This window comes from Arachis hypogaea, chromosome 13 (genome assembly GCF_003086295.3).
Source record: "Arachis hypogaea cultivar Tifrunner chromosome 13, arahy.Tifrunner.gnm2.J5K5, whole genome shotgun sequence".
Lineage (NCBI taxonomy): Eukaryota > Viridiplantae > Streptophyta > Magnoliopsida > Fabales > Fabaceae > Arachis > Arachis hypogaea.
In genome coordinates, this window is record NC_092048.1 from 114,394,143 (window position 1) to 114,466,231 (window position 72,089).

General features: G+C 37.1%; 3 protein-coding genes and 1 non-coding gene across 4 annotated transcripts; 1 reads left to right on the forward strand and 3 right to left on the reverse strand.

The window, feature by feature from the left end:
• Nucleotides 1-21,455: 21,455 nt before the first annotated feature.
• LOC112739766 (small nucleolar RNA R71) lies at nt 21,456-21,563 on the reverse strand. The gene has a single exon (XR_003170705.1). It is a non-coding gene; the product is annotated as a small nucleolar RNA R71 (small nucleolar RNA).
• A 10,818-nt stretch (nt 21,564-32,381) lies between these two features.
• LOC112735262 (uncharacterized) lies at nt 32,382-32,780 on the reverse strand. Its single transcript, XM_025784822.1, has one exon. It carries the CDS (start codon nt 32,778-32,780, stop codon nt 32,382-32,384), a length of 399 nt encoding a protein of 132 aa, XP_025640607.1.
• Nucleotides 32,781-44,847: 12,067 nt separating this feature from the next.
• Nucleotides 44,848-47,474, forward strand: LOC112732773 (glutathione S-transferase T1). Its single transcript, XM_025781553.3, has 7 exons — nt 44,848-45,155; nt 45,251-45,324; nt 45,488-45,548; nt 45,871-45,924; nt 46,172-46,251; nt 46,426-46,634; nt 46,886-47,474. Exons 1-7 carry the CDS (start codon nt 45,088-45,090, stop codon nt 47,096-47,098), a joined length of 759 nt encoding a protein of 252 aa, XP_025637338.1. The 5' UTR covers nt 44,848-45,087; the 3' UTR covers nt 47,099-47,474.
• A 21-nt stretch (nt 47,475-47,495) lies between these two features.
• LOC112732772 (probable copper-transporting ATPase HMA5) lies at nt 47,496-52,833 on the reverse strand. Its single transcript, XM_025781552.3, has 6 exons — nt 52,449-52,833; nt 49,464-50,858; nt 49,125-49,379; nt 48,887-49,009; nt 48,339-48,815; nt 47,496-48,200 (listed from the first exon to the last, which is right to left on the reverse strand). Exons 1-6 carry the CDS (start codon nt 52,752-52,754, stop codon nt 47,784-47,786), a joined length of 2,973 nt encoding a protein of 990 aa, XP_025637337.1. The 5' UTR covers nt 52,755-52,833; the 3' UTR covers nt 47,496-47,783.
• Nucleotides 52,834-72,089: the final 19,256 nt, after the last annotated feature.

Here is a 72,089-nt window from a genome sequence, read left to right on the forward strand (position 1 = left end):
TATCTTATTACAAAGCATCTCCGAAGCCTCAACTATTCTATCACCATTGAATTCTCATCTATCTAGTAACTTTCATTTATTTAATTCGTTTTATATACTTTTCGTGACAAACTATAATTTCTATCCGCCTAATTAAGATCTGCAAGGTGTCCACTGCTTGCTCAAACCAACAATCCTCGTGGGATCGACCCTGACTCACCTCAGGTATTACTTGGACTACCCCGGTATACTTGTCGGTCTATCTGTGCGAATTTTGCGGAGCCAGTTTCGTGCACCACACATTCATTAAAATAACGACGGAAACCATATTGAAAGTGGAGTTTTTATGAATGATCAGATAATAGAAGAGAATGGAAGTAATGAAACACTCCTTACCCTTGAAGAAAATGATGCTAGAAGGTTCTCCTAAAGTTCTTGATGATGACAAAATCTAGGTTTCTCTAAACCTTGTGAGACAGATACAGTCAACGGCGAATCAAAGTAGTGAACAAAATTGGATGGTTTGATAATTATCTAAATCAAGTGTAGCCTGTGTAACAGGAAACTTTGCAAATGCAAAATGTTCTTCTCCAGATGGATTTGCGCTTGCTGGCGCCTGGAGGTTCACAGATACACCAACTGCACAAGTAATTTACTTAAGCTTCTTAAATGCTTATTATGTCTTTACAAATTGCCAATCATCACTATTCGGAACTTACATAATGACTTATGACATCTTCTGTTTGTGTGTAGTGTAATAATATATTCTTTGCATCACAATATGGCAATTCCTATATGCTTATGCCTTATTTGTCTAGATGGATACTCATGTGCCATGCCTGCCGCACTGCTACTGTTGATATTGGGAGGATTTTCTATCCAAAATGTGAAAATGGTGGTACCTAACGTAAGGTATAGCTGTCACTGTTGGTGAAAATGGTATAGTGATAGCAGCCCGTCGATCTCAACTAACATTATGTGGTACAAAGGTGAGCTTGGTTTGTTTTGATTTCTAGAACTACATGTTTAATTTTTTTTTCTTTGTTTAATAATGTATTGCATCTTTTACATGGCTTTATTTGAAGTTTTCACTGCCTCTATCCAAAGGCGGTAGGGATGCAATCACAAAGAACCTAATTCTTCGTGAAGATCAGCTTTCTCAATGGGTATTTTATCCTAAAACAAAGAAGGCTAACAAGAAGGTAGTTCATCTATACATGCTGAAACTACTTATATAGTTGCTGATTTCGTTTCCAATTGAATTTGCTACATCTTCCTATCATCCTTCCCATTCGGAGACTTACCTTCATACCAACCATAGTTACTTTAATTTATTTTTTCTTTTTTTCTTTGTAGGATGCTGACATTTTTGCACAAACAGTGTTTAAACCCACCACACAAATAAGCGAGCTCCTTTCCAACCTCCCATAAGAAAAGCATTAGCAGTTTTTAGTGGCAGGAGAAATTCCAATAACAATCACTACTCCAATTATAGACACAACTAATGGATATGTATAATTTTTTTTGGCTATTCTCTCCACCACAATTTTGTTTCACTTGTTTGTTTTGTGGAGTTAATATGAAAAGTTTGTTTAGTTATAAAATAATGATTAAGGGCTTGATGTATTGTGTCCAGATCCCTTGATTACCCTTCTTATCAATTGTGTTATGTGCAGATACAACTGAAGAACTATTAATGTATAAAAACTAAAATTTTGTCCTTCATTTCTTCCATATGTATATGATTCAAGAATATAAAAAACTTAGGATGTTTTAAAAAGCTTAAAGTTGTCTTATCCAGTAAAGAGTGGTGTGCACTTTTCCACCATAAAAAGATGATATTTTTGTCATTTATACCCGTAAGTATTTTTTATATCGAAGGTACACACCCACATAAATAAAAGCCTAAAAAGTAGTTGTGTTATAAATACATGTACTTTGGATGAACATGTTTTTGTTTCCTATATCTTTGCTTATGGCTCCATTGGATTTTCCTATCTTTGGATTCATCAGATTCTTAAATACTGCCGAGCAGAGACCTGATAGTTGTAAAATCTATTTTAACTATCAATCCCGCTAGGTAAGCCATTAGGGTACCAGCTAACTTTTTAAATATCAAAACATGCATGCCGTCCTTCTCCCGAAACGAAACATCCTAAAACATAGAAAAAACATCCAATACCGCATATAAAAAACATCTATTTACACAGAAAAAATATTTGATACACTGTAAAAGAAACATCCATTTAATCGAAAAAAATTTGAAAAAACAATTCAACAAAAATTCAAGAAAAAAAAACATGAATACACCCTCGAAGAGAAACATCCCAAAATCTAGGAAAGAAACATCTAGTAACCCACATAAAAAAAACCACAGAAAGAAATATACGAAACCTGCATCAATTTAATGGGAAAGAAATTAAACAAAAAACAGTTAGAGAAAAAATTAAAAAACACAATAATAGGAACGCACCCCTAAAAAGAAATATCACGAAATCTAAAAAAGAAACATCCAATAATCCACATAAAAAATCAGGAAAAGAAACATCCGAAATTCTGGAAAAAAAAACATTCATTTACTGAAAAAAAACATCAACAAATAGTTAAAAAAATTCAAAAAGAAAACCAGGAACGTATTGTGACAAGACATTGCAGTGGTCGACAGCGCTGCGAATAGGTGGTGATGCACGACGCAAGGAAGGGGGTCACAGTGGTCGGCTGGGTAGCGCAACGCGAGAGAGGGAGCCACACTACATTGGGAAGGAGGGTGTTGCAGCGGTAGCGACGCTGCGAATTGACGGGGATGCGCAACGCGAAGAGGGAGCTGCGGTGGTCAGCTGGGCGACCGACGCGAGGGAGGGAGGCGCAGTATGTCAGGATGGAGTAAGCTACAGTGTTCAGCGGGGATGTGCGACATGAGGAGGGAGCACGGTGGCCGAAGGGCGGCGCTATAAATTGCGATGGAGGGTGTTGTGGTGGGAGAGGAAGATAAAAACGACATTAGTGAGAGTGTAAAAAGAAGGAGGGATGTCTGGTTGATTTTTAAATTTTAGGGTTAGGTTTAGGGATTTTTGTGTTTCTGAAATTTTTGTTGCGTCTCAATGTAGTTAGCAAGAGTTAGTTGTTACCCTGGTTGGTTTCCTAAACTTGCTCTTTATCTATATAGAAGTTGGCAGAAAATTTTAGCGTCACAAGTTTCACCAAAACTAGCAATTGACATCTCATTTATTACTCTATTGTCACGTAAGCTTCTTCTTTAACTTATAATTTTTATATATTTTTAAATTTTTTTTAATTATCCCTCTTAATTGAATAGTATTTACTAGTATTAACTTCTAACTGATATTAATAATAAAATTAATAAATAACCTCCATTGACATTATTTTTCAAATAATGAATTTAATATCATTATTAAGTTATTTTTTAAGAAAAGTTATCATTAATTTTATTTATTAAAATATTATTTTATTTATATATATTTTATTGTTATAGATCAAATAATTCATATATTATAATTTTCTAATAATTTTTTCAAATAACCTATATATTATATTATTCTTTGGATTTTTTTTTAATTTGCATAATTTTATTTTCTTTAACTTATATAAATAATTGTAAAATTTTATTCAACGATAAAAATATTTTTAGTGAAATAGAATTTACATGAGTCAAATTTTATTTGATTGTCAACATATTGCTTTTGTATTTATATGATCATTTTCAAAATCAAATAAGAAAGAGATTCATTCTCTTTTTTATACTTTATCAAGAGTTTAACTCAAACGCCAATGAGTTATAACTCAAATAGCATAGTCTTTTTATACTCAATTAAAAAGTTGATCCTAAATTCTGATTTTTTTTAGAAAATTTTTTTTCGATTGGTTACAACCGGTGGGACTTGAATCTGAGACCTCTAGATAGAGAGGCAGAGACTATACTATTTGAGGGATAGTTCTTTAGCTTTATTATAGGGCAATTTACTTATTTAAATAAAATGACAAAATTCTTTACCTAAATGTGCAAAACGGATTGTTATTACGCGCATGTGTAAAAACCCTATTCTATGTAATCCGTGGCAACCCACCACGGTTTTTGAATTGTGCATAAACCGTGGCAGGCTGGGACGGTTTATGGGAAAACTTAGTTGCTTGTAAACCGTAGGAGGTTCCAGCGGTTTATGAAGGTGGCGTGGAAGGCATAAACTGTGGTAGGTTACCACGGTTTATGAAGAAGGTGAACTGGTCATAAACCCTCATGGGTTACAACGGTTTATGTAGGTTTAATTATGGCCAGAAAACACACCGTTTATAGATCTACAAATAGTATATAAGAGTACATAAAAAATACACAGACAGCAAGCATGACTTCTTCAAAGATTTTTTTAATTATGAATTAAAAAAAAGTCATATTTAATAATGGCAACCATTATTATCGTCTCCAAAAATACATAGGTACATCGGAATAAGTCATATTTAACAAGAATTTTTTTAATTATAAATTAAAAAAATAACTATTTTCTAAAAATAATCCACTTCAAATATGTCAGATTGAAAAGTTAACAATAGTAACTATTATTATCGTCTCCAGAATACATAAGAGTACACAGGAATAAGTTGTATTTTATTTTTGAGAAATAGTTATTTTTTTAATTTATAATTAAAAAAATCCTTGTTAAATATTTATTTCGGTGTACCTGTATATTTTTTTGAGACTATAATAATGGTTGCCATTGTTAAATATGGCTTGTTTTTTTTTAATTTATAATTAAAAAAATACTTGAAGAAAAATTAAAATTATAGAAAAAAAAAATAGGTGAGACGCTTGTGACCTTGTGTGATTTTTGTCATCATTCCTAGAAGCCGCCTTTAATTCTCTACTGTTATAAAATTAAAATAAGTGCATATAAAATTAAAATAAGACACTTATTAATTCATGATGCGTTCTTTTCTTCACAAAAAGATTATTGTCATTTTCTGGGTGGGATTTTACTAGAATCATTGTCACATAATCCATTGTTAGGAATAGTGAGGCACTTTTGGTTTTAAAATCAAAATTGTTATATTTATTTTTTTTGTATTTTTTATATACCTTTTTTATTTTAAAAACAATTGGTAGAAATATTTGTTTTTTCTTTCCTAATACTCCATTGTAACACAGTCATGCCGCGCGACTGTTGTAACTCACAAGGGTTTATGACCAGTTCACCTTCTTCATAAACCGTGGTAACCTACCATGGTTTATGCCTTCCACGCCACCTTCATAAATCGCTGGAACCTCCCACGGTTTACAAGCAACTCAGTTTCTCCATAAACCGTCCCAGTGCACAATTCAGAAACCGTGGTGGGTTGCCACGGATTACATAGAATAAGCACATGCACGTAACAACAATCCGTTTTGAACATTTAGGTAAAAGTTTCGACCATTTTATTTAAATAAGTAAATTGCCCTTTATTATATTACTTTAATTAAAAAAAAGAGACTGGATACAAAATATGCTGGTATTTTTGGAATAAATATGGGGCTTGAATTTGAGGCTGAAGTGTCAGTGTTTTGACGCTAACACTGCATATTGGGCTTCAATTCGAAACAAAATTATAATGTAAATGTTAGCATGGAACTTAAAATAGGCCCTATTGGGCAACAAATACAGCTGACGAAAGAATATATAAAGGACTTTGGTGTCTGATGTGAGAGCACCATGATCCATTATTCCTGATATTGGGCTTCTCTTTTTTATATTCAATTTTTCTTATTATTCCAGCCCAAACAATTTCCCGCGAATGTACGGCTAACCAACCGTTACCACCGCGGTGGCGGAAACCATCTCCGACTTCCGGCATCGCAGAAGCCTCCGAACAACGCCACCATAGCATTTTTAAACCCTTACCATTCCATCTTTACGGTTTCCACCTTCCCAAAAGCAAACGGCGAAGCTCTTGTAGCGGTGCTTCAGAGTGATTCTTGGAACACTTTGAGCTTCAAAATGTAGCAAGTTCCTCGCTTCGCCGACTCTTGATTACTAAAGGCAAAGGTATATTCTTCTTAAAAGAACAAATTATCAGATTTTTAAATAAATTCGATATTACAATTGGTTATGATTCAAATATGATTTCTATGTCTATGAAAAATGATACTTATTCTGTTTGGCTGTATAGGTGAATGCCTTTGTACATTGCTTTGTTGGGGTCTGAAGACTTCATTATATGATTTCATGGTGGCTAGATGCAAGAATGAAGTGTAGATGAATACGAAGCATTAGGATTGGGAGTGTTTTCATGGCAGCATTTGGTAATGATTATTTTTCTGGTTAATCCAGAATCTAATGAAGTTTTGAGGGACGAAATCGGTAAAACTTTCTTTGAAGGATTAAATCAATTGAAGCTAGCTATATATCTGAAGGAATCAAACATGTTCTCTCTTTAAAAAAAAATGGTATCATCTATTAAAGTTCTCACTATTTGATTTATCTATTATGGAACATGGAACAGCAACTAAAACACCACCTTACAAGCTATCAATCATAATTAGTTAACAAACTCTTTGACCAATAGTTCTGAATATATGACACCTTTGATGTGGGACCAAGCCTAACAAAAGGATCTTTCTTCCTTACCCACTCCACTCAAAATATATAGTTGATTTTATTTCAGTTGCTTTCACAATCCCTTCTCACTACTACTTTCAGTTTTCATTTTGTTGAAGATTCCGATTCCGGAGGCAACCGCCACCAAAGTCCCATGGTACGCACTTACAAATACTTGGATTTCAGGATTTGGGTGAACACTTGTTTCAATTATTACCTCTTCGCTTCAATTTAATCGAATTTCATTTTGATCGTTTTCCAGGTCACCGTCTTGCGCCTCTACTTGACCTGCACTCTCGACGCCGTTATGTAACTCCAGGTACCCTTATTTTCCATCTTTTTAAATTTTCAGCTAGATTCTTATTTTTATTTTTGTTTATTGTGAAACTGAGAATTGGTGCAATGGTTGGTAGTAGAACTTCACTTTGTCAAGAAGTTGAAAGGCATATCAAGCCTGAGATTGAATAAGGTAGCTCTCGCATACTTAAAGTGAGCTCGATACATTAAAGTGGAGCAAGTATGAACAAGAAAGTGAGCTTAACTACTATAGTATTATAGAAGAAAATTCCTCTAAATGTTGTGATATGATGAATCAATAAAATAGTTAGGTTTCGTCACTTTAATTATTAGATTTGAGAAATTACAATACACTTTTGTTTAGAAATTAATAGACTTAATTATTAAGCTGATAGGTTTCTATGTGTTCCATTATTTCCTAAATACACACACCTACTAGCAAGCATTGTGTAAAGTTAATCAATTAAGCTCTTAGGTCTCTACGTGTGTTTTATTATTCCCTAAATACACACACCTACTAGCTATATATATATATATATATATATATATATATATATATATATATATATATATTGTATTTTATTATGAATATGATAAAGAAACTAGCTGGCTAAGATGTAGTGGGTTGGTGAGGTAATTAGAATTCACAAATAACTAAATTAAAACATGTCTAATTTGATTCTACATTAATTTGTCTAAATATTTCTACTTCTAAAAGCAACATACATATGTTTCCATTAAGGTGGTTTGTACAAAAAGCTAATGAAGTCTCTCATTATTATTATTATAGTGAGAACAAGATGGTAGTACTACAAAGTTTAATTTGATTTGTGGCGGTTTTTTTCTGGTCTGTGGGGGTTTGAAACCCCGCCAAAAGGTTAGTGAGAATTTTTCAAATCTCCAAAATTTGAGGTGCCACGAGCTTATTTGTAGCGGTTTGGCAGAATCCCCAAAACATAATTTTATAGCGATTTTTTGTCTGCTTTGTAGAAATTTTGAGTTGAATTTTTTTAGCAATTTTTTAAAATTTTTGTGGCGGTTTAAAATTCTCACAAAACTGAATTTTCAAATAAAAAAATTACAGCAAATTAAATTGTTACAAACCATTTAAAATTGAAACTAAACTGATTTTGTGTCATAAAAGTAGAAACTAGAGAAATTTTTTTCCAAAGCATATAGAAAATCTTACCTCTATATTTTCAATCTTTGCATAAACCTGTGTCTGCTTGAAGTCACCTAATTTAGACAAAAAAATCGCGGGCATGGTGAACATCTTTTTTGTTCTATAAAGAATATTAATTTTAAAGTTTAATTATTTATATATTAGTTAGAAAATATTTTTATGAAATCAACCAATGCATAAGGCTTTTCGCTTTTATACGGTATTTATTTAAGAAAAAATACATATAATTAAAATATGACAAATATTTTTGTATAGAAAAATTTAGGAATCAACTGCAGCATAAGCTAACTCAGTTAACTCTTGTTTATTATATATATCTAATTTTACAATCAAAATGTGTCACATATGACTTTCTTATTACAATTGAAATCAAATTTTTTTCTTCAAAATTAAAGAGTTCTATCCTCCTTCCTACTAATTTTACAACCAAAATCTGTCATATGTCACTCCCTTATTACAATTAAAATCAAAATTTTCCCTCTAAAATTAAAGAATTCTTCTCTCATCTATACTAATTTTACAACCAAAATGTGCCACATGTCATTCTCTCATTGCAATTGAAATCTGTTCGGTTGCCGGGTTCCAAACGGGTTAGGTGAATGGAATGGGCAAAAGGGATGAGGGAGATCTGGACCTGGTTGACGAGCGGACGGGTTTCCCGAGTTGTGGTGTTAGAGAGTGGAAGATGGAGACTTGGCGACCTCCAGAGCTGCGGTGTTGAAGAGGAGGGGGGAGCCACCTGCAATGACACTCTGACGCTCTTGTCAGGGATCGTATAGGTGGTAGTGAAGGTAAGGGGTTAGTGACGTACCCCGGGGTAGGGGTAGGGCCCTCCCCTTATATACCCTGTCAGTAGGGTGGGTCCCACTGCATATAGGTCTCTTTCCTGAAAGTTTTCTCGCCTAGCTATCATGAGGCTGGCTGCTAGGGAGTGGAATTCCGTACATTACCCACAATTCGGGTGGGCGACGTTCGCCGGGTCGGCCACTTGGATTGGAGCTCCTGGTTGCCTGGGCCGGGCTAGAACAGTGCCCCCAACGCCAGCTAGGGTTGTGAGCAACGTGGGTGGCGCGTTCCGTCGCCTTCAGCAATTTCGTCGCTTGGCCGGTTCATCGTCGGTTGTCGTGGGGGCGAGCCCTCTACGCGCGAGTGAGGCTCGTCGCTTTGAAGGAACGCCTTTTGTCGCATCGTTCTTCGCGCCGAGCATTTAATGCTCTTAATGGGTGATTTGAACCCTGCGCGAAATGTGCACATTGCCCTTGTCTTTCGCACTTCTTATGCGTTAGTTACTACTCAATTCCCATCGTTTCAGCTTTCTCAAACCATAATCACTCATTTCTCATTTTCCTTCCACATTCTCTGAAGCTCTCTGCAGTGAATCGTCCGTTTCGCCCAAATCTTCGAAATTTTCTAGCTTTTTTCGATCATCATCATCATTCTGGTAAGTTGCTTTTTCACTCTCTGCTACCTTGCAGTTATGCCGCTTCTCTTCTGTTTTGGTTTTGTGCGTGTACTGTGCATTTTGTTGGATTGCACGCTCGAGTAGTTCCAATATTAGGTACACATTAGGGGGGTAACCATTACAGGTTGTTTTTGGTTTTTAGGCTTCGTTTAGCTTCGTTTTGACTATAGATTTAGTCCTTGCTTGACTGTAGATACTGGATAGACAAACTGTAGTCTCTGGTGTTAGTACCGATTTTCCGACCTTATAGATTGACTCTAAGTGGGGCCTTATAGATTGACTCTAAGTGGTGCCCCCACTGTAGGTATTATAACAACCCGAGTTTTTGAAAATTAAATAATAATTTATTCATAATTTATTATTTTATTTAAAATTTTATTTAAAGAAAATTATTCTCCTAAAAGTAATTAAATTAAATTTTATGATACTTTAAATTTAAAATCTATTAAAATTTTAAAGTATTTTTATTATAATGAAATATTTTAAAAAATAAAAAGATAAAAGAATTATTATTATTATTATTATTATTATTATTATTATTATTATTATTGGTTTTTTTGTTCTTTTCCTTGGCCGGTCATTACATATCCATTATATGTATACAGTAAAGAAAGAAAACAAGCCAAACGTGGCTAATGAATCCATACATACATATATATATATAACGTGACACATATGTTAATTACCATCATCACCTTTCATTCCAATAAGCCACCGAATCCAAAGAAGAAAGAAAGAGAAATGAGTGACCGAGAGAGAAGAGAGAAACCGAGAAAACTCCCAAATTTCTGGTTTCAATTTTTTACAATCTGTAATTCTAATAAAAAAAATCTAATCCGGTAAAAATAGTTGTATCCTCTTTCTCTATACGTTGGTGTTAGTTTTGTTCAGTAGAAGTTGACGGTGACATAGCTCCTCTTCTCTTTGAGTTCGACCAATTGGAGTTCTAAGAGGCACAGCCGATTTCTGACGTTTTCTTCTTTACCAGCGCAGTCAAAAAGTTTCTCCGAAGCTTCGACTCTTTTGACCTCATACGGAGGTAAGGTTTTGGTAATTTTATAATGATTAAATATGAATTTGATAAGTGAATGTTGGTTTGATTGATTATTGTTTGAGTTTGATTAAGTTTATGTGAATCTTTATTGAATTATTATTGTTGCTTGTGATTTGTTGGTTTGGCTACGAAGAACAGCTCAGCGGTGGTTGTTTTAATGGTTTTGGGACTGTTGAGATGTAGTATTTTGAGGAATCAATGACATGATTTGAGATATAAAAATGGTTTTATTTTGGAAGCGGTTGGATTTTTAATTGGACTGATTTTATAAATATTTTGATACTAGAAATGGTTTTGATTTATTGAAAATAATTTGAAAAGAGTGTGAAAAATTATTTGGATGGAACTTGAGAAGGGTGGCTGAGTCCGGGTTTTAGAGGAGATGCCGCCGGAATTTTGTTATAAACCTTAAGAATTTATTTGAAATTTTATTTAGAAGAAAAAGATTGGATTTGCGAAATTGTATTATTTGATTTTCAATTTATTCAAAAAATAGTTATATGTCGGATTTAATTCATTTAAGAAAAGTAGATATTCTGAGTTCGATTTATTTAGAAAAGAATTATTTTACGATTTTAAATTATTTAAGAAAAGTATTATGTTTAAGTTTGATTTAAAAATGAAAAGGATTTATATTTTGAATTTGACACAAGGATTTTATTTGGAGGAGTTTTAGTGAACTTTAAAAGTAATTGCATTTTTGTTGAATGATTTCATTTTGTGATATTTTGGAAAAAGTTAAAGAATTAGTTTTAAGAATGAGAGGGGGTTGGTTTTGGTTTTAAAAGAAAAAGAAAAGATTGATCGGCACGTGTGCTTACGAAATGATTAAAAGGTCACGAAAGGGTGACGGAAAGAAAATAGTTATGGTGTTGATGTGAAAATGTTAAGCCGTGGGCTTGTATGAGTAATTGTACGGGTATGTCCGTGTGTATGGAATGACTTTTAGGAGAAAGTGGCACATGCTTCAGCTGGAGAATCAGCACCTGCAAGTACTTGTAGAGGTCATGTTCGGCATACTTCAGCTGGAGAATCAGCGCTTGCAATAGGTTGAAACCTTGCAGAGGTTATGCCGCTGGAATGCCTTATCTGACTTGCGAGTCGGATTGCGTCGGGTGCGGGTCGAAACCAACAAATGAGCTCATTACCTGCGATAGGACTAGATATGCATCATCCTTGTTTGCGCATGTTTGTTTGTGATTGTGTTTTCTATGATTGTGTGTGCTTGTGATTGGATTCGATGTTCTGTAATTGCTGAGTTGGATTGTACTTTATTGACTATTGTTATTTACTGAGAACACGATAAAACGAACTTAACTAACCACCCCTGACCCTACTAAGAACTCCCCAAATCTTACCCCCTATCTCCACCCCTTTCAGCTACAGGTGCGAAGGTTTAGTGCAGAGTTTCAGGAGCATAGAAGATTATACTCACGAGTTAAGTTCTTAATTTTTATTTTTCCCTCGTCGTTTATTGTATTTTATTTTTAGAGGGGATAGGACTTGTATTTGAGAATCTTGAAATAAGTCTATGTATATAATGCTATGTGAATATATATATATATATATATATATATATATATATATATATATATATATATAGTGATTAAGTGATTAAAAGTAAAACATTTCCGTTTTCTTAATTAAACCTTCAATTCGTACTCACAAAGGCTCAATATTAAATAAACATAGTATATAATTAAAGGAATAGAGGTAAATAGCGCTCGGACTTTTAGTGCGATCATGAGGTGCTAAAAGTTAGGGTGTTACAGGTATGGCCCAACGCCCCGTCACGAGGGTTCCTGTTGCGAGAGCACCCTACGACCGATATGCCTGGGTGACCTCAGACGTGAAGGACACCCCCAATAAGATGACCTTAGAGGAACTTACAGGGTTCTGACAAGCCGAATACCTCTGCAGGGGAGGCCCTGAGGAAGCTAACTACGAGGTGTTTGTTCCCGCTGACCAGAAACAGATATTTCATCTAAACTTACACACTCCCCGGGTCGCCGATTGGATCTGGATGTACAAGGCAATGTTCACCAACTTGGGGATTCGTATTCCTTTCTCCCCCTTCCAAATTGCGCTGCTTAACCGATGTGACGTAGCGCCGTCTCAACTGCATCTGAACAGCTGGATCTCTATCCGCTGTTTCGAGATGGTTTGCGAGTTTTTAGAGCTATCAGCCTCGATGGAGGTCTTCTTATTTCTTTTTGTCCTAACAAATCCTTCCAAGGAGGGAAGAGCCAAGAAGGGATTCATGTCGTTTCGATCAGCCCAAGGTCGGAGGATCTTTGGTCTGTTCAATGATTCCTATCACGGTTTTAAAAACAAATACTTTAAGGTTCACCCCGTCGAAGGTCGGTGATAAACCCATATTTCATGAGTTCTTTTGTGCTTAATTTGAGTGATTTATTCAATCCTCCACCTACTTATTCATATTAACTGCATGGTTTTACTTTCCCTTACTTATTATGTCATATTGTGAAAAACATGTTTCCTAAGCTTTAAAAAATTAATTATTTTAATTACCTTTATTTCCATTCGATGCCGTGATTAGTGTGTTGAGTAGTTTCAGATTTTCTAAGGCAGAATGACTTAAAGGATGGAAAAGGAAACATATAAAATGGAAGGAGAAAGCAAAACGGAGCTTTAAGGAAACTGGTATCCACGCGATCGTATGGATGACGCGATCGCGTGCCAAGCACGAATCAGCAGCGACGCGGCCGCATGACTGACGCGACCGTGTGGCAAGGAAAAGCTCCGAATGACGCGACCGCGTGACCCACGCGGACGCGTGACAGAGGCCACGTATCAGAATTTACAGAATGCGCCCCCAGCGATTTCTGAAGCCCTTTTTGGCCCAGATCCAAGTACAGACAGCATAGACCAGAGGTTATAAAGTGTGGGAATGTACCCATTCAAAGAGAGCTCGCATATTTTACTTTTCAATGATTTAGATTTAGTTGAGAGGGAGATCTTCTCTCTCTCTCTCTCTTAGGATTTAGGATTTCTTCTTATTTTAAGAGTGACTCTCAATCCAGGTTTTATATTTCTTTGTTTTAAACTTCTCTTTCACTTTATTTATTTATTTCAGTATCTGAGTTGGCTATTTACCTTTATAATTGAATCTATGAATTCTTCCATGTTGCAGACTGTTATTTGAATTAAGAGGTAACTACCAAATCGGTACTCGAAAGATTCTGGCGCTGACAAAATGGTACCTGACTTTTGTTATTGACAAAATAGTCCCTAAAAGATTTTAAAATTTGACAAGCGTGTCCCCGAGCTCGCCGGAGCAAATCTTCGGCAAGCACAATGCTGACATGGCCACCGTATTTTGGTGACCTGGCAAGCCACCTCCCAAACCCTAATTCCTCCTTCCCCAACGCAGACTCCCTTTCCTCTTCCTCCCCATCGCAGCCCACCCCCTACCCAACGCAACCCCCTCCCCCTCCCTCCCATCGCAACCCCCTTTTCTCTTCCTCCCCATCGCAGCCCCCTAACGCACACTCTCCCTTCCCTTTTCCTCTCCATCGCAGCCCCCCTTCCCTCTTCCTCTCATCGCAGATCATATAAAGACACAGATAGAAAAAGAAGAAAAAAATTCAGTTACAAACCCCCCAAATTTTTTTCTTTTGATCATACATCCAGATTCACAATGACCAACACATTCACAATAACCGCAAAAAACAGCAAAGAAAGAGAAGGATATCAATTGCTATAATAAGAAAAACCAAGGAAATCACGAAGACAAAATTATAGATGAACATCAAAACCGTGACCCAGAGGTAAGTGATGAACAAAACGCTTGAAGACTTTGGAGATTGCGAAGACGGTGGAGAAAAAGGAGACATTTTTGTTGGTGTAGAGGGAAGCGACGGTGAAGACGACGGCGGTAATGGAGAGGAGAGAGAATGCGAAGAGGAAGAGAAGGTAGCAGAACTGGATTGTGAGGAGAAGAGTCCATTCATGGTTAGCCTGGGAAGAGTCCTGATAAGGGTTCTGAAACTGAGTGAGAAATGGGTGTGTGAAGAGTGAGTGTGCGAGGATTGCGAATCAGAGAGGAAAAATTAGGGTTAGGGTTATGAGGTAGAACGTCTTCAGTGATCTTTTTGAAATTGAGATTGATTCTCTCAAGATTTCTAGGATGTTCAGGAATTGCAGCTCCTCTAGTGCTAGATCCATTATTCCTTCTTCTTCTTCTTCTTCTCAAATTCTCATTTTGGTTTGTGAATGCTGTGAAGGGATGTGATTTTGAGGTATCAGATTTTTGTTCTTCTTCGTTGCAGAAATGAGATGAGATGAGATGATATGAGAGGGAGGGAGAGGGAAGAGGGCTGATGGGGAAGGAAAGGGAAGGGGGGAGTGTGTATTGGGGGCTGCAATGGGGAGGAAGAGGAAAGGGAATCTGCGTTGGGGAAGGAGGAATTAGGGTTTGGGAGGTGGCTTGCCAGGTCACCAAAATACGGTGGCCATGTCAGCATTGTGCTTGCCGGAGATTTGCTCCGGCAAGCTCGGGGACACGCTTGTCAAATTTTAAAATCTTTTAGGGACTATTTTGTCAATAACAAAAGTCAGGTACCATTTTGTAAGCGCCAGAATCTTCCGGGTACCGATTTGGTAGTTACCTCTTTGAATTAATGATAATTGAGGTATTTTCAGTTTATGATTGTTCTCTTTGATTTAAGTTACCATTGCTTCCCATCTAAGGATATTTTTATTATTCTAGCAATTTTACTTTTTCCCCTTTTGGTCCTGGTTAAGAATTCAGTAACTCAACAGTTATTAAATTCAACATAACTGATAATCGTTATCTTGCTAATTGAGATGAACATAAGTAATCCCAACCTTTTCTTAGGAAATAAATAGGATTCAAAGGTTAATTTAATTAGTCCCTTGACTTTCCTTTGCCTTAGTACAGGTTGATCAAGTGGAGTTTAGATTCAACTTTCATTATAGTTGAGAGAGATAACTACGTTGGACCTCCAACTTCTCTTACCTTGCCAAAAGTCTGCTTTACAGTATTTATTTATTTTAATTGCCATTTATTTTACTTGTCATTCAAATTACTTGCTTCTCATCTTCTAAACCCCGATTACAACCTTTATAGCCAATAATAAGAACATACTTCCTCACAGTTCCTTGAGAAGACGACCCGAGGTTTGAATACTCGGTTAACAATTTTTAAAGGGGTTTGTTACTTGTGACACCCAACACGTTTGTACGAAGGGATTTTTGCCGATTTAGAGACTATATCTACAACGCAACTGTTTCTATGAATCTTTTTACTGGTAAAAACACCGACGTCAAAATGGCGCCGTTGCCGGGGAACTGCTAACGTGTGCCTTATTATTGGTTATTGTAAATATTTTTCTTTTGCTTGTTTATTTATTTTTGTTTTTTCTTTTTATCTTTATTTGCTACTATGAACTCTCACCCCTCTCGCTTTGAGTTTGGTTCTAATGTTGTTAAGGGAAATAGAAGTTACAGCAGGAATGTGCATCAAGGTCAGACCAATCAAGGATGGATGGAACCAAGAGGATCTAATTAACCCTTTTGGCAGCAACACCCTCCGAGATATCCCGGACAAAGACCATTCTACAGTGCATACCCAGCTGAAAGACATGGTGGACAACCTTGTAACTACCAACAAGCCCCACCCCATGCATATAAACCATCCTTTCAACATAACCTCGAACCACCACACTCACAAGCTTCTCTTCACCATTCGCCACCATATGATCCTTCCTTACCCCAATACCAATCTAATTACTCCCAATCACCACCACTTTCCTTTGTATCATGTCCAAGTCCAGCAACCCAAGAAGCAGAGGATCGCCTAAGGGAAACAGTAATTAAATTTCAAACAACCATTCAACAACTGGGGCAAGCAATGATTCAATGGGCTTCTAGGTGCTCAAATACACAAGGATTAGCCACATCCCCATGTGGACAACTCAATGAAGAGCAGAGCATGAAGGAATTGCCAGAAACTCCAGTGGACAAGACAGAGCATGAATTTGTACTAGAACAATTAGAAGAAGCTATCATTGTTCAAGAAGAAGAGTTGGTTGAAGACCTGGGAGATGCTGAACTTTCATGGGAATCCAGAATTGAGGAAAACTCTGTCCAGGATGCTACAGTTGATGCTAAGGAGGATATTTCTCCAAGGCAAGTCGTTTATGAAGAATCAGACGGAATAATCCAAGAAGCAATTTCCCTTGATGATGATAGTCACAAGTCTAGCTTTCTTGGTGATGAACTTGCATCCGCAAGTGAATTCTCTGAGCTCGAAGAATCTTCTCCAAGTGAATATGAAGATGATGCAGAGGTAGATTTCTCTCAACCTCCAATCTATGACTCAAGTGATGAGGAAGACACAGGAGACTTTGACCAGGACACAGATACAATTGAAGACCTTTGCAAAGAAGTGGAGAAATTCACAGAAGAGCACAAAGATATGGAACTTGCAGAACCACCAAAAACACCTATCCCAAGGCCATTACCACCTAATACAAGCTTCAAGTGGGTACAATCCTTAACTTTTAAATTTACTTATTCACTTGAATATGGTTTGCTTGAAACAGATGGCCAGCTTAGAGCTCTCTGCGGCTTTAAGAGTAAGAGGGAAATGGCTCGTACTCAGAGTTGGTGCACAAGGTTCAATAAGGTTCCACGCTTCACCTTGAAGTACTGATGAGCGGATAATTTATACGCTTTTTGGCATTGTTTTTAGTATATTTTTAGTAGGATCTAGTTACTTTTAGGGATGTTTTCATTAGTTTTTATGTTAAATTCACATTTCTGGACTTTACTATGAGTTTGTGTGTTTTTCTATGATTTCAGGTATTTTCTGGCTGAAATTGAGGGACTTGAGCAAAAATCAGATTCAGAGGTTGAAGAAGGACTGCTGATGCTGTTGGATTCTAACCTCCCTGCACTCAAAGTGGATTTTCTGGAGCTACAGAACTCGAAATGGCGCGCTTCCAATTGCGTTGGAAAGTAGACATCCAGGGATTTCCAGCAATATATAATAGTCCATACTTTGGCCAAGTTTAGATGACGCAAACTGGCGTTCAACGCCAGCTCTCTGCCCAAATCTGGCGTCCAGCGCCAGAAAAGGATCCAAAACCAGAGTTGAACGCCCAAACTGGCACAAAAGCTGGTGTTCAACTCCAAGAAGGACCTCTACACGTGCAGCACTCAAGCTCAGCCCAAGCACACACCAAGTGGGCCCCGGAAGTGGATTTATGCATCAATTACTTACTTTTGTAAACCCTAGTAGCTAGTTTATTATAAATAGGACCTCTTACTATTGTATTAGACATCCTGGATCCTGGATTGTATCCTGATCCTGTGATCACGTTTTAGAGGGGCTGGCCATCTCGGCTATGCCTGGACCTTTCACTTATGTAATTTTAACGGTAGAGTTTCTACACTCCATAGATTAAGGTGTAGAGCTCTGCTGTTTCTCAAAGATTAATGCAAAGTACTACTGTTTTCTATTCAATTCATCTTATTTCACTTCTAAGATATTCATTCGCACTTCAACCTGAATGTGATGAACGTGACAATCATCATCATTCCCTATGAACGCGTGCCTGACAACCACTTCCGTTCTACCTTCGACTGAATGAGTATCTCTTAGATCTCTTAATCAGAATCTTCGTCGTGTAAGCTAGAATGATGGCGGCATTCAAGAGAATCCAGAAAGTCTAAACCTTGTCTGTGGTATTCCGAGTAGGATTCAATGATTGAATGACTGTGACGAGCTTCAAACTCACGATTGCCGGGCGTAGTGACAGACGCAAAAGGATAGTAAATCCTATTCCAGCATGATCGAGAACCGACAGATGAATAGCCGTGCCGTGACAGGGTGCGTTGACCATTTTCACTGAGAGGATAAGATAAAACCATTGACAAGGGTGATGCCTCCGGACGATTAGCCGTGTCGTGACAGGGCATTTGGATCATTTTCCCGAGAGAAGACCAAAAGTAGGCATTGACAATGGTGATGTATCACATAAAGCCAGCCATGGAAAGGAGTAAGACTGATTGGATGAAGATAGCAGGAAAGCAGAGGTTCAGAGGAACAAAAGCATCTCTATTTGCTTATCTGAAATTCTCACCAATGAATTACATAAGTATTTCTATCCTTTATTATTTATTTTTTAATTATCTAATCCAATCACATTTAACCCTACCTGACTGAGATTTGCAAGGTGACCATAGCTTGCTTCATACCAACAATCTCCGTGGGATTCGACCCTTACTCACGTAAGGTATTACTTGGACGACCCATTGCACTTGCTGGTTAGTTGTGCGAAGTTGTGAACCATGGTATTGGCATCATGTTTTTGGCGCCATTACCAGGGAAAGAAAGAGCGATGAATTTTACATAATCAAAGTGTAATCACAATTTATGCGCACCAAGTTTTTGGCGCCGTTGCCGGGGATTGTTCGAGTTTGGACAACTAACGGTTCATCTTGTTGCTCAGATTAGGTAATTCTCTTTTTGTTTTCTTTTCAAAAATTTTTCAAAATTCTTTCAAAATTTTCTCCTTTGTTTTCGAAAAAAAAAATTAAAATAAAAATGTTTTCAAAAAAAAAAAATTATTCAAAATTTTTAAAGAATGAATTCTAGTGTTTCATGAAGCATGTGAAGCCTGGCTGGCTGTAAAGCCATGTCTAAATTCATTTGGACTGAGGCTTGCAATTTGTTATCAAGAGCAAGCTAGTTGTTGCTAATCCACCTACTGCTGTTCCTGATTTACATGTTGAAGCTTGGCTGGCCATTGGCCATGTCTAGTGTTTTGGATCGGAGCTTTCATTGAAAGCTTGGCTGGCTAGTGAGCCATGTCTAATTCCTGGACTGAAGCTTTAGACTAAGAATGCAAGATTCTTGGAATTCATGTTAAAAATTTTGGAATCCTTATTTTTTCTTTTTCATATAATTTTCGAAAAAAAAATCCAAAAAAAAAATTAGAAAATCATAAAAATCAAAAATATTTTTCTGTTTCTTGTTTGAGTCTTGAGTCATGTTATAAGTTTGGTGTCAATTGCATGTGCATCTTGCATTTTTTTTTTTCGAAAATTCTCATGCATTCATAGTGTTCTTCATGATCTTCAAGTTGTTCTTGGTAAGTCTTCTTGTTTGATCTTTGCATTTGCATGTTTTGTGTCTTTTCTTGTTTTTCATATGCATTCTTGGATTCTTAGTGTCTAAGCATTAAAGAATTCTAAGTTTGGTGTCTTGCATGTTTTCTTTGCATTAAAAATTTTTCAAAAATGTGTTCTTGATGTTCATCATGACATTCATAGTGTTCTTGGTGTTCATCTTGACATTCATATCATTCTTGCATACATTCATTATTTTGATCCATAACTTTCATGCATTGCATCATTTTTCATGTTTCTTTCTCTCATCATAAAAAAATTTCAAAAACCAAAAAAATATCTTTCCCTTTTTCTCTCATCAAATTCGAAAATTTGGATTGACTTTTTCAAAAATTTTTAAAATCAAGTTGTTTCTTATGAGTCAAATCAAATTTTCAATTTGAAAATCTTATCTTTTTTCCAAATCTTTTTCAAAAATCAAATCTTTCTCAAATTTCTTAGTTATTTTCGAAAATTTCAAAAATATTTTTCTTATTTTCATATCAAATTTTCGAAAATAATAATAATAATTAATGTTTTGATTCAAAAATTTCAAGTTTGTTACTTACTTGTTAAGAAAGTTTCAAACTTCAAGTTCTGGAATCATATCTTGTGATTTCTTGTGAATCAAGTCATTAATTGTGATTTTAAAAATCAAATCTTTTTCAAAACTAATTTCAATCATATCTTGTCAAAAATATCTTCCTATCTTATTTTAAAAAAAAAAATTTCAAAATATCTTTTCTAACTTCCTATCTTCTTATCTTTTCAAAACTGATTTTCAAAATTTGTTTCAACTAACTAACTAACTTTTTGTTTGTTTCTTATCTTTTTCAAAACTACCTAACTAACTCTCTCTCTCTAATTTTCGAAAATATCTTCCCCCTTTTTCAAAAATTTCTTTTTAATTAACTAATTATTTTTTTTATTTGAATTTTCAAAAAACTACTAACCTTTTTCAAAAACTATTTTCAAAAATCACTAACTCTTTTTCAAAAATTATTTTCGAAATTTTCCTTCTCTCATCTTATTCTATTTATTTATTCATCTACTAACATCTCTCCCTCACCCACCAAAAATCCGAACCCTCTCTCTCTCTTTCTGAGTTCAGATTTTTCTCTTCTTCTTTTCTACTAACAATAAGGAACCTCTTTACTGTGACATAGAGGATTCCTCTTCTTTTCGTTTTCTCTTCTCTTTCTTATGAGCAGGGACAGAGAAAAAGGCATTCTTGTTGAAGCTGATCCAAAACCTGAAAGGACTCTGAAGAGGAAATTAAGAGAAGCTAAATTACAACAATCCAGAGACAACTTGATTGAAAATTTCGAACAAGTAAAGGAGATGGCAGCCGAACCCAACAACAATGCAAGGAGAATGCTTGGTGACTTTACTACACCTAATTCCAATTTACATAGAAGAAGCATCTCCATTCCTGCCATTGGAGCAAACAACTTTGAGCTGAAACCTCAATTAGCTTCTTTGATGCACCAGAACTGCAAGTTTCATGGACTTCCATCTGAAGATCCTTTTCAGTTCTTAACTGAATTCTTGCAGATATGTGATACTGTTAAGACTAATGGAGTAGATCCTGAAGTCTACAGGCTCATGCTTTTCCCTTTTGCTGTAAGAGACAGAGCTAGAGTATGGTTGGACTCTCAACCTAAGGATAGCCTGAACTCTTGGGATAAGCTGGTCAAGGCTTTCCTAGCCAAGTTCTTTCCTCCTCAAAAGCTGAGCAAGCTTAGAGTAGATGTTCAAACCTTCAGACAGAAAGAAGGTGAATCCCTCTATGAAGCTTGGGAGAGATACAAAGGACTGACCAAAAAGTGTCCTTCTGACATGCTTTCAGAATGGACCATCCTGGATATATTCTATGATGGTCTGTCTGAATTAGCTAAAATGTCATTGGATACTTCTGCAGGTGGATCCATTCATCTAAAGAAAACGCCTGCAGAAGCTCAAGAACTCATTGACATGGTTGCAAATAACCAGTTCATGTACACTTCTGAAAGGAATCCTGTGAATAATGGGACGCCTATGAAGAAGGGAGTTCTTGAGATTGATACTCTAAATGCCATATTGGCTCAGAACAAAATATTGAATCAGCAAGTCAATATGATTTCTCAGAGTCTAAATGGAATGCAAGCTGCATCCAACAGTACTCAAGAGGCATCTTCTGAAGAAGAAGCTTATGATCCTGAGAACCCTGCAATAGCAGAGGTAAATTACATGGGTGAACCTTATGGAAACACCTATAATCCATCATGGAGAAATCATCCAAATTTCTCATGGAAGGATCAAAAGCCTCAACAAGGCTTTAATAATGGTGGAAGAAACAGGTTTAGCAATAGCAAGCCTTTTCCATCATCCACTCAGCAACAGACAGAGAATTCTGAGCAGAACCCATCTGAGTATCTCTTAGATCTCTTAATCAGAATCTTCGTGGTGTAAGCTAGAATGATGGCGGCATTCAAGAGAATCCAGAAAGTCTAAACCTTGTCTGTGGTATTCCGAGTAGGATTCAATGATTGAATGACTGTGACGAGCTTCAAACTCGCGATTGCCGGGCGTAGTGACAGACGCAAAAGGATAGTAAATCCTATTCCAGCATGATCGAGAACCGACAGATGAATAGCCATGCCGTGACAGGGTGCGTTGACCATTTTCACTGCGAGGATAAGATGAAACCATTGACAAGGGTGATGCCTCCAGACGATTAGCCGTGCCGTGACAGGGCATTTGGATCATTTTCCCGAGAGAAGACCGAAAGTAGCCATTGACAATGGTGATGTATCACATAAAGCCAGCCATGGAAAGGAGTAAGACTGATTGGATGAAGATAGCAGGAAAGCAGAGGTTCAGAGGAACAAAAGCATCTCTATTCGCTTATCTGAAATTCTCACCAATGAATTACATAAGTATTTCTATCCTTTATTATTTATCTTTTAATTATCTAATCCAATCACATTTAACCTACCTGACTGAGATTTGCAAGGTAACCATAGCTTGCTTCATACCAACAATCTCCGTGGGATTCGACCCTTACTCACGTAAGGTATTACTTGGATGACCCAGTGCACTTGCTGGTTAGTTGTGCGAAGTTGTGAACCATGGTATTGGCATCATGTTTTTGGTGCCATTACCAGGGAAAGAAAGAGCGATGAATTTTACATAATCAAAGTGTAATCACAATTTCTGCGCACCAAGTACATAGATTGGTACCATGCTCAATTACATGGATCACGGAAAACGTTTGGTCACCACGGTGAGATTCTACTTTTTAAAACGCCCGGATGGAAACATATAGATCAAGACGGAGGCGGATTTAAAAGCAAGGCTTGGAATCCTGGAGTTTATTCTGACATTTGTCATCCTGGGAGCCTAACAATATATTTAAAGCTGCTCAGAAGCTTTGCGTGCCTAGTTTGGGACCCCGGAGGCTATTGGCATTCCAAGCACTGGTGGAGATTTTTGGACGAATTTAAACATAAGCCACCATAACAGGAAACTCCTCCAATGTCCAACTTAAAGACTTTAACTAAAAGTGCTAAGTGGGAGACAACCCACCGTGGTATGGTCGCTTCTTTTTCAATTTATTTCTCGTTAATTGCTTCCATTTTTCCTTTTTTTTCATTTTAATTTATTAAACCTGGAATCTTGCATAGCATTCATGTTAATCATTGCATTCTGCATTTTTCAGTTTAAAAAAAAAAGGGGTGCACGACGCGACCGCATGCCCCTGCGATCGCGTCATATTGTGAGAAACACCACCCACGCGACCGCGTGAACCACGCGGCCACGTGATATATATATCGGCGTAAGGATCCAACGAACACAAAGTTGGGCTGGAATCGTGCGGCCCTTGTGCGTTTCGCACAAATCGGCCCACACGATCGTATGCCTCATGCGATCGCGTCACTTGCACAATACTAATCCCACGCGACCGCGTGAGCGACGCGATCGCGTCGCATGGATTGCACATCACCCCAAGAGGAGACAGAGAGTTGCACTAAAACGGCGCTGGAGTCGTGCGTTTAGCACGAATTCCAGCGACGCGATCGCGCGACCCACGCGATCGCGTCAACCTTCTTTCCCCCTCTCATGCGATCGCGCGCCCCACGCGATCGCGTCACTTCCATTTTCACCCCAAACCACGCGACCGCGTGCCCCACGCGGCCGCGTGTATTCGAAAGTATAACCCCCCAGCCACGCGAACCCTATCAGTCGCACAGCCCCCACCCCCAACCCTCTTCTCCCTCTCTGCTTCTTCTCCCTCCAACCACCACCCAGCACCACCCAGCCGCCACTGCGCCACCACCCAGACGTCGCCGCCACGTCGGACGCCGCCGCCGCAACCCCCTCCCCTCTCTTCTTCTCCCTTCTTCCTCTCTCTTCCCCTCTCCACCACTGCCCTCCGCGACCACCGCCCCCACCGTCGGCCTTCCAGCCGCGCCCCCCTCCTCCGCCACCCACCCACAACCCCCCTTCCTCTATCCCTAACCCTAAGACCCTATCCCCTTTCCCCATCAGCCGCCACCGCGACACCGTGCCCCGCCACCACGCCGGACGCCGCCGCAGCCACCTTCTTCCCCGTTCCACCCCTCCCGCCTACCAGGTTCCGCAAAACGCAACCCCCTTTTTTATCCGTTCGTCGTTTTTCTGTATTTTTTTCCGTTTCTGTTCATCATTAGGATAGATAGATATGCATGCTGTAGTGGAATTTTTAGGTTGTTAGGTAGCTTAGGCTGTGGTTAGTGGATCTAGGTCTGTTTACTTGCACTGTCCCTGTTTATGTTTTAATCATAACTACAATTTTGCTGTTCCTGTGACCTCATTCATATGCTATGATTTCTTGCAATTGCTGCTTGTTACTCCAAATTTTCCTGTTTCTATACATTACTAGTAACTGCAGCAAGTTTTTAATTCATATGAACTGCTATGATTGCTATTTATTTTCCGGGACAATCCAATTTTAGCCGGAATACTGCCCAAATTTTTTAAAATTGTTTTCATTCAAGTTTTGGTTTGGCACTTCTGAACTCTGTTTTACTCCGCTTTACCCAAACCATTTCATGAATGCTATGGCAGACATTCTTATCCTCTTTGATTTCCTGGTTCATAAACTGCATTTGTGATTCACTGATTCCAATTTTTGCTTTCTTTATTTCTATTCGAATCAGCATCACCCTGTTTTCCTTGTTCGATTATGAGTACTTCTATTCTTACCTGTGAATCCTTGTTATATGGAATTTTTCTATGCCACTTACTTTAACCTGCACTTTACTAATTCACTAATTTTATTTACTAATTTCTTTTTCAAATTCTAACCATACTAACCCTTTTGATCTCTTTTCTGATTATTTTCACTTTCCTCTAACTTTCTAACCATGGCATATTGATTATTTTTCCATTTAACATAAATTCAATCATAGTTCATTTACTCATTTTCCTTATTTTACTTCTCCTTTTCCGCTTTGAGCTTCCTTTGTTTAATTGCCTATTTACTTTCCTATTTTATCTATATCCTGGTTTTCTGTTTTTCAGGATGTCTGCCTCACAGAGGAAAGGTAAAGGCAAGGCTACTAGCAAGCGCAAGCGAGGAGACTCCTCCCAGTCCATCATTGCTCTAATGCACGATTCTTCATGGCGGGAGAAGAACTTCACACAGCAGGAAAAAGCTGACCAACTGCTCCCTGCGAATGATCCTATAAAATTTGCAAACCGGTACTGTGAGCTGAAGTACCCGGCTTTTGCAAACTTCAGAAATCTATACCTGGAACGAACTCTGAAGATTCCAAAAGTACTCCAGCAGTACACCACTGAGCAAATCAAGCAAAGGGGCTGGTTCTTTCTGGAAAGAACACTGACAGAGGTCAATTCATCTTGGGTACGGGAATTCTACTGTAACTACTATCTCACTACCTTAGATGCAGTGAACCTGAGAGGAAAACAAATTCTGGTCACTGAAGAGGCCTTAGAGGTTATTCTCCGGCTCCCAGCCAAGTCCGATCAGCCTGATGGTTATTCAAAGGCTGAGGAGGACATGTGTCAGATGCAGTTTGATTGGGATGCCGTAAAGGTACGGATAGCTCTCGACCCGATAGTTCCTTGGGAGATGGGTCAGGACATTACCATGCCTAGAGGGATCAAGAGAGCATACTTAAACGATGAGGCTCGTTTATGGCATCAGATCTTGAGTAATTATGTGATGCCGAGTACTCACGAGACGGAGATCCCGGCTGCTATGATCACCCTCCTTTGGTGTGTGCTGGAGGGTAAGGACCTTTATCTACCACGTTTCATTCGGCACTATATGGCCAGGGTCCACGTCCAAGGAACCCTCCCTTTTCCGTATCTGGTTACACAGCTTGGCCGTCGAGCTGACGTGCCATGGGAGGATGCCGATGAGAGACCACCAGCGGCGGATTGCAGGATGATCATTCCGCACAGCCGGAACTTCTTAGCCTTGGGCCACAGACCACCACCATTCACTGCTACTGATACGACAGCCCCACCGTCTGCTGGACCCTCTTCCTCCACTGCTGCACCACCTACCCCTGCTACCACCACTGCACCTCCACCTGCCACAGAGCCCATCTATCATCTGGTGCACCGCTTGTTCCGACGACTTGACCAGATGGAGCGTCGCAACAAGCGGCGCTATGAGCACCTAAAGCTGATGATACAATCCGGTGACATCTCCTCCGAGCCTGACACACCATCCGAGGCATCTGAGGAGGAAGCGGATGCGCCCGAGGCAGAGACCCATCCCCAGGGAGAGGCAGCACCAGCCGCACCACAGGCAGCGGTCCCACATCAGATTGAGGCTACGGATATTGAGATCCCGATCCAGTCAGCACCTCCTCCACAGCAGCCAGACCCTCAGCCCACCACCACCACTGAGACTCCAGCTACCATCCCTCCCAGTGATGACACTCCTTCACACCAGACTTGATTGAGCATCGGGGACGATGCTTCCCTTTAAGTGTGGGGAGGCCGCCATCTCTGGCGTTCATTTTGGTGAACCACTACATACTTTTTCTTTTATTTTGGATATTTTTCTATATTTTTCTTTTCACTGTTATTTTCTGAGTACTTATACATTGCTTTTATGTATTTTTACTCTATTTTCTGCATTTTGCATCTTTAGTTCATATTTTAGCCATTTAGTTTATTTTAGTTATTTAGTTTAGTTTGCAATTCTAATTTATTAGTGGATTAATTAGTATAGTTTACCCTTTTTAGCATAAGATAGTATAGTTTAAATAGAAAAATATAAAAAGGAAGTAAGCTAGGAAATTGAACATATCAGATTTAAATCCATAAACCTTATATATAGCATTACATGATGTAGTTAAGCTGACAACATTTCATCAAGGAGGAACATTAAAACTTTAAAAGCTACCCTAAATAATTTTTTTATGAGAATAATGGGAATTTTTAGCTAAACTTGCATACAATATATAAATGATATATGATGCTTGAGTTAGAGAACACACAGCCTGTGAGTCTTGAGGTTAATTGTATGGTTGCATTCAAACCATTATTTCATTTCTGTGTGTTTCAATTCTTTTTATTCTGATGTTCTTTACTTTGCTTTAATCTATATGTCCAATTATAGAATATAGAATGTAGATACATACCAAGAGAATGATTGAGGCCATCATTTGATTTTAGCTCACTCACCCCAAATTAGCCTACCTTTTACATCACCCTTATTAGCCCCCTTGAGCCTTTTAAAACCCCTTTATTCTATTTAGCCGAATTACTAGCCTTAAGCAGAAAAATAAAAGAAAATCTCAAGTGAATCCTTGGTTAGCTTAAGATAAAAAATCATGAATAGAGTTAAATGTGGAAAACCTTTTGGGAACATGGATGATAGAAACAAAAGGTAGGAAAGTTAAAAGGAATAAAATAAAATTGGGAAGCATGCTCATGAGAAAATCTAAGCGATTCAATTACCATGTGCATTAAAAAAAAAGAAAAGAGAAAGTTATTTTTCAGCATTTAAATAAAAGGGGATACAAAAGAAATTCCCCAATGCAAAATAAAAACAATGCACATGGGATAAAAATAAAAAGTGAAACATGAGCATGTAACAATAAGTGGGATAATATGGGAAAATAGGTAAAGAGATTTTGTTTTACTAAATATGTATGTTAGGTGAGATCTTAGTCTAATTAAGGATTCACTTATTAGCTCACTTGACCCTATACATAAATCCTTACCTTTACCTTGGCCCCATTACAACCTCAATTAAAGACCTCATGACTTTTTGGTATGACTATATTCTATAATTGTTGATTGGTTAGATGAAGAACAAAGCTATAGAAAGTAAGAATAAAAAGAAAAATAGAGTGAATAAACCCAATAAACACTGAGTGACTAGAGAGTAAACACAAAATCCAGTGAGGGTTCAATAACTCATCAACATATATCTGTACTTAATTTACTAATTGCTTTGCAAGTTTGTACAATGTTTTATTTCCCATCTCATTTGCTAAAATGCTTTATTTTCTAAGGGTTGGCTATATATATATATATACATGACTCCTTGAGAATGTGAATTAACTTGGCTACATGTAAGCTTTATAAATGAGTGAATAAATTAGAGTTGCATGATGCATCATTCATTTAGGTAGTTGCATTTAAATTAGGTTGCATTGCATGACATTCCATCACTTTAACCTTAATTATTTACCTTGGATTTAGCATGAGGACATGCTAGTGTTTAAGTGTGGGGAGGTTGATAAACCCATATTTCATGAGTTCTTTTGTGCATAATTTGAGTGATTTATTCAATCCTCCACCTACTTATTCATATTAACTGCATGGTTTTACTTTCCCTTCCTTATTATGTCATATTGTGAAAAACATGTTTCCTAAGCTTTAAAAAATTAATTATTTTAATTACCTTTATTTCCATTCGATGCCGTGATTAGTGTGTTGAGTAGTTTCAGATTTTCTAAGGCAGAATGACTTAAAGGATGGAAAAGGAAACATATAAAATGGAAGGAGAAAGCAAAACGGAGCTTTAAGGAAACTGGTATCCACGTGATCGCATGGATGACGCGATCGCGTGCCAAGCACGAATCAGCAGCAACGCGGCCGCATGACTGATGCGACCGCGTGGCAAGGAAAAGCTCCGAATGACGCGACCGCGTGACCCACGCGGACGCGTGACAGAGGTCACGTATCAGAATTTACAGAATGCGTCCCCAGCGATTTCTGAAGCTCTTTTTGGCCCAGATCCAAGTACAGACAGCATAGACCAGAGGTTATAAAGTGTGGGAATGCACCCATTCAAAGAGAGCTCGCATATTTTACTTTTCAATGATTTAGATTTAGTTGAGAGGGAGATCTTCTCTCTCTCTCTCTTAGGATTTAGGATTTCTTCTTATTTTAAGAGTGACTCTCAATCCAGATTTTATATTTCTTTGTTTTAAACTTCCTTTTCACTTTATTTATTTATTTCAGTATCTGAGTTGGCTATTTACCTTTATAATTGAATCTATGAATTCTTCCATGTTGCAGACTGTTATTTGAATTAATGATAATTGAGGTATTTTCAGTTTATGATTATTCTCTTTGATTTAAGTTACCATTGCTTCCCATCTAAGGATATTTTTATTATTCCAGCAATTTTACTTTTTCCCCTTTTGGTCCTGGTTAAGAATTCAGTAACTCAACAGTTATTAAACTCAACATAACTGATAATCATTATCTTGCTAATTGAGCTGAACTTAAGTAATCCCAACCTTTTCTTAGGAAATAAATAGGATTCAAAGGTTAATTTAATTAGTCCCTTGACTTTCCTTTGCCTTAGTACAGGTTGATCAAGTGTAGTTTAGATTCAACTTTCATTATAGTTGAGAGAGATAACTACGTTGGACCTCCAACTTCTCTTACCTTGCCAAAAGTCTGCTTTACAGTATTTATTTATTTTAATTGCCATTTATTTTACTTGTCATTCAAATTACTTGCTTCTCATCTTCTAAACCCCGATTACAACCTTTATAGCCAATAATAAGAACATACTTCCTCGCAGTTCCTTGAGAAGACGACCCGAGGTTTGAATACTCGGTTAACAATTTTTAAAGGGGTTTGTTACTTGTGACACCCAACACGTTTGTACGAAGGAATTTTTGTCGGTTTAGAGACTATATCTACAACGTAAATGTTTCTATGAATCTCTTTACTTGTAAAAACACCGACGTCAGTCGGCATCCCGACCTACTGGAGCTTTGGGGCAGGGGCCAATGGTTTACGAAGGTGACCTATAAAGGCCTGACCCCTCAAAATAAAAATATTGTCGACATCCTACTGGCTATTTTTGGTAGGAATAGTGTCAACCCACACCTTTTCATGGGTGACCGTGAAATGGCAAGGGTTTATATATGTGAGTAGTCGTCTAGTCGCATATTCGTGTTTGTTATTGTCCCTTGTTTACTCAACCGGTTTAACGACTAACAAGCTTTCGTATTTTGTTTCAGTATCAATGGCTGGCGAGCAAGTTGGGCTTGACGCTTTGTTTAACACTTTTATGCTTGAACGCGACGATGACAGTTCTGCCACCCATTCCAACGAGGCGCCGCTTTCTCCTATCGTTGAGGCACAGTCCCAGCTCGCCCAAGGGGAGGTGGCTGGGACCAGCACTGGTTCGAGTCCCCGACCGGCGGCAGAAGTGGAGGATGGAGGACCTGAGGTCATCGTTGTTGACAACCCAAGGAAAAGGAAACCATCCTCCAGCCCTGAGGGGTTCCTCATGGTGATGGAGAAGAACTTTGACACCAGAAACTTTATTGATTTGCAGCTCCTGCCTGGCACGGAGGACTTCTTCCATGGTGGGGATCTTGCTTCTCAAGCTAAGTGGGTGTATCGCACCCTTCTCCGGGCAGCTGCCATAGCACGGAAGGTGGAGCCGTCTTGGCGGGGGCTCGGACCTTGGAAAATAAGCTTCAATCGTCCGTCAAAGCTAACGAAAAGTACAAGGTTGAGGTGAAGTCATTGTAGACACAGCTAGCTGCCTCCGAAGAGAAAGCCAAGGCTTCTGACGCAGCGGTTGCGCGGCTTACTGAGCGAGAGCTCACTTTGGAAGGCCAACTTAACGCTGCTCAAGGTTGGGTGAAGGAGCTGGAGAAGGAGCGCGATGGTGCCCTCTCGTCGGTGACTGCGGCTAAAACTGAGGCTACCGAGTTGAAGAAAAAATACAAAGAAACTGTGAAGCACAGCCGGAATGATATTATGGCGACTGAAGAGGCGATCAAGGCTCAAGTGAAGCTGTTGGCTCCTGACTTTGACATCTCAGCCATCAGCATTTTCAAAACCATTAAGGATGGCAAGATCGTTGATATCCTGAAGAAATGAATTCTTTGTATTTGTTTGTTTTGGTAGTTTGTGGGACAATATTTACCGTTCTACCGTTCTGATTTTTTGAAGCCGTCTCGGGGCTTTTGTGTGTAATCTTTTAACTTTAAAACAATGTCATGACAAAAATGAAGCCGAGTTGTGGCTTTTTTGCTTAAGCATTTGAAATTTGGCCTTATTTAGTAGCCGTTTCCTGTAGCGTTCGCGTCTTCCATGGTTCCCGGGGTGATCAGTCTCGGGATTCCGCTTTGTAATTGAACCGGTTAATTTTCAAGGCGAAGTAATTTAAACAATTCGAACAGTGCATTAAAACATAAAACGAGAAGGAAACAATTAGTGTAATCTAAACACGATTATATCATGATAAACTGCTATTCACGCAAACAACCAGTGGGAGATAATGCTAAATGCGAACATAAAATAACTCGGGGCTTACTAGACCGTGAAACCGCTTGTTTTCTAGTTGTGCTTTGGCTTCTAGGAGTAGAACCTTCTTAGGCTTCTTGCATTCCACGTTCTCGGGACCTCCCTGCCATCCAGGCATTCCAGCTTATAAGCTCCGTTGCTGACTACTTTCTTTACCCTGTGTGGGCCTTCCCAATTTGCTGCCAACTTTCCTTCTCCTGGTGTCGGGAGCCCTACGTCGTTGCGCCGTAAGACTATGTCGTTTGACTCGAAATCTCTTTTTAGTAATTTGCGTTGTAACGCAAGGCCATCCTTTGTTTCAACGCCATCTCCGACAAGTGGATCATTTCTCTAGTCTCATCCATTAAGTCCTTCTCCACGGCTTCTTCGACTCCCCCCAAGAGTAGTCGCGGGCTCGGTTCTCCAATCTCCACGGGTATTATCGCGTCTACCCCATAAGTGAGTCGGAAGGGCGTCTCCCCAGTAGATGACTGCTACGTTGTGCGATAGGACCAGAGGACCGACGCTAGCTTGTCTACCCAGGCTCCTTTCTTCTGGTCAAATCGCTTTTTAAGGCCTTGTAGGATGATCTTGTTCGCTACTTTGACTTGGCCGTTAGTTTGGGGGTGCTCGACGGATGAGAACTTCTGCTTTATCCCTAAACTGGCGAGGAATTCCCCTAACTTTTTATCGGCAAATTGTGTCCCGTTGTCTGAGATGACGACCTCTGGGATTCTGAATCTGGCTATTACTTGCCTCCATATGAATTTTTGGCAATTTGCCGAAGATATGCTGGCCAACGGCTCGGCCTCCACCCATTTGGTGTAATAGTCAATGGCAACAATTAGGTATTTGACCTGCCCAGGTCCGACCGGGAAGGGTCCTAGCAGATCAATGCCCCCATTGAGAGAATGGTTGGGAGGCCATCAGTAGGCTTAGTTCAGCTGCTGGAGCTTTGTGAAAGTTGGCGTTTTTCTGGCATCTCCTGCATTTGTTCATGAACTCTTGGGAGTCCGACATCATTAAGGGCCAATAGTAGCCGGCCCTGACGAGCTTTCGAGCTAAGGCCTTTCCCCCGATGTGATGGCCGCAGCACCCCTCGTAGACCTCGCTTAACACGTAGTCCGTCTGGTCCGGGCGCAGGCACTTCAGTAGAGGTTGGGTCAGCCCTTTCTTGAATAGCTGGCCTTGTATCATTGTATACTTGGCTGCTTCTCTCCTCAATGCCTTTGCCATCTTGTCGTCATCAGGGAGCTTGCCGTTTTCCAAGAAGTCGATGATTGGATCCATCCAGGAGTGGAAGTCGGGTGCTTGTGTTATATGCAAGGTCACTGTTGGCTCATTCACTAAACCTTGGATCAGAAATTGGTTCCCCGTTCCTGGCTTTGTGCTTGCCAGCTTGGATAGGAGATCGGCTCAGGTGTTCCTCTCTCTTAGAACGTGTTGCACCGTGACCTCATCGAATTCCTCGCTCAGCTTTTTTACCCTCTCAAAGTATTTTTGTAGCAGTGAGTCCCTAGCCTGATATGTCCATTAATCTGTGATGTGACGACCTGAGAGTCACTACATACTTCCACTATGGTGACCCCAACCTCTCTTGCCAAAAGAAGGCCGCCAAGAAGGGCCTCGTATTCTACTTGGTTATTGGACACTGGGAACTCGAATTTGACCGATTGCTTGTACACGACTCCAGTTGGGCTCTCTAGGATGATCCCCGCTCCCCTGAACGTTTGGTTGGAGGCTCTGTCCACATGGAGTTTCCACCGTGTGCTCAGTGTCTCGAGAGGGTTTCCTGTTACCTCTACAAGGAAATCGGCCATTGCTTGGGCCTTGATTGCATGTCTGGGTTCGTATTGCAAGTCATACTGAGATAACTCAATTGCCCAGGTCATCATCCTACCCGCCAAGTTGGGTTTTTGCAGCACTTGGCAGATCGCTTGGTTCGTCCTGACAATTATCTGGTGTCCTTGGAAGTATTGTTGCAGCCTACGGGAGGAGGTCAGGAGCGCATATGCTAGTTTTTCCAGCTTACTGTACTTCATCTCTGCCCCCTGCAACACCTTGCTCACGAAGTAGACCGGTTGCTGGATCTTCCCTTCTTCCCGTACCAGGGCGTTCGCCAAAGCCTCATCAGTTACTACTAAGTACAAGAATAACGTCTCTCCATTCCTGGGTTTGCTGAGGTGCATTCGAACACTATCCCTTTTTTCATCAAGTTAAAGAACGGAAGAGCTTTGGCAGCCGACGCACTGAGGAACCGGGATAGCACCGTGAGTCTTCCCGCCAGTCTCTGTACATCTTTGACACATCCCGGGCTCATCATCCATAGGATTTCTTCGCATTTCTCCGGGTTGGCTTCCACTCCTCTTTGGGTTATCATGAAACCCAAGAACTTCCCGGCTTCCATAGCGAAGGCGCACTTGAGAGGGTTAAGCCTCATGTTGTGCCGCCGAAGAGATGTGAACACGGTCTCTAGATTACTGATGGGGTCTTCGGCTTGGGTGGTCTTCACCAGGATGTCGTCTACGTATACTTCCACCGTCTTGCTGGTAAGACTGCTAAATACCTTGTTCATCAGCCTCTTATATGTAGCTCATGTGTTTTTCAGTCCAAACGGCATCACCTTATAGCAGTATGTACCCCCTGGTGTTATGAACGCTGTTTTCTCCTTGTTTGGCCGGTGCATCGGTATCTGGTTGTAGCCAGAGTATGCGTTCATGAAACTCAGAAACCGATACCCTGTAGCCGCGTCTACTAAAGCATCAATGATAGGGAGGGTGAAAGAATCCTTGGGACAGGCCTTATTGAGATCGGAGTAATCCACGCACATTCTCCACTTTCCATTGGCTTTCTTGACCAGGACTACGTTCGACAGCCAAGTCGAGTAGTCCAGTTCTCGGATGAACCCCACTTCTAGTAAGCTGGCCGTTTGCCTGGCCACCTCGTCAGCTCTTTCTTGGGACATTTTCCTTCTTCTCTGTGTCACCGACTTAGCTTCTGCCTTCATAGTTAGGTGGTGTGACATGAACTAGGGGTCAATCCCTGACATGTCGGCTGGTGTCCAGACGAACAGGTTGCCGTTTGCCCAGATCATTTCCACCAATAGTTCTTTCAAGTCATGAGGGAGGTTTCTATTTACGAAGGTGAACTTTTCTTCCGAGTCGCCAACCCTGAACTTCTCAAGGTCTCCTTCAGGTTCTGGCCTGTCATTGACCCTGGCGTCTAGGTCAACTAGGAAGACCCCGGATGCCTCTTTGGACTTTTTTCTTAGGGAAAGACTGACGTTGTTGCACGCGGCCACCGTTTCCAAATCTCCCCTAATGGATCCAACCGACCCATCATCAGCAACAAACTTCATCATCAATAGCTTGGTACAGATCACTGCTCTGAACTCATTGACGGTTTTCCTTCCCAAGATAAGGTTGTAGACCGTGGAGTCCCTTAGAACAACGAACTCCGCCATTACCGACCTCTTCCCTCGACCTCCTCCTATGGAGACTGGTAGGAAGACTATTCCATCAGGCTTGATAAAGTTATCGCCTAAGCCGACCACATCATGTTGGTGGGTTCTCAGGTCAGTGTCTCGGAGGCCCAGAGCATCAAACACATTACGGAACATGATGTTCGAATCGACTCCGGTGTCCATGAGGATTCGCCTGACCAGACCAGTTCCTACTCTTACCGTGATCACCATAGGAGGGTTCTCCGGCAAGTCGTCGAACCACCGATCCTCTGGTCCGAATGATATTGACGGGACTCTCCTGGGGGAAAGCGCGGGACTAGACGATGACACGGCCAAGACCTTGGTATCTTTCCTGCATGCCGACTTCGACCTAGGGGCGACGTCTCTCCCGACTACAATGTTCACGATGGTGAGGCCACGTTCATTGTCCTCCTCAGGCTCTTGCATTGGTCTCACGGTGCGGATCCTGTCGTCACCAGATCGGTCACGATCCCACCTCCTAGGTTCTCTTATGAGGTGAGAAAATTCTGCCAGCTTACCTTCCTGGATCACCTTCTCCAGAGCATCCTTCAAATCGAAACAATCTTGGGTCTTGTGGCTGAAGCCCTTGTGGTAGTCGCAGTAGAGGTTTTTGTTCCCTCCAGTTCTATCCTTAAGTTGTCGGGGCTTCGACAGGATGCCCTTGTCGGCTATCTGCTGGTACACCTCGACGATCGGGGCTGTTAGGGGAGTGTAGTTAGTAAACTTCCCTACCCGGGGGAACAACTTGAAGGCGTTAGCTGGCCCTCCGTCCTTAGAGTGCTCTTTAGGCCTTTCCCCATTGCCGGGCTGACGAGCAGGGTTATAGGTGGGCTGCCGCTTGTTGGCTGCCATGACTTGGCTAACCTCCTCGTCGTTGGTATACTCCTTGGCCACATTTTGGATTTCTTGCATCGTCCACACGAGCTTAGTGGTAAGGTGATTCTTGAAATCTTCGTTCAGAAACCCGTTCGTCAAGCATAAACTGGCCACTGAGTCGGTCAGGCCGTCAATCTCCAAGCATTCATCATTAAACCTATCCAGGTACTTCCTGGTCGGTTCCCCGCTTCTCTGCGCCACCCCTAGCAAGTTGATCGGGTGCTTAGCTTAGCAATACGTGTGGTAAACTGAGCCAGGAAGGCTCGGGTTATGTCTGTAAACGTGGTCACGGAACCTTGGGGGAGAGCATTGAACCAACGGATCGCCGGCCCCACTAAGGTCATGGGGAAGGCGCGACATCTCACTTCATCACCCACACCTTCCAGATTCATCCTGGCCTCGAAGGCCATTAGATGTTCTTGAGGATTTTGGGTACCGTCATATCTCATGTCCGTTGGCTTATCGAAGTGCTTGGGTAGCCGGACCTCGAGAATGGAGTGGTGAAAAGGGGTCGCCCCCATGATCACGGGGTGTCGTCGCCTCCTTGGTCTTTCTCTGCTATCCTCTCGGTTTTCCTCTTCGGTGCGTCTTGCTGGAGGTCGGGTGTAGATTATAGGGTCTTGCCGTCTCCTCGGCACCTCTCTGCATTTCCCTTGGCTTTCTGGGTCAGACCGGGGGTCGGTATGCCTCTTGAGCGGTCTCTTCGGGGACTTCTCGCTCTGGTTTCCCCCCTCCTTAAGGGCGATCGGGATCGATGTTGACTCGGGGCAGGCTGGTAGCGCTCTTTGCCCGCTAGCTCCCACTCCAGGTTCTGCACCCTGTGACGCAGCTCCTGCATTATCCGAGGATAGTCGCTCCCCATCCCTCCGAAGGGACGCCTTTCCCGGGAGCGGGAGGGAGGCTCCCCTCTCCGAGGGGGGATCTCGTGCGCTCACGAGAGGAAGCCAAGGAGGCTACTCCACTGGTTCGGGGAACCACTTCCTCCTTCCGTGGCTCGCCTCCATCGTCTCCTTCCATGGGACCTAACAGGAAGTCCATTCACACCAGATCCCCACAAACGGCGCCAAATGTTCGGTTGCTGGGTTCCGAACGGGTTAGGTGAGTGGAATGGGCGAAAGGGATGAGGGGGATCTGGACCTGGTTGACGAGCGGATGGGTTTCCCGAGTTGTGGTGTTGGAGAGTGGAAGATGGAGACTTGGCGACTTCCCAAGCTGCGGTGTTGAAGAGGGGGAGCCACCTGCAATGACACGCCGACGCTCTTGTCAGGGATCGTATAGGTGGTAGTGAAGGTAAGGGATTAGTGACGTACCTCAAGGGAGGGGTAGGCCGTCCCCTTATATGCCCTGTCAGTAGGACGGGTCCCACTTGATATAGGTCTCTTTCCTAGAAGTTTCCTCGCCTAGCTATCATGAGGCTGGCTGCTAGGGAGTGGGATTCCATACATTACCCGCAGTTCGGGTGGGTGACGTCCGCTGGGTCGGAGCTCCTGGTCGCCTGGGCCAGGTCAGAACAAAATCAAATCTTTCCCTCCAAAATTAAAGAGTTCTCCCCTCCTCTCTCTCCCTTTATCTATCCCTCTCATTCCTTCAACCACTCTATCTCTTTTATATATCATTATCAAGGACTAATTATAAATTTGACAATCAAGATGTGCAACATGACATTCTTTAATTATATTAAAATTAAAATTAAAATATTAAAAATTAAAATTAAAATATATCTATATATTATATTATTATCTAATTTAATAACAAAATGTGTCACATGGCACTCTTATTAAATTTGAGAGAAAATATTTTCTTCTAAAATTAATAAATTCCCTTCCTAAATCCTCTCATCTACCTCTTTCCCTTTTTTCTATTTCTCTCTACCCTTCTCACTCTATATATAATTCTAATATATTTATATATTATTATCTAATTTAATAATCAAATATGTCACATGACATTCTCTTATTCAAATTGAGAAAAAATATTTTCCTCCAAAATTAATAAACTCCCTTCTTAAATTCTCTCATCTATCTCTTTCCCTTTTTTTATTTCTCTCTACTCTTTTCACTCTATATATAATTTGTAATTTATATTTTATATTAGTAATTTGACAAATCAAAATGTGCCATCAGATATTTTTTTATTGTAATTAAAATAAAATTTTTTCTTTCAAAATTAACAAACTTTCTCTCTCAGTCTTCATCTTTATCTTTCTTTCTCTTTTCTCTCATTTTCTATTTTTCTATCTTTTTGTTCTACAAAAAATAAAATTGACAAAATAATACAATTCAAATAAAAAATATTATTATTATTATTATTATATACATATTTTTTTAGTTTTTTTATTTAGTTTTACATTTTCACTGTTTATCTTTTTAATATATATTTTTATTTTTCTTCTTTTAAATATTTATTAAATATAATTTGGAGAGAATATTAATGTTATGATTAAAAGTTAAAATCAAGATTCAATTGTTTAAAAAATTTAATTTTGAGTTAATTTTATAACTATCAATATAATTTTTTTATGCTAATATCTAATTATATTTTTATATATATAAGGAGAAAAAATATTATTTTTAAATAGCAAGCATAAAAATTAATTATTTCTATTTGTACAATAGACTTAACACCTAATCAAAAGTATACAAGTTAAATCATTTCAAATTTCAGATAACGAATATTAAAATTAAGGTTTAATTATTCTGCAAGTCCATATAGTTTCACCAAATTTTCAATTAGGTCACTATACTTTTTTTCTTTTGAATTGGGTCCTTAGATGTTAAATTTTTTTTTCAATTTAGTCCCTACCGTGACAAAACCGTTTAAAATAACAGAATATTCTATTCAAAAATCGAATATTCTCCTAATTAAGTTATAATAGCTAATTAAACCCACTTCTATTTTTTTAAAATACCAAAATTACCCTTGCCATTTTATCCAAAAACAAAGAACCTAGTAAGCCCTTGTTCTCTGAAGTCACTGCCTTTCTCCTCCGATCCATTCGATGGTGTCGTCCTCCATCTGCAGCGGCGGCGACGTCGTCGTCGTCCTTGGCGGCGTGAGCGTCCATCGTCTTTATCGTCCGTCGTCCTTGGTCTGCGCTGCACTGCTCTGCGCTGGTCGTGCGTCTGCTCTACTCTGCTTCCCACTAGTGGTGTGTCACTTCCGTCGCGTTCCCTCGTCGTGGATCACTACGCCGCTACTCGCGTCGCCACACCTCGCCGCACCTCGCCTTGCTGCCTGAAGTCGATCTTCCAAAACAGGTAACAGGTTAATTTTTTCTTTTGTTTTTTTAAAGTTAATGAAACAGGTTTAAGCAAATGATAATTTTTCTGATTTCTGAATTGATTTAATATACCTATTTGTTTAATTGAATTCTGAATTCTTTTGATACAATAGTTTGGGTTTACAATATGAATATATATGTAAGGGTTTTGTGAATTGATGAATTGACATATGAATTGATTTTGTTGATTATGAATTTACTTTATTGTTGATGGTTGTTGCTGTGATGAATACCATGCTTCTTCTAACCACCGGTTCTGTTCTTGTCGAGGCTTCGCCTCATGATTTCTTTCGGGGTGGAGGTCGAGATGGAGAAGGCTTAAACTATCTTGGTCGCTTATTGATGAAGCTAAGATCAGAGTTTCTTGGTGAGTCGTCATCATCGTGCGAACAATTGAAGTTTTTAACAGTGCGTTCTATGTCTTCCTATTTCTGAAACAATTTATCTCTGTTCTTCATCTTTTGTTTTTTGGTATACAAGTCACGGCTTCTAAACTCGAACTGGCTTTACATGTATTTTCTTTGCAGTGATGCTAAAATTAGCTATATCTCTATTGTAACTTAAGCTCAACTGCTTTGCCCATGTTGTAGTATACGTCATGGATGTTTAGGATAATGAGTTGTATAATGAGTTGTGGTTTTGGCATGTTCATCTTTTAATTCATTTATCAACATGATGTGTCAAATTTGTGTGAACCTATTTATTTTCCCCTGTTCTTTCTTTTGGCAGCTTGTCTGATCAATGAGCATGATCAAATTGATCCATTTTGAGGGTTTAGGTGAGGCTGATTGGACATTACTGCAACTTTAGTTAGAGTCTATGTAGTTATTTTGTTGACATCCTAGTTGATAATGAACTTGTCCAAGAAAGTATCCCAAACGACGATGTCAGCTCCCTGATGATATAACCCCTGATTTCAAGGTCGTGAGAGAAGAGTCCCAAGGTCTTAATGACCTTTCTTTAGCAGGCTTATCCATACATGATGATATTGAAGGCTTGATGTTTCATTCTTCTAAAGGAAGTAGATATATATTCAATGAGCAGGAAGAATTATCTCAGCAGCACATTAATGGCAATAACTTCTTAGATGACATCTTTGCTGAGAATGCAATCGTGGATGATACTAATTTGAACCCTTTGGAGTTCTTAGCTTCTCTGTTCCCTGGTTTTGCTGCAGAAAGCCTTGTGATAGTGACATTGGTTTCAATTCGGACATTGGTTCAGACTTTGATTGAAGCTTTTGATGGAAAGAGCTAACTTGTTGGGACACCTGATGAACTCAAGTTTGCTCTTTCAGAACCGGTTGTTATTAATGTTATTGTTGATCTTTATGCCAGTTCAGAGAGTCGGAGGCTGCAACACAAGAATTGATTTCCAGATTTTATGTATTATACTGAAACTATGCTTTCTATGGTTTTCATTTTTAGATTTCAAATTACATAGCCTTGTGGTTTTCTATAGTATACCATGATATGATAAAGACACAAACTATATTTCATGAATCTACACAAATGTAAAATGTTACATGATCATAATAAATACTTGAATGATGGAAATTGAATTTTATATATACTTTTTACTATTATTTCTGTTTTATTTTATTCATTACTTTTTTTTATATGTTGTATTTTGAAAGTCAAAAAAATAAAAAGAAATTATTTTTGGTACAATTTGTATATAAATAAGTAAAAGAATGATAGTGACAAAATAAAAGGGATTATAGGAATATCTTTCATGTCGTAGAATCATTGAATAAGGATTATAGGAATATCTTTTATTGAATATTTATAGTTTTATCGAATTTTCAATTAGGTCCTTATACTTATTTTCTTTTCAATTAGGTCCCTAAGGGTATACAAGTAATTTCACAATTTATTAACATTTTTTTACGTTTAACGTTAACAGGGACTAAATTGAAAAAAATGATGTATAGGGACCTAATTGAAAAGAAAAAAAGTATAGGGACCTAATTGAAAATTTGGTAAAACTATAGGGACCTGCAGAGTAATTAAACCTAAAATTAATTATTAGTAATAAATCAAACTCTTTCACATGAAAATAATAACTAAAAATCTTATTATTTGATCTTTTTTCTACAAAGACCCTGGTCTTTTTAGCCGACGGAGACTTTTGTCTCCTACGATCTTTTTTGTAAAAATAGTTTGATTTTATAAATCTTTTGTGCTATAATCTATAATGTCAAGACAAAACCGATATAGTTTTAAAAGATTTATATTTCCGTAATGTAATTGCAGGTAAAAATAATAATTTGTTTGTAATTTTAAAATTCTAAAGAATAAGAGTAATGGAGAATTGTTTTATTTTTTTATGTAACTAACATGTTTTTCGACTAGTTGGTTATAATTGACTATATCTCAAGTTGAATTTTTAGCGGAGTCTGTTTTTAAATATTAGATAATTAATACTTTTATTTTTATTTTATATTTAAATTAACCAACTTTTTATTTTTATTTTTATTTTTTTTACTGAAAATATTGACTATAACATTTTCATTGGAAAATATGAATAATATGTGGAAAATTAAATACATCAAGTGGCAACATATATATAGGACAATTTACGTAATTAAAATATTTGGACTTACCAAATAATAACTTTATAAAACACCAGACGCAATTGCAACTTTCTTAACTATATGTAAACCGCGACACTCTGACGCGGATTAGTGTTTGCACGTAAACCGCTACACCTTATCGCGGTTTACGTTGAGATGCTGCAATTACATAAAATGCTACACCCTGTAGCGGTTTATGAAGAAATGGCATGCATGAGGAAACAGCAGGACCCTGTAGCGGTTTCTTCAGAATGCGACAGTTTGAAAAATGCCTATATATACCCAGCAAGTTGTGTAGAGTGTCATTTTCATTCAAAACCTTAGAATGGAGAGTGAGGAGAGTTTTTTAGTCTTAGTCATTGCTCTGAAAAAATAAAAAAGAGTAAAAGTCACGGTGTAAAGTTTACCGATAGAGAACCACTGAGTGTTTTTATCAGGTCATCTAATACACTGTTAGATCTAAAAATAAATATATTGCAAAAATTGAGCGTGTGCGGGACAAAGTGGGTGAAGAAGCTGTTCTACAAGATTCCTATTGTGGTTGTGTCAACTGGCGTGAAATATGAAACATTCGTGATAGGGTCCGATGAAGATATGCAGGTATTATTTCATTGTCAGGAGAGTTTTCCGGAAGTGAGGATACATGAGTTGTTTGCGAAGTTGGAACACGGCACCGATAGTTCTGAGGCATCGGTGCCAAATCCTCAATTGACTACGATGGGGGGTGCTTCTACATCAATGCCTGTCGTTGCACCTGATTGTTTGTTGGCTAATCGTCCATGTGGTGCAGTTGGGGTAGTTATATCAGCCTATCCGATTGCAGACGTTGGATGTGAGGGTGAACCGGATCGGGTTGAAAATGCGATGCGAGAGGATGATTCGGATGAAGAGCCTGCTGACATTGGTGGGGACAGTGATGATGATATTCCTACAAACCCAACAACACGTCAGGTACCGTCAAGTTTCGGCACATATCAACATGCTCCACACTTCTCTACCCTGAACTTAGAAGCCATCAGCCAACCGCCGGACATAGGTCCTACCTTTGGGGGTCAAGGATTGCACGAGGGAAATGCTGCAGTTAAATTTTAAATTGGCCAATCTTTCCAAAGTAAGGAGGAAGTTGTTCTGAGTGTAAAGGATTACAGTATTCACTGTGGTGTTGAGTATAGGGTGATAAAATCGGATCATCTAAGTATCATGGGAGGTGCAAGGAGTTTGATAAAGGTTGCACGTGGATGATTCGCATCACACTTTGGCAGCAAAAGAGTACCTGGAAGGTTCGACGGTACAACGGACCACACAATTGCTTGGCTACATCGATATCAAGTGACTACCGACAACTTGATTATCATGTCATTTATGCGAAGATCTTTCCTCTAGTTCGAGCCGATGCGGAGGTTTCGATAAATGTGTTGCAAGAAGCTACTGAAGCAACGTATCGGTTCAGGCTTAGTTACAGGAAGGCCTGGATGGTTAAACAGAAGGTAGTAGCACAGATCTACGGAGATTGGGAAGAGTACTATGCCGAGCTGCCCCGTTCGATCCTTGGTGTGCAGTCTACCATGGAGGGAACAGTTGCGTTATTGAAGACTTCTCCGGTTCGAGTCGGTGATCAAGTTGACGATTCTACCGTGTACTTTCATCGTCTTTTTTGGACATTTCCTCCTTGTGTTGAAACTTTCCGACATTGCAAGACTCTGATAAGTATAGACGACACTCATCTTTATGGCAAGTATGGCGGCACTTTGCTTCTGGCTATCGTGCAAGATGGAAACTCCAACATCTTGCCAATTGCTTTTGCCCTCGTGGAAGGGAAAATGCGGAGTCATGGTTTTTCTTCCTGACCAACCTGCGCCAACATGTGACTCCGCAGGAGGGGATACTGGTCATCTTGGACAGGCACAACGGCATCAAGGCTGCACTTGAGGCACCTGACAGTGGCTAGCTACCTCCTCATGCATATCGAGCATTTTGTATTCGGCATGTTGCAGGTAACTTCTCACTCAATTTCAAGGGCAATGAGCAAAGCGTTTACTTGTGAACGCTGCTTATGCGAAGACTGAGGCAGAGTTTGACTATTGGTTTGATATCATGTGTACTGAGAATCCAGCTATGTGTGACTGGGCGAAAAGAATAGAGTATGATAAGTCAACTCAGCACTAGGACGGCAGCAGACGGTTCGGTCACATGATGACTAATATATCTGAGTGTGTTAACTCTATTTTGAAGGGTACAAGAAATCTTCCGGTAACCACCCTAGTGACGTCCACATACGGTCGACTTGCGGAGTTGTTTGTGATTCGAGTTGTTTGTGATTCTGGTAACCGCGACATCTCAATAATGCACCGACAGAGGCTCATCCAGCCAGAACCAACGCGTGTTCAGCCTAGCCAAGTGGTACAAACCAGCCCTCTCCAAATAAGGTATGATCCTATCATGCAATGGCATATTCTGTTGCCTGCGAACGCTATAAACACACCGGCTTGGCTGCATATTGTGACAAAAATAAGAAAAACTTGATTAATTTCTAATACTTACAGATCCAAACCGTAATTTATATATCAAAACAAAAACTACGGTGGCCACATAATGTATCGAATCAGTTAACTAAAATGTTAAATATAGTTCTCCTATAATCACTATTACTATAATTTTGTTCAAAAAGAGAGACAGGTATCATCATTTATATGAACGACACAACGAACATATGAACATTATAATAACTAACGATTGTCCAACTTTAGCATCCATAAGTCATAGGTTCTAAAATTTAAAGTTTCACATCTGCAACTTAAATTTTAGCTTCGAGTCAACAAACCTTACATTATTTACTTAAAATTTAAACTTTAAATTTCAATTGTAAACTCTATACCTTCAAAAATTTAAATTTAAAATTTCAAAATTTAAATAATAATTTCAAAAACTAACATCAACCCATAAATCTTACATTTCAAATTTTGATCTTAATTTTTAAATACCTAACTTCAAATTCTCTACATTTATTTTTAAATTTTAATTTTCAAACTCTAAACTAAACTAAGGTTTTGTTTTCTAATTAATATATCCTAAATAATACATAAATATACGTAAATATCCTAACAAAAAAAATAAAAAAATTTACCTCTTCATCGATGCTGCCGGCAACGTGAAGCGCCCTTCTTACGCTATGGTTCCACTTGGAGAGATTGCTCCAAAAAACTCAAATTCATAGAGTCATAGTAGCTGTTGTGTTTTTGACTTTTTGACTTTGCGTGTGTGTCTGCTACCGCTTAAGAAAGTCAACATTACGCATCTCAAGTTCTCAACTTAGACATAGAAGCAGTTCCAAATTAGCAAGGCAGAGAGGATCAAAACTCAAAAAGCCAAAAGGGAAAGGAAGATGGGGAAGCTGAAGGTGTATGCAGATCGCATGTCCCAGCCTTCTCGTGCAATCCTCATCTTCTGCAGGTACACACTACTCACTCTCACTCTGTCACTCATGACATCCTTTAATAATACAATCAAACAGTCTCTGATTGTGCACAACTCCCTTCTTTGTAAAGGGTTAATGGAATTGACTTCGAGGAGATTAAGGTAGATATTTCCAAAGGTCACCACCTCACTCCTGACTTTACGGGTACTTATCTATCTATCTATCTCTATTTGTTGGTGTCTATTATCTCTGCTCTGCTGATTCAACAAATTTCTATCTAACACGTCTTATATTTCTTGTACGATTTGGTTGCAATAGTTGGTGCTGTCCGCTCTGCTACTTAATGCGTTGTTTGATATCTTTGCAGAAGTAAACCCTCTGCAGAAAGTTCCGGCTATTGTTCATGGAAACTTGAAGCTCTCCGAGAGGTAATTCTTGATAAGAAACCGTGCTTTTTAACCCTCCTTTCTTATTTTAATGCTTATGGCGGTGCTCCATTGCACCTGTTGGTTATCACTGGGTTGTCAAGGTTATTTATGTACATCATGACTATCAAAATGAAGGAAATATGTTGGGATATCCTAATTTAAATCTGAAACATGACATGTATTTTATTTAAGTATTCTCCATTCTGTTCACTTTATGGTTTTGTTAGTCTAATTTGTGTAATTCACTTTATAAATACGTGAATTTGTGTTTCTTTACAATGCTTATGTAAGTGGTGGAATTAATCTTGTTTTCTTTTGGCAGCCATGCAATCCTAGTATATCTTGCTTCTGCTTTTACTGGAATTGCTGACCACTGGTTAGTAGAACCATCTCATCTGCTTCTTGTGACCTGATGAACTGCTATTGTTTTAATCTTTATAGAGTACTCGTTACTTGGGAACTCTTAGATTTCAGAATTGAACTGTTACATTGTCCATTAGTAAAACACGATTTTGGGTTCATTTCCCTCATTTCTGTATGTTCATTGAAAGGACAGAATAGGGTGACAGAGATTAGAATAAATAACTTGATAAATTATAACATCTTCCATTTTGATTCATCAGGTATCCAACTGAGCTGTCTAGAAGAGCCAAAATTAACTCAGTAATGGATTGGCATCATTCTAATTTACGAAATGGAGCAGGTAGATACATTCAAATCTAAACATGTTTGAACTCCTTTAAGTAATGTGACTAGCCATGTGCAGTTGATTTTGTTTTCTCTAGACTTGTATGCTAGTTAGCGATTGTTAAACAAATTACTAGAAGAAAATCCAGGAATGTGGTTATTATTCATCATTTGTTGTATGACTTTGCAGTGAATTATGTAATACATACTACACTAGCACCTGCCCTTGGCCGTCAACTGAATCCAAAAGCAGCTACTGAAGCAGAAAAGGTTTTATTATCTTCTCTGAAAGCACTGGAGGATTTCTGGCTCAATGGAGATGATGGAGGCTTTCTGTGTGATAACACCCAACCATCGGTGGCTGATCTCAGCATGGTTTGTGAACTTATGCAACTTGAGGTAACTAGATATGACTTGATCATTATTATTGTCATGAATGCTTCATTACCTGATAAATAGCTCTTGTAAGTATGGTAGCTATATTCCCAATTTGTGAGCTTAAAATTTCTTATTGTAAACGATGCTATCAATTGACTTGTCGTCTTGAAATCTTTGGTTGAACCACAATGGTGGTTGGTAATATGTGTGATATCTTTTAGCATGAATCTATAAGATATCTAATTCTCTAATTGAACTCTGAATTATCACAGGTTTTGGATGAGAGGGATCGCAGTCGAATATTATCTCCTTACAAGAAAGTTCTTCAGTGGATTGAGAATACAAGAACTGCAACGAATCCTCATTTTGAAGAAGTACATAATATCCTTTACAGAGTTAAAAAGAAATTCGAACAGCAGCGTGCAAGGACAGCTGAAACGGGGACTGATCCTAGCAACAAGATGGGGGGACCTTCAAAGATGTGAAACTGATGACTTTATCTTTGTTGCTGAAGTGTGACATAAATTGGATTTTCCTTTCAGAATACCTGTACGCCTTATAATAAAGGTCTCATATGAATGCTACACCACTATATATGGAGTATCCGCAGCATATTTTGCAAGTGTAAGACTCAGAAATAATAGAAGAGATGCGATTGTACATGGGTAACACATCTTTTGTTTTTATCTTCAATCCAAGCATATAGCTGAGTGTTACATTTTGTAACTTGTGCTTGTAAGGTTGATGAACACCTCGATTTGATTTGTGTAATTTGGATGCAAAGCCAGGATAGAGTGGTACCTACTGAAACAGATTTGTGGAGAACTGTATACTACGAATACAAACATATGTTGATCAGCACCTGTTTGGCAAAGAAAATTAACTGAAGAGTCTGCTGAAAATCTTACAGCAGATAGACAGTATAAGAAAAAATAGCAGGACTGGTAAAGGCTTTTCGTTTTGTACATTATTCTAACGTCACAACAAACAGTTTTTTACATGCAGAACAGAATCATCCAAGCATATTTACAGATTCATGGTCGTCTAACAAGTGACTCCTATCCAAATTTATTGATCAGAAATTCAGAACAACTTAACAAACCACTCCTTCAAGTAAACACACAATAGCTAAAGCAAATCCCCTAAATTCTATTGATTCATATTTTATCATCATTCAATGCTTATGCCCCTTATCTCAAGGTTGTCCAGCTTCTTGGGTCTCCTGTAATATTTCAATAGTAGAGAACAACAAACAACGCTGACTGAAGAGGCGGCCATAGCAGCCCCGGCAATCCATGGTGGCAACCGAAATCCTGTAGAAGGGAAAAGAGCTCCAGCAGCAATTGGGATTCCAAGAAGATTATATCCCAAGGCCCAAATGTAATTGAGTCTGATACGCCAAAATGTTTTCCTAGAAAGGTCAATGGCAGTTATCACATCCTCCAAGTTGCTCTTCATCAAGACAATATCAGCAGCCTCAATGGCAATATCAGTTCCAGCACCAATTGCCACTCCTACATCTGCTGCTACAAGTGCTGGTGAGTCATTTATACCATCCCCCACCATAGCCACTATGCATCCAGAAGCCTTTTTGAAAAAAGAAAAGTAAATAAAAGTCCACTTAATATGTTTCGAAACAACTATAATATCTATATCTTTTTGAAATAGCACTTTAATAAGTGAATGCAAATGAATGCTGAACTTTTTTCTACCAAAACAATGTACCTGCAAGTCCTTGACTTTCTCTGCCTTTTGCTCTGGTTTGGCCTCAGCATTAACAGTTTCAATTCCAACTTCCTTTGCTATAGAATTTGCAGTACCCCAGTTGTCCCCAGTCACCATGATGCTCCTTATGTTCATGGACTTGAGAATGGAAATGACTTCTTGTGCGCTGGGTTTCAGTGGATCAGATATTGCTAAAACTCCAACTACTTCCCCACTTATAGATACTAAAATCCCAGTTTGAGCCATCTCTTCAGCTTCTGCTAGTATATCTTCAGCATCTGCAGGAACTACAACATTGTGTTCAACCATCAAGTTCTTGTTTCCCACTATTACTTCCTTGTTCCGAACAGTGGCCTTCACTCCATGTCCAGTAATGGAGACAAAATCCCTTGCTTCTGGCCAAACAGGATTCTCTTCATCTCTCAGTTTCTTGGCATACTCAACTATGGCCTTAGCCAGTGGATGCTCACTATTCACCTAAAATAGGCAAGTAACATATAAGGTAATGAGTATTTATTCATGAATAACCATAATAATAAAATGCCTACCTCAGCAGCAGCCACAAGTTCATAGAATTCTTGTAGTACCATATTTGTCAAAAGTTTTGTATTTACCACCACAGGCTTTCCAATAGTAAGGGTACCTGTCTTGTCAAAAACAATGCAGTTCACCTACGAAAACAAAAAGTCATAGTTCATAAATCCGGATGTTGTATTTATATATAAATGATTGTAGTGACAGGAAAAAAAAGAAGCTCTAGTGAGTATTCTAATATGAAACCCTGACCTTGTGAGCGCTTTCTAATGCCTGTCCTCCTTTGATCAGCACACCTTGAGATGCACCAACTCCAGTGCCAACCATAACAGCAGTTGGTGTTGCTAATCCTAAGGCACATGGGCAGGCTATGACCATGACTGAAATCCCAAACTGCAAAGCAAGCTCAAAGCTGTCCATTGAAGATGGTATCCAAGACTCTGGGTAAGCATGAAATCTTCCAGCTAGAAACCAAGAAAGCCAAGTTGAAAACGAGATCAAAATGACCTGCATAAACATACCCCTTTATATAAACCAAAAATCTGTCTAGAAAATAATCAGTTTAAAGAACTCATGTCATGAATAGGTTACCAAAGGCACAAAGTATTTGGAAATGCGGTCAGCAAACTTCTGCACCGGAGCCTTGGCCATTTGAGCCGATTCGACTAGTCGAACAATCTGAGAAAGAGCACTCTCTGAGCCAACCCTGGTGGCCTTAATATGCAGCACCCCATTCTCATTCACCGTCCCTCCAATAACAGTATCACCCTTTCTCTTTGAAACAGGACGCGCCTCGCCTGTGATCATGCTCTCATTCACATGGCTCTGACCCCATATGACAAATCCATCTGAAGCTACTTTTGCTCCAGGAATAATCTTAATCACATCATTCTTTTGAATCAACCGGCTATCAATCTCTTGTTCACCAATAACATTCCCTTCACTGTCAAGTGACAACAAGATTGCTGTGTCAGGAGTCAAGTTCATCAGCTTGGCAATTGCATTGGATGTCTTCCCCTTGGCCAGAACTTCAAGATACTTTCCCAACAGAATAAATGAAATAAGCATAGCGCTGGTCTCAAAGAAATCAGTTCCTTTGAAACTGTGAGAGGTAGCAGCTCTAAGAACAGAATATACTGAATAGAAGTATGCTGCATTTGTTCCCAAGGCAATCAAAACATCCATGTTAGCAGAGCCATGGCGCAACGCTTTGTATGCGCCAGAGTAAAATCTCCGGCCTATAATGAACTGCACTGGTGTGGAAAGAACCCATCTTATGATCTCCCCCACAGTAAGCATATTGACAACCTTTGAATCCAGTCCATGCTTAGTTCCAGGGATATACATAAGCACCATAGAAGTTAAAAAAACAGGAATAGTAAACAGTAAACTCCATAGAAATGATCTATAGTATTGCTTGATTTCTTCTTTTCTGTGAGTGTTCCTTCTTCCTCCTTCTTCAGGGAATATTTTAGCCTTGAAACGCCTCGAGCCGGTTTCCTCAATGACATTGATGAAATTCCTTGGCCCTGTTAAATCCGGTTTATAAGAAAGAGATACTTTGTTGAACTCAGGGTGTATTTCTATGCCTTGTACTCCAGGGAGTGCCTGAAGAGAGTTTTCAATGAGTCTCATGGAACGCTCAGTTCTTACACCTTCAACTTGAAGGTATATCTTGCTCATGTCTTCACCGGTGCTGATGAGTGTGGCCTCAAAACCAGTGTCTTCTGTGGCCACCAAGATTTGATTGTAGCTAATGAGGTTCGGATCGTAGTGAACTTCGGCTTCTTCGGTCGCTAAAGCCACCTGAGCCTTGAGCACACCTTGAATAGCTTGAAGAGCAGATTCAACGGTGGAGGAACAAGAGGTGCAAGTCATTCCTTTGATGCGCATCCGGCATACCTGAACATTTCTCTCATTGGATTCGTCTCTGTCTAAGGTGGCTTCAAAACCAGCATCTTCAATGGCCTCCCGAATGGTCTCCTCCTAAGAATATCAATCAATGAAGAAGCAAATTAACACATCTACTAATGATGCCACTACTACAGTGATAACGGAAAGTCTGAAACTATGCGTGAGCCAAATATTAAAATTAAAAAAAAAAAAACAGAAAAAGGCTCAAATTCAGTAAGAAAACAGCAAAGAAGTTCATGCATGCTCAAACAATTTGATCCATTCTCTAGTTGCCAATTTTACGAGAGTTTTAATGTTAATTATTAAAAAAAAAAGCTTGATTGACTCACTTTTTGTATTATATTAACTAATGACTACACTCTTTTATTTATTAACTATCTATAAAAATAATAAAAATATAATTAACTGAGATGACAAGTAAGTGATTTATAAGTTAGTTAAGAAATTTTGAATTTGGTGATACTCACGTACATATTCAAATTATACAACATAGCATACATAAGTACATATTTTAAATAGGAAAAAAAAAGGGAGGTCCACAAAAATATTATTTACTCTCTCTTCTTCTCTTTATGTATGCTATATATGTTTTGAATATGTAAGTGGGTATAAGATCAAGAAGCAACTAGCAACGGAGAAAACCCTAGCAGAAAAAGAGTACGTACTCTGTACTCAGGGAGAATGAGAGAAGGAGAATGAGAGAAGGAGAGAGCGGGAGAGAGCGTTTGAAAGTGAAACACGGTGAAAAAAATGGTCATGCCATCGAAAGAGATAAGGGGGAGAGCGTGAAAGGGTTTGCATTAGGTGTGAAGGAGGGATCAAGTAAGGGCAACCTTAGTTCTAGGGTGACTTCCAAGATTTCTTTCCGTGACAAGGTTATTGGATGACTAGATATGGTGTCAAGATTAACTCTAATCATGTTATTTGGTTTGAGTCTTGTACTGATCTCCAGCAAATCATTCGCTCGAATATAAGATAGTATTTGCTTTGTTTCTTTCCATGTTTAGACAAAAAAAATGTAAGTGGGTATCTACATTTGGATTCATATATATAAGAGTACTTCAAAAAAAAAAAACTGTGTATTAATTTTTTTTATATGAATAATATAGAAGTATAGATATATCGAATTTAGTATATTTTTATTATCATTAAATAAAGTACTTTTTAAAATAATATATAAAAAATAAATTATAACCACCGTATTCATTATAGCATAATCATATACTAGAATGATCCTATATAAAAATAAAAGATAAAAAATGATGTACTATTCATTTTTTTAGGGTTTCATAAATCAACATCAATGTTGTTAGAGTTCAACTGTGCAGTAGGAATGGATTACTTCCACGAGAATATAGTATGATAAGACAATACTAAAATAAGACTAAGGGAAGAATAATTGTTATTAAAGAAATACTTAATTAAAAATTTGGATGTAAAACTTGATAATTTCATGTTCATATAATTGATTAATTAGTCACAAAACCGGATAAAGAATTGTCAAACGTGTATGAGCATCACAATCTCCATTGTTCATTCAGTTCTGCATAGTACAATAATCAATGGAAGCAAAATCCTTGAAATCACATATATACACATTCACGTAAGATATGATAGCTAGGGTTAGCAATAACTAGTAAAGTTTAATAATGGTGTACTTACGTTAACGAAAGTGGGGTAGAAGAGGACCTGAGCACGGTTGTTAAGAACATCTACGACGGCCTCACGAATACCCGGAAGGCGTTTGATGGATTTTTCGACGGAGCCGGCACAGGCGGAGCAAGTCATTCCAGTGACGCAGAAATAGGCTTTTGCCAAGACCATAGTGTCCATGCTGCTCCCTTCTGCCGCCGAGACGCCCTTTGGATACCTCGGCATAGAAGGGTAGCGTGGTCGCGGCGAAAGGTGGCCGGAACTCGAGCCTCCATCGTTGCACACGCAAGCTAACGCGAGAAAGTTATTAGCCATGGAGGCATGCGAACAATAACTAACGTAACAACAAGATAGAAGCAGAAAATGCGTAACTTCAAATTAAAGGTTCAGTATCATTATCTGCTTTCCATCCCTTCTATTTATACTCGAATCTTGGCTTGGTTCTTAATTCAATTTTCTTTTTCCCTTTATTGCTCCAGACGGTGATAAACCCTGCTGGGCTCATGAAATTCAGCGACAAGACTTCCATATTATATCTAATAAATAAATATTTCCTGCCTCATTTATAATATTAATATTTGGGAGCCACTTAGATAAAGATGTCAAAAATATTTTTTTTTTAAAGGTGTTTTTTAAAAATTAGAATTTAACACATATAATCAATTAAATTGTATTATTTTTATTAAAATTAGACTGGACAAATCAGTTTAGCAAAAAAATTAATAAATTAAATTTTTAAACCAGTATAAATTAATATTTTTTTATAAAAAATTACTACAATATCCCTATTATAAAATACAACTAAAATATCCCTAACGATAGAGAAGAAAAGGGCTAGAATTTAAAATTCTCAAAATTAATATATATAATAAGAGTATTTTAGTCATTTTATATAATAGGATATTGTAGTCATTTTTTATAAAAAAATAATATTAATTTAGACGAATTTAAAATTTGATTCACTATTTTTCGGTTAAATTAATTTGTCTGACCTAATTTTGACAAAAATAACATAATTTAAGTGATTATATGTGTTAAATTTTAATTATTAAAAAATATCTTTAAAAAAAGACGTTTTTTGCGTTTTTATGGGAGCATCCCCTTAATATTTTTAGTTTAATTTTGATGCTAATAGTTTATAGTTATACAATCATATCCATCTACTTAAATGATTATTCATATAGTTAATAAAAATAATAATAATTTTTTATAATGTGATATTATATTATTAGATGCATATGTAAAATTATTTTATATAATAGCATAATTTTTTCATACTCATCTAAAAGATCGCGAATTTGAATCTCTCTATCTTTAATAAAAAAAAGTATATCAAAATTAAATTCTTAATATTCGTCTATTTGTATAAAAAATATTTAAATTATTTTTAGAAAATAAAATAAGAAGATACATGTTAATTATTGAAAAATATTATTATCAAGATGTAGATGCAGCTGACCATTTTATTTTTACTTTGAATATATTGTATTGATGTAGACTCTAACCAATTGTAATTAGTATCTTAACAGAATTGCATTAAACCACTTAATCAAGTATTTATATTTGTGTATCTGATCATTTATTGTTAAGTAATAAATTTTAAATGGAACTTAAATTTAGATTTTTTCACTTAAATAAAATAATCTCATTCTAAATTTACTTGATTTTCCTAAAATTATTTTTGAGATCTAAATATTCTTTTTCTAATAATATATAAGTCGTTCTAAAATTTTGTAGTTTATATAATATATTAATCACTGCACCTTATTAAAACGATTTATGCATGACTTGTGAAGAGTAACATCTAAATCTAGGGCTGGCAATGGATAGGGTATGGTAAAATTTGGACTCTATCCTAACTCTACCTGCAGGTTGAAAATTTTATTAAAACTCTACTCTACTCTACTTGTGGGTTGAAAATCTCTCAACCCTAATCCTATCCGCACCCTAAAGTTCTAAACCCTACCTTACCCTACCATACCCGCAGAAATATCAATTTTTTTCAAAGTAAATATAAAATTCAATCATTTTAAATTTTATACATATTAATAACATAAAAAATAAAAAACTAATGCTCTAAATTACTAAATTAATTAACTATTTTAGTGGTTGTTCAGTAAGTCATTACATAAGGGAGATTGTGGGTTCAACTCTCACTTCCTTCATTATATACCTATTTTGTAATAAAATATGTGTTATATATGAGGTGCGGGTAGGGTAGGGTAGGGTAGGGCCCCGCAGGCATATCCAGACTGTACCCTACCCTACCCGCAGCGAATCGGGTAGTCTACCCTACCCGAACGGTTGGACCGGATTGGGTACTCACGGGTAGGGTATGAATTGTCAACCCTACCTAAATCGTTCTAAAATAGTTTGTTTTACGTATTTGAAGACTAAACCACAATAACCTGGCGCGATTTACTTGCATCTCCTAACCCTACTTAAATTAAAAAAATCAATGTATTCGTATTAATTTTTTAATTTAAATATGACCTATCTCAACAAAAGATATAGATGTATATAATATTTTAAATTACATCTCTCTCAAATCTCTCTCAAACTCAATAAATTTTATGTTTGATCCATTTACACCATTCTTGTGTATTTATAGACTCATACTCTTTATAAATCGTTTTGGGTCATAAGCTTTATTAAGTTAGGGTAAATCGTGGTTGGTTATTGAGGGTGTGTCAAATTAAACATAAATTGTGACACCCTGCTTAGAGTTAGGAAATGCAAGTAAATCGTACTAGGCTGTAATTTAGTCTTGAAATATGTAAAACAAATGATCTTGAGACGATTTATTAACAAATTGGTAAAGTTTGTTATCCTAGAATGATTTACGTGTTATTTCACAAGCCATTCATACATAAATTATCCTAAGGTGGAGTGATTAACGTATTATATAAGCTATAAGGTTCTGGAATGATTTATATATTATTAGAAAAAGAATATTCACATTTAAAAGATGAATTTAAGAGAATCAAGTAAATTTAGAATGGAATTATTTTATTTAAACGAAAAAACCTTAAATCTATGGTACATTGCTCATTAATTTATTGAATTAAAAGCTATACTAGAAAACTAAAAAAAAATTGTTCCTCTTAATAATGAATCAATTATGACAAGTAGACAAGGCATATAATATTTTTATTTTTTTATATTATTTTCATTAAATGCATTTATTAAGGATATTAAAATCAAAAGTAATTTAAAGATACATTATTAATGAAGGGAGAATTGCAGAATAAGAATTTTACTAACTTTGCAACTAAAGAAAGAATTTATTGTATTTGTTTGGGTATTGTTATCTTGATAAAAAATATATTTTTTAATAAAAAATGATTTTTTTTTTAATTTTAGTGTATTTTGTAAATTTTTAGTAGTAAAAGTAAAAGTATTAGAAAAATAAAAAAATATATATTTTTTGAGAAGTTACAATTTACATCTTTTTTTAAAATAATTTTTTTTCTTAAAGAAGAATTTTTTAAAGAAGATAATTGATAAATAAAAAGATCGTTTTATATGAAATATCTAAATATAAAATTGCTTTTACTTTTCTAAAAGATCTTGTTAAAAAAAGATAATTAAAAAAAAAAGATATTTTCTTATAAACTCACCCAAACAAATCCTTTATGTGCTAGTTTGGATTGATTTTTTTGAATTAAAAAAGTACCTTTTTTTAAATAAAGTATTTTTATTCAAATTAAAACCTATTTAGCCATGCCTTTTAAAAAAATACTTTTATTAAAAAATAAATTATTTACTTTTTCTAAAAGCTAACAATACCTTGCTTTTAAAAACAGTAGAAACAAAAGACGTTTTTAATACTTGAAAACTCTTTTTAAAAAGCCTATCCAAATGTAAAATAATTTTTGTCTGTTAAAAAAAAGATTTTTTTTCAAAAAGATAAAAAAAATAAGTACTTTTTTCAAAAGTCAATCCAAACTAACTCATATATTATTAATTTTATAACTAAAATATATCACATATCATTTTTTTATTTTAATTAAAATTAAAACCTTTTTTTTTTTAAATTAAAGATTCCTCTCCCTCTCTCTCTTTTTATATTTCTCTCATTTCTTTACCCAACATAAACGTTGAGTACCGTCAGAATAAAATCCGACAGTAAGTTAATTACCGAAGAATTTACTGTTGGAAGAAATCTGACAGTATAAACCTTGCCGATAATCAGTTACTGTCAGATCTTTTTGTCCGACGGTAATTACCGTCGGATTTTGTGACGGATTACCTGCTCGAAAAACTAATTGGTTACCCGCAAATTTTTTCGACGGTAACGTTGGCATCACAATATTTTGTTTTCTGTACTATTACAATCGGATTATACCCTCGGTAAATTCAACGGTACTATCAATTGTTTTAAAAATATTGTGAAATAATTTTTTTAATTTTAATTTTTTTAAATTTATTTTTCACACAATTAATGGTCAAATTACAAAAAATAGAAACCAATTATGTAATATTAAATATCAAATGTTCAAATAAATTACAAGTCAAATAAATCAAATAAGTACAATGAAACAAAAAAATAAAGCCCTAATCAATAAAGATCCTGGTAGTCGTTGTTGTCGTCATTCTCATGTTCCTACTGAGGCGGCAAAAAAAGTGGTGATGTATGTGTCCCACCAGCAGCACTGCTGCCTGATAAACCACTATTTTATGGTTTATCTTGTGCTCAATTGAGTGGTTTTTATCAAGTCTTTGCACACTTATTCATATAATTCGCATGTTTTACATTTTCCTTCCTAATTCTGTGCTATGATTGAAAACATGCTTCTTTTTTGCCTTAAAATTGTTAATTATTAATTCTCTCTTATTACCATTCGATGTTGTGATCTGTGCGTTAAGTGTTTTCAGGCTTTATAGGGTAGGAATGACTTAGAAGATGGAAATGAAACATGCAAAAGTGGAAGGAATGTGAAAAATGAAGTTTTGAGAAGCTGGCAGCGACACGCACGCATGGGGGACGCGTACGCGTGCCTAGCGCAGAAGACGAGCGACGCGTACGCGTGACAAGGAATTTCGCCAAACGACGCACACGCGTGACCTACGCGTACGCGTGACATGCGCCACGTGCAGAAAGTTGCAGAAATCGATGGGGGCGATTTCTGGGCTTCTTTTGGCCCAGTTCCAAGCCCGAAAAATACAAAATAAGAGCTGCAGAATGGGGGAAACATAGGAACAACTCATACAACTTTCATTCACATAATTTTAGGTTTAGATGTAGTTTTCTAGAGAGAGAGACTCTCTCCTCTCTCTAGGTTTTAGGATTTCTCTTAGTTTTATATTTATTTCTTCTCAATTCTAAGTTCAATGTTCCTTTAATTTAGTTTCTCTTCTACTCTTAATTGTTCTAGCTTTCTAGTTTACGTATTTGTTTTGTTGATTACTTTATGTTGCTATTTGGTTTATGAATTCTCATGTTTAATTTGATTTTCTATTTAATAAAATTTGAGGTATTTCATATTTATGATTTTAATTTAGCTTTTTACATTCTTAGCTTGAATTGAGTAATTAGAGACTTTTGAGTTATCAAACTCCTTTGTTAATTGATAATTGAAAGTTGCTAATTGACTTGAATTCTACTAACTCTAGTCTTTCCTTGGGAGTTGACTAGGACTTGAGGATTCATATTGATTTATCCATTTGAATTACCTTCATAGTTAGAGGTTAACCAAGTGGGAGCAATGGACAATTCTCATCACAATTGGTAAGGATAACTAGGATAGGACTTCTAATTTTCATACCTTTCCAAGAGTTTTCTTAGTTATTAATTTAATTTCTTGTCATTTACTTTCCTTGTTCCTTATTTCAAAAACCCAAAAAGATAATTTTCCATAACCAATAATAACTACACCTCCCTACAATTTCTTGAGAGAGGACCCGAGGGTTAAATACTTTGGTTTATTTTTATTGGGTTTGCTTTAGTGACAAACAAGTTTTTGTACGAAAGGATTCTCTGTTAGTTTAGAAACTATACTAGCAACGAGGATTTATTTGTGAAATTCTTTACTAGCAGAAATCCGCTCGTCACTGCCACCAGTAGCACTACTGCCACCAGCAAGGCCATTACCACCAATACACATCTGAGCTTAGTACATAGCCATCTGCTGCTCCATTTGCTAAACTAGCTCCAGCTGATCCCTCCGCTCTAGCCTGAGGTCATCTGTGTCTGTCATGCATGTGAGAATCTCCTGATACCTCTTCCGAGTCTTGGTCAGCTCCTGATCCTATTCGTGAAGGATCTGAGTGAACTCCTGCACATGCAGCCTCAAATCAATGTCTTCTTCAGGATCGACGACTTGACTGGTGGTAGAAATGGACGATGGACTCAACGTAGAAGTGCAGAGGCTGTTGGCAAAGAATGACCTCAACCTGTATACGTGGTTCTTGTATAGCGCTGAGGTGGTCTCGTGTCAAACTGCATCGGGATCGACGACTAAAGCAGCAGAGCTATTGGTGTCCTTCCCACTTTGTTGAGATTTTGTTGAGTTGCGGCATCTAGTCTTTGCACGTAGGACTTTTGTGAAACACATGTTATTATGATTAGGATGATAGCTGTACAATTAATTAAAAATTTTATATCACAAGATCAGATGTTACTCACTTAATGATTCGCCGACCGCTGATAAGCAAATCTCTCTTTGTTCTCCTTCAAAGTGGGGGTGTACTTGAAGGTCTCTGCCAATATCGCATCGCGATCTAACGACTTCGACTATACATGTTGCATTGAAACAATACATTAGGATGCCTACTAATGATATCTCAAAGAATTTAACCAAGCTAATAACAAAATTAGAAAAAGGTTGCTAAAGGTCGCTGAAAGACTTTGTTCTACTAATGATATATCAAAGAATTTAACTACATACCAACCTGGCCTTAGTCTTCATGAAGGTCTCTGAGCCGCCAGTATACTTGGACGATCTGGTCGATGTCTTGTTAGCTCTGTTTGTAAGACACCAATGTTTGAACTCCTCATCAATCTCCTAGTGAACTTACAGAGCCTTTTTTATTTATAGGCAGATCCATGTAGTGAGGTGGCCGCGCCTTTCATGTACATTCTCCAGCATCTGTTGCATCCACCTACCCATTCGATGGTCGTATATCTTCTTGATGAGGGCATCGTGCTCTTTGTCCCATATAAAAAGAAGCTGCACACAGAAACTTTAAAATTAGTTAATTAAAATATATTGTATTAAACAAAATAGAAGATATAAACTAACTAATAAGGTCTGACTATATTGAGTTTTTACCGCCTACTTTTGAAATCATCGCTCTCTGGTCTCAAAGGAGATCTTCTTTTAGCTCGGCCATGGATAGTCGTACATCAGCTTGATGACGTTGGTCATCTCCTGAGTACATGCATTGTTGTTTAGCACAAACCTATCAACAATTCGCAAACAAACCAATATGGCAACATAAATTAAAATTTTAGAAGGAAATAACCATAATATATAGAGATTATTTTAGAAATTTCAGTAGAGTTTCATCTATAACTGGAATGCGTCACAAACTCTATTCATCGACAATTAACTTAAACAACACCAATTGTCAATAATCAATGAACAACAGTCAATAATCAAGAAGAAAAATCTATAAATCCACTAAACTAGAATCAATAATCCAGAATCAATAATCAAGATATATCAAATACTTTTAGCAGTTCAAACCTACAACCTTAAATCCACTAAAACTAGAATCAATAATCAAGATATATCAAACACTTTCAGCTTATAAAAGGCTTAAAATAGTACTTACATCATTTCGCCATCAGGCCAGATCATCAACCGTACGATGGGAGGTGGTGGAGGAGAATTAGTTGGCTGGCTTCCAGAGAGAATTCTGGCACCGAGGTGTTCATCACTAGAGGTAGCGTCGCCGAGATAGTGGACTGCTGAGTGGATAGAGGTAGCATCGTCGCCGTCGATGCAGGGACATAGTTGGGGTTAGACACCATGATGAACGACTGTTCCGATGTAGCCGCAACTTGTGACATCACCGGGGTAGTTGGATTAGAGGGAGAGGATCCAAAATTTCTAGGGGTACTGGCAGAAACTCTCCCTCTACCACGACTATGACTACGACCACTAGGCTTATCCGTAACACCTCTACCTGTCGTCATGTCTGCGAAGAGCATACCAATTAAAAATGTGCTAAACATATTCACAACATCATTCAAAATGCTTAATCAAAATAAACTAACTTAAACTTAATTAAAGAAATACATTATTCAACACAGCGTCTTATATTCTTATGGGGTGGAAACACATTGCGAAAAGTTCACGCACGCGCTATTTCTTTTAATGGAGGTATTCTAGGGATCGGAAGCTTTAATTTACATTAAGTTTCATTGCAATCGTTTTAAAATTCAATTTTGTACAAAATTTTAAAGTTCAGCCCCTGTCTTAGCAATTTCTAAAAAACAGCAAGCAACAAAATTTTAAAAAATCATGAAAAATTCAATTCTAACTCATTGCTCTTAAATTTTGGTTTGGTCATACTAGACATCTTCAAGATTGATTTAAAACACGTTTCAGACTCATATCACATCTTATGAGAAAGTTATGTAACTTTAAATTTTGTTCTGTTTTAATTTTTTCAATCATTATTAAGACAATATACGAGAGTTCAAATCCTAATCCACCCACCAAGAACTTTCAATTATTGTTACTAATTAACTCAAATACACATTTACTAAACTTTCAAATCATTATAAATTTGTAAAACAAACAAACCTTAAATCATATAATTTATTTTAATTTCTTCATCATCAAACCAATTTTTATAAATTCTCTAATTGATTCTAAATTATCATCTAATTGAAGTAGCAAGTAACTTGAAAAGGAAATTAAAACACCAAAAAATAATTTTCAAGTAAGATTAAGAACAAATAAACAATAATAAAAAATATATATAATGAAAACTTCACTAAACAACTTGAATAATCAACACAAATCAACAATAATTAATACAAATCATATTTTATAATAACTAATAACAAGTAAGAATAGCAGGAGCTTCTAACCTCACGTCGACGCCGAGAAGAAGAAGAGCAGAAGCGTTTGCAGTAGTAACGACAGCACAATGGTGAGAGAGTGCGGTTGGAGGGGCTATTGGAGAGGAGGATGTCAACGGAGAAAAGAGATGAAAGGATTAGAGACAGAGTGGGAAGTGAGAGGTTAGAGAGAGAAAGAGGAAGGCAAGAGGTTAGAGAAGAGAAGAGGGTTCATGGTTCGAATTTAGGGCACGATTATCGTGAGATAAATCCGACGGTAATATGGTGCGGGTCGCCAAAATGCAGAGTTCCACTAAAATGTTTACCCTCGGATTTTTTCGACGGTAAATCCGATGTTAAAGTTCGCGCCTATTTTTCTTGTTTTTCCACCAATTATTAGTGGGGAATTTACCATCGGAAACGGCTTTCCGATAATGATTTGACATGATGAACCTCATACCAAAATCGTCGTTAAATCTGCCGATAAATTCAACGCTAATATGCGATGCTAAATCTGACGATAAATCCGATGATACAATGTTTTTCTTGTAGTGATATATCTCTCTTATATATCATTATCAATAACTATTTATAAATTTGATAATCAAAATGTATAACATGATATTCTCTAATTACAAATAAAATTAAATTATAATTAAAAGTAAAATATTAAAATTGAAATTAAAATATAATTATATTATATTACTAATTTAATAAATAAAATATATCATATGACATTCTCTCATTAAAATTGAGATGAAATATTTTCCTCCAAAATTAATAAATTTCCTTCCTCCATCCTTTTATCTACCTTTCTTTCCTTTTCTATTTCTTCTCTTTATCCTTCTCACTCTATATATAACTTATATTTTATATTTTATATTATTAATTTGATAAACTAAAATGTTACAAAATATTTTTCATTACAATTAAAATAAAATATTTTTTTCTATAATTAATAAATTTTTGTTCTCTTTTTTATATTTTTATCTTTCTCTCTCATTTTCTATCTTTCTTTATTTTTCTATTGTACAAAATATAAAATTAATAAAATAATATAATTTAAATAAATTCATAAAATTAAGAAGAATACATTAAATTTATAATAAATATAATTAAAAAATAATCTCGTAATATTATTCATATAAAAATTATATTATTATTATATGCATATTTTTTAAATTTTTTTTATTCAGTTTTAAATTTTCACTGCTTATCTTTTTATTTATATTTTTACTTCTCTCCCTTCAAATATTTATTACATATAATTTAGAGAGAATACTATTGTTGTGATTAATAATTAGAATTAATATTCAATTATTTCAAACCTAACATACACCTAATCAAATATAAAAGTATACATATTAATTTTTTTTAAATTTTAGATAATAAATGTTAAAATTAATTATTAGTAAAAATTTAAATTCTTTTACGTGAAAATAACAACTAAAACGTTTATTATTTGATTTTTTTTATTACGAAGATCGTAGATCTTCTTAGTCGATGGAGACTTTATCCCTTATGATCTTTTTGTAAAAGTAATTTGATTCAATAAATTTTGTGCCATAATCTATAATATAAAAATAAAACCGATATTATTTTAAAAGATTTATATTCTCGAAATATTATTACAGACAAAATACTAATATAATGTATATTTTAATAACAAATTTTGAAGTTAAAAAAATCAGATATTGCAAACCAGAATAACAAAAAAGAAAAAAGAGAGTGTATTTAAATTATATATATTATAAAATAAATTAATTAATAACTATAAAATACAAAATTTACTGATCTTTACCGCTCCAAAAAATAATACTGAGACGTAGTATGTATATATTATTTGTCCACGACTCCACGTCCCGTTTTCATGACATAAAAGGAAACTAGCTTTATAGTTAAATAAAATATGATTTTTGAGTCTTGTGAACAGAAAAAGTCAATGCTAATAATTTTTACTCTTATAAGTTATAACTAACTAAACCAATAGCCGCAAATATAATTCGAGATTAATTAATGTTGCTGTTGGTCGGTTGCAATACCAAACCTTGGTGCGTTGGAGACAAGCAGGTGATGGTCAATCTGACGCGGGCACTGTTTGAATCTGTTGTTGACTTTTAGTTTTGAATGTTTTAGACAAATTCTGGGAACTTATTTTTGTAATTAAATTAAATTAAATTTTTTTCTTATACGCTTCTTACTTCTTCAGTTGGACTTTATTATGTTGATAAACTATTAAATTAATTTAGTTAAATTTAGTTCTCCAAATAATTTAATCATGTAGTATTATCAAATTTTTTATATATTAGTGATCAAGTGAATATATTATTATTGTATGATTTATATGTAAACCCAATAATATGAATCAAGTTAAAAAATATGAGAAGTTTTAAGACACTAGTTATTGATTAAGAGGTTTTTTGGATATCAAAGACGCCATTACAAAAAAAACAATAATTTTTTATCATTTATTTTAATATTTAATAACACAATTTTATGAGTTTAATTGTTAACTTATATTGTAATTATTTTAAACTATTTCTTTAAGTTTAATACCAAAAATCAAGTTTAAGAGCATAAGAAGTCTTAAGAAACTGAATAATAATTAGTTTTTCTGAATTTTAAGGACGACATATAAAAAAAACACTAACTATTCATCACTCATTTTAATACTTAATAATTTAATTTATGAGTTAACTACTAAATTATAAGTATAATTCTACTATTAAAAAAAAATATTACAATAATAATTATATATAGATCTGATTCCACGAACAAGATATCAAACAAAAGAGAAAAAGAGAATCTTATAAAAATGGAAGCACATGAAAAAGGGTGATTCATATAAAAGAAATTTCATAACATCGTAACTTCGTAGTATATGTATCATTCTAAATACGTGTATAAATATAATTTTTATTTTAGTGCCTTTCACAACTTATGCTAAGTACTGGAGTTTTTGCAAGTATGAAGTATCTCTACTATTAAAAAAGATAAATTTGAGATATTAAAAATTTGGAATAGAAGAATTATGACAATTTTGTGTTTTTGATCTATTTTCTATTATTTTGTTCAGATAATTTTTTAATTTGAAATGATAAGTATATTTTGTAATTTCTATTTGGTTTTTAATTAACTTTTCGCTTTTTTTATAAATAATTATATATTCACTTAGTAAATTAATATACCATTATACCAATTTACAAGCGGACAATTAATTGAAAATGGGATAGTTTATCGTTTGGAAGATTTAATCTATTGTACTAAATTATATCATTGGGTAGATAAGTTATTCAATAACTTTTTGTGGGCCGCTAATAATTAAAACTTAAAAGATTGTGGTGGCACGTAGCTAGTTATTATGATTAAAATTATGTACCAACTGGTCTCAAGATACCTGGGGGAGGTTGATCTGATGATTACATGCATGGCTTGTCTTATTTGCTCGGCGGCGTTGCTATATGTTACTATCATCACGCAATATAATAAACAAATATAATGATACATACAGGTGGCTAGATTTGGCTGCATATCCGATAATATTATTAGGGATGACGAGTTAGCATCGTAAATTAAATTTGTGTTAGCATCACAGTTCAATAAGGGGCGGAACCTCGTACGTTCTAAGAGGGGCAATCCCTCTCCGCTCCCTTCTGCCCGACTTTAAAATTTTTTATGTTTATAATCTTTTAAATTTTATATTACACTACATGTTTAAATAATTTTCTATTCAAGTTCAATCAAGTAGGTCTAATACCAAATAAAACTCAATCTCATTAATGAACGGATATTACACTCACGAAAACTCTCCAAATATTACTAATTCACTTTACGTTTGAATATAAAAAAATATTTCTTTTTCACACTCGAAACTGCTACTGGTGGATTTTAAATTTTTCTCAAAATCTCTTAAAATTCGATCGTATTCTCTGTAGAAACTCCTACAAATTCGCGTGAAGCTTTCGATATGAAGAAAAAAAAAAAAAAAAACAAAAACAGAGACTCCGATCCGCAAGGTATGAAAAAAATTATTGTTATTATGTTCATTTAATTTCTCGTAAATCTCGCGTTTCTCCTAGTTCGATTTAAGGTTTTGTAGATTGAGTTAGTTCGTTTAGTAGATCGAGTTTTTCTAATTCCATTTTTTCTCCATAACTAGGACATAAGAATGAAAATGTGTTGTTAGTTTATTGGTTCTGATAAATAATTCGGTTCATCACTTAATTTAATTGAGTTTATTTACATACAGAAATATTTTTTTGCTAATTGAATGTTTATCACGTTTTGTTCAAATATGAATAGAATTCGGTTCATTGCGGATCTGAGTTAGGTTCACTTGATTCTATTGTTAAGTGTTCACTTGAGTTTATTTGCAAGCAGAAATGATTTGAAATGTGACTTTCTTGCTGATTGAATGTTTATCACGTTTTGTTCAAATATGAATAGAATTCGGTTCATTGAAAAATTGAGTTAGGTTCACTTGAATCTCCTGTTAACTGTTCACCAAAACTGTTATTCCTTAGTTTAATTGAGTTCATTTGTAAACAAAATGATTTGAAATGTAATTTTCTTGTTGATTGAATGTTTATCACCTTTTGTTCAAATCTGAATCGAATTCAGTTCATTTGGGAATTGAGTTAGGTTCACTTGATTCTACGGTTAACTGTTCAACAAATTCAAACAAAATTTGGTTCATTTGTGAATTGAGTGAAGTTCACCTGTTAAATATTGACCAAATTTTTTTGTCCTTACAGCAAAATTAAAAAAGATGACGGTCACAAAAAAGGAGAAGCCGCACTATAACGTAAGCATATACACATTAAATAAACTCTACTTTTGTATTATAAATATATCATAACATATTGTTTCAAATTCTTGCAGAAAATTCACGATCTAAGATGCCAAACAAAATCAATAGCTAGGATGCTCAAAGAAATGAGTGAAGAAAAGAAAAATATTGTGGAAGAAATGGGATTTGGTGCGCTGGCACATATCCTGGAAATGAACATCTCTCACAAGCTCTTAAGGGAATTGATTCATTGCTATGATGCCTATCATGGATGCTTGAACACTCTCTATGAAAAAATATACATAACCCCTACCAAGATAAGAGATGTGCTTAAATTTAGGCGGTATTATACTTTTCACCTTTTACATTTGTATTTTTCCTTTTTTAATCTTTTTGTTATTCCTTAATTTATCTCGGTTCATTCCTTGCTTTATTTTAGGTTCATTTGAATACAGAAAATGAAACTGAGCCTTTTTGACTAATTTGTTTATATTAAAATATTGTAGGAGATCGTTTTTTTGAAAAAATTGAGTACATCAAACTGAGTGAGGAACAGAAGAAGATAATTGACAGCTTGAAAGGTGCTACTTTGGCATCTTTGACAAAATCTATCATTGATATGAGTGTTGAAGGGGAGGAGAACCGGCTGAAATTCAAGAGGACTTTTGTCGTCTTTGTCCAGAAGTGCTTCTTGCTGCCGACGATAGTAAGCACGGTCTCTGTAAGAACCGTGATAAACCACTATTTTATGATTTATCTTGTACTCAATTGAGTGGTTTTTATCAAGTCTTTGCACACTTATTCATATAATTTGCATGATTTTACAATTCCCTTTCTAATTCTGTTCTATGAATGAAAACTTGTTTCCTAAGCCTTTAAATAGTGTATTTTTAATTCCCCGTTATACCATTCGATACCGTGATCTGTGTGTTAAGTGTTTTCGGGCTTTATAGGGCAGGAATGACTTAGAGGATGGAGAGGAAGCTTGCAAAAATGGAAGGAGCACAAGAAATAAAGGAGATAACCAGCGAGAAGCGACGCGCACGCATAACTCACGCGTGCGCGTGAATTGGAGTTTTGCAAAGCGACGCGTGCGCGTGCCTGACGCATACGTGTGACATGCGAAGATGACCAGCGACGCGTACATGTGACTGACGCGTACGCGTGACATGCACTACCTGCAGAATTTGCAGAAAACGCTGGGGACGATTTTGGGCCGAGTTTTGACCCAGTTTCCGGCCCAGATACACAGACTAGAGTCAGGGGACAAGTAGAGACTCAACACACATTCTCATTCGCATAGCTTTTAGTTTTAGATTGGAATCTTCGAGAGAAAATCACTCTTCCTCTAGGTTTTTTTCACATTCATAGTTCTAGTTTTATGCTTTTTATACTTTTACTTTGGATATTGAGAAGAATCACTACCTCCGTTGAAGTCTCTATCATTCTAGTTTGCTTTCTTATTCCTTTACTCTTTTGACTACTTATTAACCCTGTTCAGATACGTATGTTGCATTTAGGGATTTATTAATGCAAAGAACCATTTTTACTTCTAATTAATTTTCAATTCCTATTTTATTTATCATGTCTTCTTCTTATATTTCTGTAAACGTTATATTCATGTCAATGGAGTAGACTCCTAACTTGACTTGGGGATTGATTAAAAGGAGACCCTTGAGTTGGAATACTTAAGTGTTAATTTTAATTGGAAGCTGTTGGCTGGCTCTCTAGTCTCTAACTCTAATCCTTCCTTGGGGAGAGGATTAGGACCTGAGGTCTATAGTTGGTTAGTTAGTTACTTGACTTTCCCTTATCAGGTAAGGGATGACTAAGTAGAATAACAACCTCTTAATATTACACTTGGGAAAATCCAACAAGGATAGAACTTCCAATTAATCATTCCCCGGTCAAGGCTTTTATTCTAATTATATAAATCTCTTTTAATTTACATTACTTTAATTCACAATCCTTTATTTTTCTGTTATTCAACTCTTAAAATTTCTCGGAAAAACCCCTGACTAATAAAATAGCACTCTTTTGTCAACTCGTTGGGAGACGACCTGGGATCCATACTCCCAGTATTTTATTCTAAAGTTTGTGACAACCCTTTCTAAATTGATAAGCGGATTTTTGTCGGTTAAGAACTGTACTTGCAACGTATTTCTTATATTAATTTCTTAATCGGCCATTTTCCGCTGCATCAATTTTTGGCACCGTTGCCGGGGAGTTGCAATTGTGTGCTAAATTATTAGTTAGTGTACATATTTTTAATTTTTGCATATTTTATTTTATTTTATTTTATTACCATGAGCTGTATGTTTCTTTCATTGAATGACGCGTTCACTGCCTGACCCAAGCTTAGCTGCGTTTGATCCTGAAATTGAAAGAACTATTTCACGTATTAGGTGAGCTCGGTGTTGGTTAGCTTCTGAGGGTGGTGAAGTGGTTCTCGCCAATTCACCAATTTCATCAGAGGGCGAATCTGAAGCGCCATCTGAGGAAGAAACAAGCTCCTTTTCTACTAATTCTGTTAAATCACATGCAGGTAATATGGCGGAGCCCAGAAGGATTACACTACAAGAGGCAGGAGCTCCAGACTTTACACTGCAACCGTATCAAGCGCGTCACCCAAATCTGGCTGCAGATTTTGAACTGAAGACTGCGCTAATCAACTTACTGCCTAAGTTTCATGGCTTACCTGCTCAAGAGCCTATCAAGCACCTTAGGGATTTTCAGACAGTCTGCTCTACTACTAGGAGTCATGGTGCAGAAGAGACTACTATTTGGCTGTATGCCTTCTCGTTTCTCTTGAGGGAAAGGCAAGGGAGTGGTTCTACACTCAACCGGAAGCAGTCGTTACCAACTGGGATCTTCTCAGAAGGGAGTTCCTGGACAAATACTTTCCAGTTGAAGTTACAGATAGACTAAGGAAAGAGATCTCCTGTATTATCCAAGGAGAGTCAGAAACCCTTTATGAGTATTGGGAATGCTTCAGGAACCTCTTAGATTCATGCCCCCACCACAAGATTGATGAGATGGTGTTGATCAGCTACTTCACACAAGGCATGAAGCCTCAGGATAAGACTACATTAGATGCTGCAAGTAATGGCTCTCTGAAGAAGTACAAGACGGCGACAGAAGCGTGGCAACTTATCGCCGATCTAGCTGAATCTACCCGGAATGCTAGGCATAGGACCAATCATCCCAAGGTTGTTGCGGAGGTTTCCTCTAGCAGTGAGACTGCTGTTCTCACACAGACTCTAGGAGAGATGACCAACATACTGAAGCAGCTCCAACTGAATCAACAACAATCTCAGCCTCCCTCACTACAACATAGTCAACAACTGGTTCCTCAGAGAGTGTGCGGGATATGTGCCGATTATAATCATTACACTAATGAGTGTCCGCAGCTCCAACAAGAAGACAACACCTTGGCAGCTACTCATAACTTCTATGACCACCCAAATCAAGGATACTATCAACAAGGCGGCAATCATAACCAAGGCGGGAACTATAACCAAGGTTGGCAAGACAACTCCAACCAAGGACGGAGGGACAACTATAATAGAGGAGATAGAAACAACCAGGAAAATCAGAGGTGGAATAATAATAACAATCAGCAGCACCGAAATCAGCAAAACCCTTCCTATCAATAGCAGAACCAGACCCAGCCTGATGAGCGGATAATTTATACGCTTTTTGACATTATTTTTACATAGTTTTCAATATGATTTAGTTAGTTTTTAGTATATTTTTATTAGTTTTTAATTAAAATTCATATTTCTGAACTTTACTATGAGTTTGTGTGTTTTTTTGTGATTTCAGATATTTTCTGGCTGAAATTGAGGGACCTGAGCAAAAATCAGATTCAGAGGTTGAAGAAGGACTGCAGATGCTGTGGGATTCTGACCTCCCTGCACTCAAAGTGGATTTTCCGGAGCTACAAAACTCCAAATGGCGCGCTTCAAATTGCGTTGGAAAGTAGACATCCAGGGCTTTCCATCAATATATAATAGTTCATACTTTTCCTGAGTTTAGATGACGCAAACTGTCATTGAACGCCAGTTCTATGTTGCAGTCTGGCGTTCAGCGCCAGAAACAAGTTGCAAAGTGGAGTTCAATGCCAGAAACACGTTACAAACTGGCGTTCAACTCCAAGAATGACCTCTCCACGTGTAAACTTCAAGCTCAGCCCAAGCACACACCAAGTAGGCCCCGAAAGTGGATTTCTACATCATTTACTCATTTCTGTAAACCCTAGTAACTAGTTTAGTATAAATAGGACTTTTTACTATTGTATTTACATCTTTGATTAGTTTTATGCTATCTTAGACCTTTATGGGGGCTGGCCATTCGGTCATGCCTGAACCTTTATCACTTATGTATTTTCAACGGTAGAGTTTTTACACACCATAGATTAAGGTGTGGAGCTCTGCTGTTCCTCATAAATTAATACAAAGTACTACTGTTTTTCTATTCAATTCAACTTATTCCGCTTCTAAGATATTCATTCGCACTTCAACATGGTGGATGTGATGATCGTGATAGTCATCATCATTCTCAACTTATGAACGCGTGCCTGACAACCACTTCCGTTCTACCTCAGATTGAATGGATATCTCTTGGATATCTAATACAGGGGACCGAGTCCGAGTTATTAGTGTCTTCGTGGTATAAGTTAGAACCCATGGATGGCCATTCCTGAGATCCGGAAAGTCTAAACCTTGTCTGTGGTATTCCGAGTAGGATCTGGGAAGGGATGGCTGTGACGAGCTTCAAACTCGCGAGTGCTGGGCGTAGTGACAGACACAAAAGGATAGTAAATCCTATTCCAGTATGATCGAGAACCGACAGATGATTAGCCATGCAGTGACAGCGCATTGGACCATTTTCACAGGAGGATGGGATGTAGCCATTGACAACGGTGATGCCCTACATAAAGCTTGCCATGGAAAGGAGTAGGATTGATTGGATGAAGACAGCAGGAAAGCAGAGATCAGAGGAACGAAAGCATCTCCATACGCTTATCTGAAATTCTCACCAATGAATTACATAAGTACCACTATCCTATTTTATATTTTATTTATTTTCATCCACTATAGTTTCTTAATACAATTTAATCCGCCTGATTGAGATTTACAAGGTGACCATAGCTTGCTTCAAGCCGACAATCTCCGTGGGATCGACCCTTACTCACGTAAGGTTTATTACTTGGACGACCCAGTGCACTTGCTGGTTAGTTGTACGAAGTTGTGAAATAGATATAAGATCATGAACGTGCGTATTGAGTTTTTAGCGCCGTTACCAAGGAATGGAATGATCACGATTTCGCACACCAAGTTTTTGCCGCCGTTGTCGGGGATTGTTCGAGTTTGGACAACTGACGGTTCATCTTGTTGCTCAGATTAAGTAATTTTATTTTAATTTTAAGTTTTTTTTATTATTTCTTATTTTCGAAAAATACAAAAAAATTTCTTCTTTTTTGTTTTTCTAAAATTTATTTTCGAAAAATCCAAAAAAATTTTTTTACAAATTCATAAAACCAAAAATATTTTGATGTTTCTTGTTTGAGTCTAGAGTCAATTTTTAAGTTTGGTGTCTTGCATGTGTTTCTTTTTTTTTTTCTCAAGAATTTTTGAAAACTCATGCATATGTTCTTCATGATCTTCAAGTTGTTCCTGGCCAGTCTTCTTGTTTGATCTTCATATTTTCTTGTGTTGTGTCTTTTCTTGTTTTTCATATGCATTCTTGAAACATTAATGTCTAAAAAATTAAAAATCTTTAAGTTTGGTGTCTTGCATGTTTTTCTTTTCTTAAAAATTTTCAAAAATAAGTCTTGATGTTC

Bases quoted from the DNA above. Each gene is read 5' to 3' on its own strand.
- LOC112732772 (XM_025781552.3), bottom strand. From the start codon at position 52,754: ATGGCTAATAACTTTCTCGCGTTAGCTTGCGTGTGCAACGATGGAGGC. The intron at 50,859-52,448 runs GTAAGTACACCA...TGATATTCTTAG, and splicing joins TCTACCCCACTTTCGTTAAC to GAGGAGACCATTCGGGAGGC. The intron at 48,201-48,338 runs GTACATTGTTTT...TTTTTCAAAAAG, and splicing joins AGAAAGTCAAGGACTTGCAG to GCTTCTGGATGCATAGTGGC.
- LOC112735262 (XM_025784822.1), bottom strand. From the start codon at position 32,780: ATGGATCCAATCATCGACTTCTTGGAAAACGGCAAGCTCCCTGATGAC.
- LOC112732773 (XM_025781553.3), top strand. From the start codon at position 45,088: ATGGGGAAGCTGAAGGTGTATGCAGATCGCATGTCCCAGCCTTCTCGT. The intron at 45,925-46,171 runs GTTAGTAGAACC...TTGATTCATCAG, and splicing joins ACTGGAATTGCTGACCACTG to GTATCCAACTGAGCTGTCTA. The intron at 46,635-46,885 runs GTAACTAGATAT...GAATTATCACAG, and splicing joins GTGAACTTATGCAACTTGAG to GTTTTGGATGAGAGGGATCG.